Genomic DNA, 72,089 nt, shown 5'->3' with positions numbered 1-72,089 from the left:
GAACCAAATGATGCATTAAAATATTTAATAAAATACTGTATTTTTTGCTCCATAAATGCATGACCATTTTCCCCTCCATTTGGGGGGGGGGGGTGCGTCTTATGGAGCAAAAAATATGGTATCAGTAAGTACCAGCTTTACATTATATATATGCCATCATGTAGATGCTTATATTTCTCCTATTTGGAATTGTTACTCCAGGTAAAAGTTACTGCCCAACTGTGAAATTTGCAACTGGGATATTGGGTTTGGCTGTTAAGTGCCTGAGTAACACTTGTTCAAAAAACAACTTTGCTGTCCCAGTATAGCATATACTTTTGTAAATGTAGAACAAGTTCTTTTATGATTTCTCTTTTAAATCACTAACCAAAAACCTACCTACTCTGGGTTTAAATTTATAAAGATGACAATTCCCCAGGAAAAACTGCCGAACCTAGAAGTTTTATAGATTCTGTGATCTGAAGTTTATTACTTACAGAGGATTTTGTTTTTTACCCAAGGTGAGATAAAATCCCATCAGTCTTGTTTTGTTGTCCATTACAATTTATTTATTTTTGTTTGTTTTCTTGCTTTTTTAATTAGAAAATGAATTAGAGGTATTCATTTGAAGGCAGAGTAGCAGCTCTTTCCAAATGGAGCTTCTGTGTGCTATAATGAGGGAAGCACACACTCCAAAGAGCGTCAGAAAGATGTTCAGCCAATTCCAGTCTCGTCTTCTTGGCCACGTTTACTCCTCACGACTCCTCATGGAGCTTTAGTCTGTTTTTTTTTTGGCTCACAATCAACTGGAACAAGCCGAGATAAAGTAAGGCCTAACATTGACACAAACTTGACCAAGCAAAAAGATATATTTGGAAAGCAATATATGTCTCTTTTTGAACAAAAACCTCCTTTATTTATAAATTTCTTTTCTTTAAAGAATGTGCCTTCAGTGTACCCTGCAGAGCACAATATAAATGCCGACTAGACTGGCGAGCCCTTTGCTCGTGCCCAGGCAGAGTTAACAGCTCCTGTATCAGGATTCTCACCCCAGGGTTCTTGGGCCTCTAGTTGCTGCTTTCTTCATTTCTCCTTCATCTAGAATTGCTTGTGCACATGGCTGCTTTCACCCTGAACCATAAACTCCTTGGTGGCCAATGCCATGTGTCTGTGCGTTAGTGTTTACCCTCCCCTCAGCTCTTGGAGCAATGCTGTCCTCTTCTAGAGACTGCTTACACAGTCATTGTTTCTCATTGCCTTCTCCTACTAGATTTAAATCCTTGAAGAAAGGCAGGTAATGTATCTTATCTGTTTTCATCTTTTGATTCCCTGGCCCTCCTATCACCCCAAGGAGAGAGAGTCAATGTTTGCTGAATGAATGAGTGAACAACTAAACAATTTCTACCAACTTTTTCCCAAACGTTTAGGGGTGCCTTGGGGCCCCTGAAACACGCTAATGCAAGAACCACACAAAGCAACTATCACAGAACCTTGTGAGCTGTTCCCACTCCGGAACGGTCCTCTCAGCTCTGTTTCCTAACTTCCTGTCTGAAGTTCCGTGCTTGCGCAGTCTTCTACGCAACTGAAGTTCCTCCGTTTCGAAAAGTAGTGCACTTGAGAACTTGAGACAGAGCTGCCATTTCTCCAGCGGAGGCTTCAGCCGGCTCACATGAACCCTGGCCCCCAGAGCAGGCCTCTGATCCTTAGTCAGCATCTCCAAGTTGGCCAAGCGCAAGGCCTCTTACCTTCTCTGTAAGCGGAAGTTCCTCCCCCCCCCGACCCCTTACACTCCGCTCTGCTCTGTGGCAGTAACGCATGCTTAGGAATAAAATCATCTGTGTTGTTCTGCCTTAAGAAATGCAAGAGTCATTTTCTAAAGGCTGCAGAAAAGACAGCAGACTGGAACTGTGAGTCTGCAGAGCCATTCTCTCATTTCATGGTGCCGCAGCTTTTCGGAGGGATCCACGCTGGCTGTATAACCGCCCAGCCAAAGAAACCAGGTAGCAGAGAGTTAAAACACTTGCTCATTGGTTTTCCCAGATCCTATTTTAATTTGCTCCCTCTTTTTGGACAGCTCTGTGAAGGCAGTCTGGTTCGCTGCCTCGCCATACTAATGAGACTCATCCATCTGCCTCTGTCATTGCCAGCCTCTCCTTTCTGCTGGAAGTCAGAGATGAACGCTCAGGACAGGTCCTTTCCAGGCTGCAGTACTTAATCATTTCTAAACACGCTAGATGGCCTCAGGCAGTGAAGGCGACAAGCATTTAACCCAGGCTTGGCAGCTCCAGCTTCCCCACACTCTGCCTGTGAGCTCTGATAATGAAAAGTTGCTGCGGTTTTACTCTCCACTTAACCAGATGCTCTTTGCTTCTCGGGGCAAAAGGTTAAATAGATATAAGAACCCATGTTAGTTTTGAAGGCTTTTATTAGCGGTCCTTACAGTAGTGGGAGAAGAGGATGCTGTTGTTCCTGGTCCACCTGTCCCCTGGGATTCATATTTAGGCTGTGTCCTTGCTTTTGAATGGAGGAACGATGCCTTTCCCCATCGTGCTTTTGTTGTTGTTTTGTGGTGCAAGAGTTGACACAGGCAGGTTGGAGCCCTGCCATTTAGTTATTTAATGTTCAGTTTTTATGGAAAGAAGAGGCAGAGAGGACAGTACCAACATTGCTTAACTGTGGCAACACCTATATTAACAACGTAGATGAAACATTTTTTTTTCCAGCGTGGTTAAGGCCTTTGATTTATTTTTCTACTCCATCTCCTGCTCCATATGTCTGTGGATTCCGCCTTTTTCCCAGAGCTCATGTTAGTATAAAGCAATTGTCTGGGATGTGTAAGAATTAAGTATCCCATCATTCAGGCTAGACATGCAATTAGAAGAGTTGCACTAATTTCCACTGCTGAGACCCTGTCACTTTAATTTATCCTTACTTTCCTGCATTTAGGCCTTCTCTGGTTGGAGGCCAAGGATTTTATATAGTTTCAGTCAATGGTGCTTTGATGAGGGAAGTACAGTATGTGTACAGTTTGGGGAAAGAAAGAACTGGGGGTTTACCTAGAACTGACTGAAAGAAACAAAAACTTTGGATAAAGAACCATACCTTGTCTATGATTCCACCACGTTGTCAAAGAGTGAAGAAGAGGGGTTTTAAATCCAGAGAAGGTCACTGAATTATATCAATATCCAAGCATTTCTTCATGATTTTCTTCCTGTTGTTATTGATAAAAACATTATTTTCTGTTTTTACAGATCAACATGTAAAAAGATCATTATTATTCTGATAGCTCAAACTATCATTTGGAAAGCAGAGCTGAAATTTAATTTCCGACTTGTTTCTTCATTCTCTACAGCCATGAGCAAACTTAACAACTAATTTTTAAAGACACCATCCAAATCTCTTTCCATAAGTTCCAGACAAGCATAACTGAAAAACACGTGGGATGTTCTCATGAATAGGTACAAAATACCTCCTCCTAAACATTTCTATAGAAACATGATAAACCCTAGATGGGTCAATCATCAGACTTTTATCAGACTTTCTTGTGCTTTTCACATTTGAAACCAGTCCCTACATCATGAAAAACTCACAGAGCCCAAATTAATTTCACCCTCACTTTAGGATGGCAGAATTCAAACCTTGAGCAGTTCTGAATTCAGATATTCAGCTAGGACTAAATTTGAATGATTTTGAAATAAAGACATGAAAAAGTTAAATTATAAATAACTTTTCTATTGAGCAAAATATTGGAAATTTAGGTAGGAGCTTGCTCTCCCAATTCAATTTTAAACAATTAGAATACATATATGACCTGATTCTTTGGAATGAAGATTGACAAGTTAAAAACCTTGACCTTGGCCTTGGCCGGTTGGCTCAGCGGTAGAGCGTCGGCCTGGCGTGCGGGGGACCCTGGTTCGATTCCCGGCCAGGGCATATAGGAGAGGCGCCCATTTGCTTCTCTACTCCCCCCCCCCCTTCCTCTCTGTCTCTCTCTTCCCCTCCCGCAGCCAAGGCTCCATTGGAGCAAAGATTGCCCGGGCGCTGGGGATGGCTCCTTGGCCTCTGTCCCAGGCGCTAGAGTGGCTCTAGTTGCGGCAGAGCGATGCCCCGGAGGGGCAGAGCATCGCCCCCTGGTGGGCAGAGCGTCGCCCCTGGTGGGCTTGCCGGGTGGATCCCGGTCGGGCGCATGCGGGAGTCTGACTGTCTCTCCCCGTTTCCAGCTTCGGAAAAAAAAACAAAAACCCCTTGACCTTAGGTCCCCCTTTTGCTCACACAAGCATTTTTGAGAGCATCTACAAAGAAATGTTTAATAATGTTTTGCTACTCAATCTCATACTAAATATGATTTTCAATATTTTAAAGTAATTTGATATGTAACATCAAATTTAGAATATATCACATACATGTGCATGTGTCATTGTGTCATCATGAACATAGCAAATACATGTTATCTCTAAGCACATCCTCCTACTTTAAAGAAAACAGAAAACACCTATCCAGAACCATACTTATTGAAATGGTACTGATTCCTAGCTATTGTTTAAATATCTGTAATTATGTGATCATACCTGTAGAATGGCCAGTAACGTGTTAAGATCAGTTAAACTGATAAACAGAAAGTCTCCACTTATATTCCAATAATAATGTTTATGGATAAATATTTCTCAACAGCAAAATTAACCCTGCTTAATAGTAGAGACAATACTTAGGTTATCTAGAAGATAAACACACAGTTTTGGTTGTGAGTAGTCCTCATCAAAGATGAAATAAGCAATCAGAAATCCACATGCTGTTATCTTTGGTAGTACCTTATGTAAATTATTTTAGAAGTAAAATACACTGGAAATGTATAATGTAACTGACACAAAAACAAATTGCTTCTAAGAAGGATGTTATTGAAACTTTTCCTGTAAGACATTTGCAGCTCTTAAAATCAATGGACTAATTAAAAATGGGAAAAGATGGTGGCAAAAAGAAATAAAAAGACGGGATGTGGAAAATATTAACTGTCCCTGGATAATCTTAGAACTGATAAGAAGACTCCAGAGGGAAAAAAAAGGGAAGAAAAAAAATACCTCAACATATTATCTTAGATCTCAACAAAAAGTCTTTATTTCATTTTGGAAAGAATACATAAGGCCGAATCCTTGTCTTCTCTTGCTTTGAATGCTGTTTGCCTTTGTCTCAGACCTGGCTCTTAGAATCATTGGGTAAACAGAAATTGTGTTCTTGGACATGCCAATATCATTCTCAATTTCTCAGCCACAAGATGATGTCACAGGGACCATTGTTTTATAACAAAATTCTTTGGGTACTTCCAATAATTAAACTGACAAGGACTTGGGTTTTATCTAATTCAGTATTAGCAATTTAGGGAGAAGGTACACAGATACATTTGCTCCTTTATATCTCCAGTTAGCAATGCAGATGTATATAGTCCCTCTCTACTCTCTACTTGGGCATTCTCTAACATTAAAATCCACCCTGGCCATATATCAGATGGGCTGCAAGAATGGTAAGAATTCATCTAGACAGTTAGTCAGACAGTCAGTTAACAAATATTTACCAAGTACCATGGGGCCCACAGCTTGGTACTAAGCGGGAGTCTATCTCCCCGCCTTGAGGCGGGTCTGCACATCCATCAAGGCAGGCACATAAGGTTCAATTGGCACTGTCTTTTAATTGTACTTCTTCAATAGCTTGTTAGTGTCTAATGGACTAAACAAACATCTCAGCACCATATAACACAACTCTATGCTGTATGTACATATGTGTGTCTATATGTGTATATGTATAGATAGATACATAAAACTTGGCATCTCTTCCAGGAGATATGCCAAGATATATTCACAGCTTTATATACACATGTAATTCATGGATTTCTGTGCATATGGCAGTCAGGAAGATATATCTAATCAGTAGGATATGTTTTATTCCAGATGTTTTTTTTTGTCATATCTTTTTCACTATCACTAATAAAAAATCACCATGGGTGTTCCACTTGGACAGTTTGATTGGTCTTTAATCTCAAATCTCATTGAAAGAAGGGACACAAAGCACTTTATGCTCTCTGGAATGTGACAAAAATGTTAGCGCATCGGCCACTTGTGAGGCATGGTAGACAGAAAGGCCATCTTAACTCAAAGCAAGGTATAAACCAATTTGAGAGGCTTTATTTTTGATGATTTGTACTTCTGTCTTCTAGATTTATCTTCCAGTATTCGCCTCAATGCTATAGCTTGTCTTGTCATCCATATAAAGGCTATAAAAGTCTCTCCTTGTCCTTTCCAACTTAGAAACACAGATCAAATTCTGTCCTTTCTCTTAATTCTTTTTCCCCGTGTCCTTCCACTCAGTCTTAGAATCATCCCCATCATACATACCAAGTGATTGCATACAAACACCCTTTTTTTTACCAACAGCCACGTAGTCCACAAATTCTCTCTTTTTTCTGCAAGTATCTCCAAAAGTCACAGTTTACTAAGATCTTACTCCCAACTGAGTGTTTTCCCATAGTTGGAATTCTATCTGTTCCTGTATCCATATTCTTAGTGACTTCACCACTTTTATTCTTTTACCCAAGAATAGTTCTAAGTGACTGTAAAAAATCCTATCTATGACAAGCTCCTGGTTTAAAATGTGTCTTTGACTGCTTGATTCTACTCCAAAGCTATCTAACTTGTTTAGTTTCATTTCCAAAGCTCTTCTACCAGTTAGACAGCCCCCCCCCCCCCATGACTCTCCTGGCCATAGCTGTACATATTCTCTGCACCTTCATTCACACTCTACCAAAGACAGAGGCCGATGCTCTTCCTCTTTTCACAAGTCCAGGTAGCAAGAATGCAGGTTGCCATTTGCCGAATAAGTCTCCATTTAACAATGACTATCCTCCAGTGACCTTCACTTTATTTTAAAATACAAAGCAGAAAGAAAAAATTGAGCGCTAATCTCATGAAACTAACATTATGGGAGCAGAAGGGTACATTGTTTCATGCATGCTCCTATGAACAACTTGAAGATAGAAACTGGGCTGTGGTTTCTGGTTTTATACTTTGGTTGGAACATGACAGCTCAGCAAATATTAAATTACCATGCTGATAACTGACTGAGTGACGAAATGAGAGACAGTTGCTGTTTGAAGTCTACTCTAAAAATAATGATCCCTATCAAGAAAACAGGGTTTTCTGATTTGTTGAAAATAAACTTTGCTATTCTGATGTAATTCATATTGACTAAGCAAGGCCAGAGCTAAAAACTGTTGCTAAAGGGAACCAGCTGACACATGTTTAATTGATCTGTGACAACAGGAACCAACCCAGGTTAGTCAGGGGAAACTGAGTTGAAATTCTTTCTCCGGTATTCTGTAATCTTGGTTGGACCAGTTACTTCATCTTTGTCTCCCTAATCCCCAGTTCCTTACATTAAAAGAGGGAATAATACCTGAACACTAAACAATAATGTATTTGAAGCATCCAGCAGAGGGCCTGATCCAGAGAAAGCACCAAATAATTGGAAATAATTGGTGGCTCTTAAAGGGAAACAGTGTTTGCAAATCTAAGATAAATGCTTTTTTTCCTCTGAGAGTTTATAAATAAGGTAAATTGGACAGAATATTTATTTAAAAAAAGGGGAGGGAGAAAGGAAATACTTCATGGAAGTTGTGGCAACATCATTGCCAGTTCCATGCTCTGAAAGGGAAGAATATTGTTTCCTCGTGGAGAAAAGCACAGCAAAGGAACTGGAGAAGCAGCAGCACAAACCTCTTCAGCTGATTGATGGTGTTTTGCTGAAAATTAAGATCTTCTTTTAATTAATTTAGCAATCTCAGTGGGGTGGTTGTATGGCTGAAACCAAGACAAGTCAGTGTCAAAGCTGAGAAAAAAGTAATTAGGCCCCATGCTCCTAGCTCACCTCAAATACAGAGCTGTCAAAGTTTGAGGAATATTTGAGGTCCAAGTTAAGATGAGATTAGTGAGCTTAAAAGAAAGAACATCTATCAAGAACTGAGAATAAAGGGAGAGTAAAAATTCATCAATAATGAAAAAAGTAATTATTGAGGAAAAACATTTCAAACTTCTCTAAGAGTTTACTTAAAAAGTTGACCATAAAGTTTCAGTATTAAATATAGTGAAGGGTTAATACTGTTAAAAAAAAAAAAGTCACCATTTAAAAAGATATATACTGTAATTTGGATGATGAAGAATGGCCAATCATGTTTTAATGCAGTGTTCCTTGTATAAGCTGTATAAACAACGATTAGAAAAAGTTGTTAGTGTGTCTTATTTACTATCTTCCTTTTTTATAAAGAAGCTGAATTTGAAAATTAAACTGATAAAAGAAAACCAAATGTAATAGTCCTGATTCATAACTTGAAACAACAACAACACAAAGAGCATCTATCTGTTAAAATGATTTTATTTAAAATTCATCCATTGGACATAAATATCTATTTAACATCTGAAGTTTCTCATTTAGGTCCTATATTACTGTTTTGTTCAGGCTTGTTTGGTATAGAGAAGGGTCTGTCAAGATTAACCATTTCATATTTAGTTTTCCGTTAAGATTCTGTTATTTTAATATTTATAAACTTAGATTTGTTTTGGCATAGGTTTGGCATAGATTTTGTCCTTTAAAATTTTTTTTTTTATTGATTTGAGAGAAAGAGGAAGAGAGAGAAAGAGAGACATCAACTCGTTCCAGTTAGTTGTTCCACTTAATTGTGTATTCATTGATTGTTTCTCTTATGTGTCCTGAACCAGGGGTGGATGTCAAACCCGCAATCTCTGGCTTGCAGGGTAAATGCTTTATCTACTGAGCCACCTGGCCAGAACATGTACTTTGATTTTATAGTAGCAAATTAAATCTCTGTGGTCCAATGATTTGTTGCTTTGTTTTATTTTTATTATAAACATTTCAAACAAATACAAAATCAGAATCTTCAAATGAACATTTATGTATCTATAACTGCAGAATACAGTTAATCTTGTTTTATCTATACTCCCACTTCTTCCCAACATCCCCCACCCTCAGGTTAATTTGAACAAATATCAGGCATTGTGTTCTTTCATCTGTATATATTGCAGTACTAATGAGACCAAAAGAAAAAAAATTGTTTAAACATACTACAATACCATAACACATCTACAAAACAAAAGTTTCACAGTTTCTTCTTATCCTTTTTTCTAACCTCTTCAGTAACTAGTACTGATCATTGCATATAAGAGATACCCAATCTACCCTGGCTGGTGGGCTCAGCAGTAGAGCGTCGGCCCCACGTGTGGAAATTCCAAGTTTGATTCCTGGTCAGGGCACACAGGAGAAGTGCCCATCTGCTTCTCCACCCTTCCCCCTCTCCTTCCTCTCTATCTCTCTCTTCCCACCCCACAGCCAAGGTTCCATTGGAGCAAAGTTGGCCCAGGCACTGACGATGGCTCCATGATCTCTGCCTCAGGCGCTAGGATGGTGCAGGCCTCAACAGAGCAATGGCCCAGAGGGGCAGAGCATAGCCCCCTGGTGGGCATGCCAGGTGGATCCTGGTTAGGCGCATGCAGGAGTCTGACTGCCTCCCTGCTTCTAACTTCTGAAAAATACAGAGAGAGAGAGAGAGAGAGAGAGAGAGAGAGAAATGCCCAATCTATGTCTATACACTGTTTTGATTTTATTATTTCCACTGCAGTAACTCTAGCACCCTTTCCTCTATAATGTTTCTAGCCTGTCAAACATTCAGGTGGAGAGTTATGAGAAAATGACCATCTCCTCTGTGCCTCTGAACCTATGACTGAGAATTGAGCACTGTTAAACATTCTCCTCTTCCAACTGGTCTGGCCAGATTGCGTGAGTGGACAGCTGGCTGGATGTCCTTAAATGTGCTCCCAGCTTGGGGTTTGGTCTCCCAAATAGACACCGACTTAGAAAAAAATCAATATTTATTCCAAAGCATTAAATGTACTACTTTGTAAGGGAGGAGAAAATGCTTAGCAAATGTCCTAGACTGACTCATAATTTAGTGTAGTGGTTTACTATAGCTCTAGAAAATACACGCAAACTTGGTTTTTAAATTCTGATCCTACAGTTAGCTCCCTGCTTGATCTTTGGATGTGGTGTTCTTAGAAATTGTTTTGGGGATGTGAGGAACCTGATTTGTAGATTTGCCCATTTCCCTGGTGTAAAAGCTCCCACCGAGTTCAATTTCAATTACTATCATGAAGTCACTGACCATGGGACCTGGGAAAAGACAAGCACCATTAGTTCCCCCAACCTCCGATTAGCCAGCCCCAGCTACTCCTAGAACCTGGGTAAATCATACAAATTATCTAATCCCTAGACACATAAATTTTAAAATAGTAAAAATAGTAGTACTTGCTTCATTGTGTTATTGAGAGGATTCAATGAAATACTGCATGCAAAGTTCTTATTACAGAGCCTGGACCTTATAATGCTTATTATGCATTCAAATAATGTTAGCCTTTTCTATTATTAAGCAGTATTAAGGCCAAATGTCACCAAAGATTTTTTTTAAATAATAATTCTTTTAAAAGAACTTTGGACCATCCCTATACATTTTTATTAAGTAGGACTCCTGAACGGTTATCTATAATATTTCTAAACATTAAGGCAAGAAAGTAACATCACACCATCAAATTACCCAGAGAGAGAAAAATAGAAAATATGACTATATTCAGCATATAGGCATTAAAAATGAATTCAAGCACAACAATTCATGGTTAAAGGGCATTCAAATCTCAGGGCAAAGCCACACTTCACTCTGATTTCTATGTCCTCAGCAGTACTGCCTTGAATACACTGCAATTACTTCTTCCCACTCTGCTCTCAGCCAGAGTCAAAATGCAGCAGCTCTGGTGGTTCAACGGACGGGGCCCCGCAGCACATTCCAGTGGCAACCTAAAGCTCTGAATATGAGCATTACAACCAAAAGGCACCATTCTAGCGGTTCCAAGATGGACACGAAGTGCATGGTTTAACAATACAAAACTGACTTCTTAGTAAATCCATGAGGAAGTAAAATTTGCATTTGTTCATTTTCTTTTAAAGCACTTTTCTCTAAAGGAGACGATCTTAAATCCTTGCTGGTTACTGGGAGCACCTGGTGGTTTATTCTCTCCCAGCTCGCAATCTCGGTCTTCCCTTGGCTCTAGCCCCAGGTCTTGCTCGGCTCCCGTCCAGCGTAGAATCCCCCTTCTTGGAAACTCAAGAGAATGATTTCAGAGATGACTCAAGTATGGGGATGAGCTGCATTCTGAGCCCGGATCTCCAACCCAGCAGGCAGGGGGGGGAAGCACACATCAATCCTGCCGGGCCGCCGGCTTTTATTAGCTCTACTGCAGAGGAGAATCTAAAAGCAGGACGATTTTATTTTATTTACTGATGGTACAATGTCAGTAGCTTAATCAATAGATACAGACTAGAAAGAATGATGCCAACACCTACCCCTGAGAATAAAGGTTTAGAAGAAAACGCATTTCTTAAATTAAGAGGAAAACTTATCAAATGATGTTTAATTCTGACACAACACCCTCTATTTAGACACAGGAGGAAAGTCTTAGAAATGCAACTAACTCTCTTATGTGTTTCCCCAGAGATTCTTCAGGCAATAAAATAATACCTTGTGAGATGGGATTCCCTTTGGTCCCCTCAAGGGAAAAATAAAATAATCCTTTCTGAAAATAGTTTTATCTAACCATGGATGGTGTTATTTATAAAGACTGAACATATATGACAACATTTTCAAATTTTTTCATAAAGAAAAAGCTCACCAGATTTAAAAAAAAAAAAAAAAAGATGTTCAAGGACGGCAGTGCAAGAAGCCCAAACCACAAGGGACAGTGGCAAGGTGACCTTTCTCTGAAAGTAGGATCTCAGTTCTGCACACTTTTTCAGTCACCTCCTCCTTCCCTACATCTCCAGGACTGCCCCCCACAGCCCAATGGGACAGGCAGGTCTTCTCTAGGATGTGTCTAATTACGGTGTGAAGAAACAATTTGTGCTATTTGCTTTTGTTATTCCAGTTCCTGTTCTGTTGTCAAGAAAGAAAATGCATTCATCACTTTTATTACCACACAAAGCCAGCCAGGGTGCTCTGAAGCCATACAGCCTCCATTTAGCATTTTAAAAGTCAGATCTGAAAATCTGGCACCCAGATATCAATATCTGAATGTTCCGTTTCCAGACTAGACATAAATCTTCCATAGCCATGCTCAGCAGTGAGCTAAGTCTTAGACTGCCATTTTGGCAAGGAGAGAACATAATCAGGACACCTCCACCCTTCCCTCATTTTGCTTTATGCAGAGACAGATCCTCATTTAAAAGCACCTTGTGGGCCAGAGCGTGTGTGCCCTGATCATTGCTGAAATGTGCCTTTCTGTACAGAGAGACAAAGGAGCTGGGTTTTTACTCCCAAGCCCTTTGCTACTTAAATAAAGTTATTGGCTGCCTAATGAATGTTAGCTGCAGTACTCCCTGTGGTCAGCGGGGCTGTTGTTTAATGAATTGCTTAATGTGCTTGATTACTGTTACAATGTTGAATGAGGAAACGGCAAGAGAGATTTGAAAGATTCACTGGAGGATATGATGAAAATGAATTGGATCAATAGGAACTTTTTGCTCATCTCTGAATGGCACATTATGGGCTGTATTGTTAGAGTTAGAGGCTAATGCAATTTTGTGGCTTGTTGTCTTTTTATAACTCACAAATATAAATCTTCTTCGACAGTGAGTTTTAGGGCTGGCCTTCCCGGAGTTATAAATGATCCCCAGACTCTAGCCCTGGTTACTTACACGGACAGATAAATTAATTAGGAAAACTTTTATGCCAATTACTTTATGCCCTTGGCTTTCATATGTTTCTGAAGAGCAGCAGCTAATTAAAGATATGATTCATAATTACTGGTCGATCGAGTAGTTGAGTAATGGAATCAGGAACTGTTCCAAAGAAAATTATCCATCACATCATTACTAATTGTTACATAATACATAAGGATGTAGAATTCAAATAAAAAATTACTCACTTTGAAAGGTTCATTCAATTTTTTTAAATTTAACAATTATAAACATGAAATGCGTTCCTGCAATGCTGTATCATGTAGTAAGTTGGTCTTTTTTCATTTTTAAGTAAATATTTTCACTGAATAAATTCAAAAGCAAGGCCCAAGTGACTTCAGTGTTTAGTAATCAATGAGTTCTCTCTCTTTCTTATGAAAAGTTCAAACGAAAGGAAGTAATAGTTGAAACACACTGGCCTTTCATCTAACGCCACCCTTAGAACTTGCTGAAACCCAGTGGGCCCAAATGGGAGGGACTATTAAAGATCACCCACTGGCAGGCATTGGATTAGTAAAGTTTCCAGATTCAGAAATATTAAGAATGTTAACTCTTGGAGAATACTGTAACCTCCACCAAAAAGACAGTTGTCAAAGTATGAATATCCCAGATCTGCCCTACCTTAGGGTAATCATGTCTCATTGTTTGAAGGGAATGCAGGACCAGAAAAGGGGGGATTAGCTAACACAGCAGAGCTTGTGAGGAAGGAGGCGAGGACCCCTGCAGTGGTCGGGGGCTTGCACTGGGTGGAATCAGGGCCTCCCATCTGTGAGCGTTCCATCAGCAAATAGCTCCTGATTGATGACGCTAACGTGCCTTCCATACACCCTAAGTAGCTGCCTCAGAAAATCCCCTTCTTGTCTTGAGTCCCCTCAAGATTCCTAACTCTAGTTCCAGTGATAATCTACAGCGATGTGTGTAGTGACCGGACAAAAAGGGGCAACAGAGGACCAGATAAATAGTAAGTCAGGTTGCTGGCCACTTCTCTTATCTGCCAGTGCTCAGTTAGTTGCAGACTTGTTGGAGAACCCCTCATGTTAGTCCCATCTTCTTCCCCCAAGCCTGCTGGCCTGGATCGTCTGATTAAGTACTGTAAGGCCAGTAGCCACGGCCACCATCACAGCCACCCGGCCCATGCAGGTTTGCATTAGATTCAGACAGACGGTAATGAAACAACAGAGACAAGAACTGGTGGGCCATTAGCTTTAATCCTAGCTTACACCTGGCGGGCAAGTAAAAACACACACTGGGCTCTAAAACCCACTCATTTAGTGCTCACAAAGCTACTGACTTATCCAAGTTTCCTAGAATCAAAGGTTTCTAGCTCACTGGCCTTATTCACCTCTGTTCCCCATCTCCTTCTCTCTGCACAAACTCTGCACAGACTGGCTTTTTCTTCAGCACTTCATCATCTTGGCTGCTTCTCCTCTCCTCCACGTGGCCTTTCTCTGCTCTCCTACCACATGGGCTTCTCCTATCTAGAACGTATTCACTCTTCTCCCTGAACGTGATCTCTCTTTTTTTTAAAACCTTTTGGCGTGAAAGTCCTCTCCCAACACACATTAATACAATCACGCCCATCCCAAGCAAGAAGGGCAACTAATACTATCACCTGGGCGATGGGCTTCCACGTGGGCAGCACCATCTTTAACAAAGTGAGCATAATATATTTTATCTGCCCAACAAATACCTAATGCACAATGGTGGATAGTCTGTGTTTTATCTACTCAAGAACACTTTATTGCCAAGGGCCTGGAGAGAAAGACCTGAGGTGAAGTCACCAGCTTTAAGTCCTTCCTACTCTCCCAGAGCAGCAGTGTGAGATGCGCACAGATGGGGCCCTGGGATTCAGGTAGAGACAGTGTGCTATGCTGCAGCAGACAGCAGATATGAAGACCTTGCTGGTGACACAGAATTAATCAGTCAGGACAGACTTTGCTCTCTTGCAGGGGTCTCCAAACTTTTTACACAGGGGGCCAGTTCACTGTCCCTCAGACCATTGGACGGCTGCCAAATACAGTGGTCTTCTCACTGACCACCAATGAAAGAGGTGCCCCTTCCAGAAGTGCAGTGGGGTCTGGATAAATGGCCTCAGGGGGCCACATTGCGGCCCGCAGGCCATAGTTTGGGGACGCCTGCTTAGAGACTGCTTGAAAAAGGATGGTTTTAATTTTCAATTGAATATTGGAAAAAACGTGGACCAAATCATGGAGGTAAGTCATGAACTGCACTAGGAGCCACAGATGGCTTAGCCTGAGAGCAACCTGGGCAAGAAGAGGCAGATAAATAGCGCTGAAGAAGTTGCACAAAAGTCAGAACCAAAGGCCAAGGTCCGGAGAGCCACAAGCATTTATTGCCCAAACTAGGAGTGTAGGGGCCCCCAAGCTATGCAAAAGCTAGTTATGAGATAAAGCTGTCAGCTGATCCCAGTGATAGGCAATGAAGGTGCCGCTGGGCTGGACTGCACAGAGGGAAGTTGGGAGTGAATACGCACTGTGGGAAAGCTAGTGTGTATTCCCTTTCCACAGAGAGGCAAGTGGAAGTAACATGCATTCAATCTTTAATTAGAATCATGTGGTTTTTTTCAGGGTGGGTCACATTTAAACCATAAGTAGCTAAGAGTTCTTCAGTAGCTGGAGACACAGACCTCAGAGCCCTGTAACTGAAATCTCCTCCAATGAGAGGAGGTGGAACTACTTAGAAAGCAATTACTGCAGTGCCGGAACTAACAGTTCACCCTCTTGAAGAGAAGCAGCCCTCTGTTTTGAGACTGGGGATTTGACCAAGCAGCTCCGGTTGTCTTTGTGTCAGTTTCAAAGCATCATGCCTTGGCAAGAGCAGCAAGAATCAAGTGTAAAAAAAAAAAAAAAAAAAAAAGATTTCAGACACACCACCTGCTGAGTTTCCCAATTTAACAAACTTATGTGAGGTCTGGAGAGAGCAAATGAGTGCTTTTTGGATATCACATCAAGCCTTTTCACTTGACAGCAGTTTCCAAAGGCTGTTCTATTCCTAGTGTTACCTCAGATAACCTGAGGGGCACCTGGCTGGCCCATCAGGCGCATTTTATCAAATGCACCCCAGCCCAGCACAGTGTTCAAGAAACGAGGCAATAAAGGTGGTGTCTCTGTGCTTGTGCAGCTCTTCAGCAGGATGCTGATTTGGAACACAGAGTTCCATGGAGGTTGGAAACAGTTTTCTTAACTTTAACATGAGACCCAAAGCACAAAGGTGCCTACTTCCAGACTAAACCATTAGAAATAATGATAAAGGGATTCGATGAAAATCGCTGCCTCTATCCTCAAAAAAACAGAGTTTTATGAGCTGGAAGGAAGTCTCTTGACTCAGCACCCTCTCCTCCTCCTCGCCTTCCTTCCTGGTGAAGGGATAGACTAGAATGAAAGATGGATGTGTAGCAGACACGCAGCTTTAATTAGTATTCCCTCTACTCTATGTAAATGAGAAAAGTTGTTCCCAGATTGTGCTCTCTGAAGGAACAGATCCTCAGCTCACCAGTGATATGCACTCAGGCAGTGCACATGTGCGTGGCTAAAAACTGAGCGAGGAGGGGCAGTCACTGCCAGGATTCATGCCCAGTGCCTGTCCCCCAACACCTTAGTTCTCCCACCAAGCGTGGCTCAAACCCCCATATGCAAGAGATGCTCAAAAGAACAGAGGATGAGAAATGGGTTGACAATTCGCATTATAAGGGGAGGAAAGCCAGGGGCACCCCTGAAAGCATGGACTGGGTTTCTCTCTACCCCTTTCACAGTGAGTGCTACCACTCATCACCTTTCAAATCGCTGAACTTGAAGCACAAGTTTTCTATACACCTTTCTTTTTCTTGTTTTCAAATCTCCGTGCAAGAGGGCAGTCACTATAACAGGAAATATTTTCATGACTGTTTTAAGGACAATTTCTCCAAGAAAAATTATGTTAAGTTTAGGCTTGGCAACATCTTGTGCTATGCATTTTTAAAAGTTGGCATTCTCTTTTGATGGGCACTGAAAACTCAAGCGCTATTTCTAAGGCTCCTGATGGCATCCACTCTCTCAGTAATAATATTACATGACTCTGTGCCAAGAAGGTAAATCACAGGGAAGCCAGCTTACAGTGTTAGAACCAGTGTCATTCGGTTGTTGAAATTTGAAGCTTGTCCCTAAGGGTCTGAGCACACAGCAGAAAGGGAGAAAGGTGGAGGTTTCACCCGTCACTGCACATATCTTGGTGTGTGATCTAAAGATAATTATCTCACCCTTTCTATTGTGATATGCTTAAATGCAAGAGTTACCAGGCTTTATTGGAGCTACTGTTTAGCACCCTCTTCTTTAAATAGTTTTCTGACTCAGAAAGTCTTGTGTAGATTGTTATTTTGAGCCAGATTCTTCCAATGTGGAAACTCCTTAAGATTGCATTAGGCTCTTGGAAAAATGAACTAACTCTTTCACGCCTGTGGTGTTGTATCACAACTACTTTGTATAACACATAAATGCTTTATAAACATTGACTGGGCTGTACTATTAAGCAGAAAAGTCATTCCTCTGATCACTGAAACTATAAGATCTCTTATCTTGGCTGCAAGTCAGTCTAGGACATTATCACAAGCAACAAAGACACAAAAGTCTGAAAGAGTTAAAAATATTGAAGAGAACTTCTGGCAATGGAAGCTGCTGCCTGCTAGATTCTAATTCTCTAAATTAACTGGATTATCTAAATCCTTTCCATTTTAATTGTAGCAGTAAGATACGTATGATATTGAAGGGCAATTTATACAAATTTAATGTCACTTTTCAGCAGGGTAATGGTCAATCATTCAATGGTCCCTGTTAAAATGGTAGTCTTTGTATGGGATCTCAAACTTAGCTTAAAAGAAAAGCTAACCTTCCACAGGAGTTTGGAGAGTCTCCTTTTTTTGAGCACTGAAAGTGTTCCACCAGAGAATGAGCTCGGGCTCTAAATACCATCTCGATGTTGACAACTCTCAAATTCCACTCTCCAGCCTAGATTTCTATCCTGACCTCTACCTCATATATCCAACAGTGTCTTCAACATCTTCTCTTGGGTTTCCATGAACATCCCACATTTAAGATGTTGAAAACTCAGTTTCTACTCTTACCCCTTCCCAATCTGTTCTGCTCACCACTTTTCCCCTCTCGGTAAATGGGAACTCCACTCTTCCGGGGAGGCGCCCACCCTGCAGCTAGCCATCTTGACTCATCTTTCCTGCACACTTTATATGCTATTCTTCAGCAGACTGTGGGCTCAGCTTTCGATATCTATCGAGAATCCCACCATTTCTCCACCTCCACTGGTGTCATCTGATATAACCACCTTATTTCTGTCCTCAATCATGACAAGAACCTCCTAACTAGTCTTCCTCTTCACTCTCTTGTCCCCCAAAAGTCTGTTCTCAACTCAGCAGCCAGTAAGATCCTATGAAACCTTCAGTATATGTTATTTCTTTTTTATCACCTCTTGTGATGGCTTTCTTTTCTCTCAAAGAAAAATTCAAATTTTTCACCATGCCAACAAGGCATAGTAACTTGCTACCAACTTCTTTCTGGTCACATTCTCCACCACCCTTCCCTTCCCCTCTCCCTTTCTCCCTGTCGTCACCCTTCCCTCTCTGCTTTGCAGTGGTTGCTCTCTCTACTAGAAGACCCTTCTTCACTGATATTCATGTAGTCTGCTTCCGTATCTCTTTGAAATCTTTGCTTAAATGTCTCATCCTCAGTGAGCCTGCCCTGACTGACCTGGCTAGGCTGGGGTTCCACGCCTGTCCTGCCCTCCCCTTCAACCTTGCTCTTTTCCTTAATGCTGATCACCTTCCCAAATACTATGAATGCTTATCTGATGTGTTGACTACTTACTGTCTCTTCCTCACCACTAGGATGTGAGTTTCCTTCAGGACAAAAATCCCTAGATTCTGGTCTATATTTTCACTTATGTAAACCCAAAACCAAGAACAATACCTAGCACATGGTAATTGCTCCTCAAATGCTAACCGTGTCTTTTTCTATTGGAATAATTTGATTAGCAATGAAAATATTCAGTCTGCTAACCCCAAAGAGTCAAAAATAGTCAGTCAAGAGTAGCGATCATGTGTGTACCACAGGTGTCTAATTTCTCTGTGGAATACTAATTTCCACAGAAATTAATTAATATGAACATATTAGTAATGTTATTATTACTATAATATTAATTTGTTTCTTCTATCTTTTAGTATAAACCTCTCAACTGATAAGTTTTAATGTAGGAATAAGGAACTGAGAGTTAGTAGCTATAATTACAATTTTAATTTATACTTACAGGTAGAATTTTCTAAAAAATAAAATGTAATTTGGAATTTTTTCACTATCTAAATACACATTAATATGAAAGGAGTGCTGTAGTGTTCAAGAAACAAAAACGTGTTCTCATGGCTCTGTTATTAACAGCCACTATTTTTGAGGAGCTCAATATGAATATGAATGTCAAATTATATTTTATCCTTTTGGTGCATGTTGGGTGGGCTCTTAAGGAGTGGAAAATAGTAATGTCCATTTCCCTTCTGAGTTCCAAGCCAACTAAGTGGATGATAGAGATCAGAATGTCAGTGTTATTGTTTGCAAAAAATACAGGAAGAATATGGTTTAACCTGTGGCTAAAATCAGTTATCCTTCCATTGGCATACCCCTCACCCTGCCACGTCTAGACCTTGGGACCATCCACTAAAGAAAGAACTTGGTTTGCAAAGTTGACAATTTTACCAGGCAAACTAAAATGGAAAACGCTACTGAGCTGCAATAGTGAAAAGAGAGACATCTGGACCTTAAGGCAGGTGTAGACTTGAACAAGGTGTGCTTATCACGGGGGGTGGGGGGCAGAAGCAGAGCACCATTCTCACAAGGGCAGGTGGATTCCAAAAACAGAAGGAACGCCCAGGCCACACGTGCCCAGATTCATCTCCCAATCTCGTAAATCAAATAGAAGACACCTCCATCCATCCTTGGATAGAGGTTTTTGAGAAAAAGAGAAAGATGGGAAGCCCTCTTCTCAGTAACCTGAAATCATTGGAAAATTGTTCTGCAGCAGTGAAAGGTAATGGGGGGAAAATTAAAGACAGACTAATTATGTTTATACAATTCCTTATCTCTTTTAAACCAGATAATACCAAGCCTGCCTCAGAATCTTATGTAGGATCTTCAAGTCCAAATACTGTTTCCCCAGCCCCTCCCTTAGCCATGCGTGTGCACAGTACTCCTTCAGATTTGAAGCAGCAGATGTTTTCATTACCATCTTTACCAGCAAACCAATCCCCCCTGAACCATCTTTTTTATTTTCCTGCCTGCTTCAAGAAACCTCACATTCTGGGAGTTTCAGATGAAATATCACAACATTTGTTGTCATTGTAAAAGATCATTTAATATTCCGTGGGCACATGCCATATGTTTTGAAGGAAGATGATAAGTACTGTTTTGTCACTTTTTCTTGGCAAAATGCAAAATGGAGTGAAAACAAAGACACTTTTCATACATGAAGCTTTAAGAAAATATTGGGAAAAATATCACAAACCAAGTTACAGTGTGCCACTTCTGAATTTTATTGGTTAGAAAAGGAGTTCATGGTCATTATCCTACCACTTGACAACAGATAGCTGTTCTCACAGAGCCTTGGCAAACGTGGCACTGTGGTTTATGGAAATCTGCATGGTCTGTTCAATGAATGAAAGAGGACCTGTTTTTCCAACTCATGATGAATTCGGCACAGAGTTATTTTCCTAAATAAAAGCAACTACCCCCCTAGACTTACACGAGGGAGTGCATTGTGACAACATGACACACGGGCAAGTGCTCTGCAATGGGATTAAAGTTCATGCCGTAGAATTAAATGCTTTAAAATAACACAGTTAATATCCAGGGGGATAATAAAGGGAAACGACAAGTAATATATAATCACAGTATCATACGGGATAAAAAAAATCAATGGGAAAACTAGGTAACCATTCTCCAGGAGTCTGTTCACATTGTGGTAATGGTGCACAGAACTGCAAAATGTATCGAGATACTAAGATTTAAATGTTCTAGTCACTCATTACCAAAAACAACACTAACAAAATGCCTTATTATATGGCTGGGATTAAAGACATAGTAATTTAATTTTTTTTTAATATGACACGCTATAGATTCTAACTGTTTTAAGTGACACCACACTGAAGCAATCTTAAATACATGCAAGTGCTGTCAATCAATTGAGAATCATTCCTAAAGGGATAACACCAAGTTTGCCTAAGTCAGATTGTTACTAATTTCCAAACTACTTATTTGGTTACAAATTATATTCTTAAATAAATAATATTAAGCATTTTGCTCTGAATTAATGGGCCCCTCATTCTGAAGCATCTTCCTAATGCAATAACTTCAGGAAACAACCAAACCCAAAAGAGGTATTTTAAACATTTGTTTTATGCATTGTAACTGATGATGAATACTAGTTTTCCCTACAACATGGCTCATTGTGTAAGTTCACAGAAATAAAATGTTAAATGTTTGTCTTGGCTTTTCTAGCTGTAAAATGGGCTTAAATCTAAGGAAATTTTCATCTCAGCCTGACCAGGTGGTGGCGCAGTGGATAGAGCATCGAACTGTTGGATGGGACACGGAGGACCCAGGTTTGAGACCCTGAGGTCACCAGCTTGAGTGTGGGCTCATCTGGTTTGAGCAAGGTCTCTGGCTTGAGCAAGGAGTCACTTGGTCTGCTGTAGCCCCCAGTCAAGGCACATATGAGAAAGCAATCAATGAATAACTAAGGTGCCGCAACGAAAATTGATGCTTCTCATCTCTCTCCTTTCCTGTCTGTCTGTCCCTTTCTCTCTGCCCCTGATACAAAAAAAAAAAAAAAAAAAAAAAAACATCATCTGTGAACTACTACATCATCCAGAACTACTGAGAGATCATTCTCAAATGAGACAGTAATCAGAGAGAGAGGGATGGAAGCTAGTGTTCTGAAACTGGTACTGGAAACGGGGACACCAGTCAGACATGCAGTTCCTACATACAGAGCCCGGGAGCTGCCCCAGAGATTCACGAGTTCTTCTGTGGGTAAATCCTGTGAGGGGGGCCTTGGCGGGAGCTGTGTGTTATTATGCCAAGTATGTCTGCCAGGAACATTGACCCTTTAGCTCTTTGATATGTACTCCATATCTCTGGGGAGTACAATTTGCCAAAAATGTGATGTCAGGAAGAGAAACAATAAAAAAGCAAAATCTGTTTAAACCATATAAAAATAATCATTTGTTTTTATATTTTTTCAAACATCAAACTAAAATTGGCAACTATAAAAAAAATGCCCAGGCAAGCATTCATTTTTAATTTTATCTTTAACATTTTGAGAACCATAATAAAGAACCTGGAAGAGGCATCCTAGTTAAGTGGATTTTTTGTCTACCATGTGTATCTGACTGGTTGTCCCGGCCAGAGCTGACTTCTTTCAAGTTGCTTTGCCAGACGTAACAGACACAGGCACTATCACTGTGATTAGCATCGTGTGAGGAATAAACAGTCTGTGGCTGAAGCAGGAGGCTCTAAATAGCTTTCTAACCTAGGTTTGACCAAGACATCTAATATATCCCTAAAATTTGCTTAATTACCTATGTAGTCATTTTCTCTCACACTTATCATGTCCTTTGGAGTTCTAGACCTTGTATGTCTAAACAATATTGACTGTAATCTTTGTTCAGGAAAGATTGGAGCATATTGTGTCTGGTGTACTGCATCTCACTGAATTTTTTATAGAAAGTTGGAAACCATGCCTATTGCTTTTTTTCTCTATTACATTTTTAAAATCGAGGGGAAACATGTATTAGATATCTATAAGATATGGCTTTAATGTATTCAGCTGAAAATGTTCTGAAATCACAAGAAAAATAATATTTTCAGTGTTGTATGTTGTAATATATAAAGATATTCATATATAAGCATATATAGAATATATGTGTCAATTCAAGTCACTCTTTTGAGAAATGAATCGAATCTAAAGAACATTTTTATGTGCTCAAATTTGAACAATATTTTACAACCCATGTAGTTAAAGAGCTCCTTATCTACTATTAGCTGATCTATAAAATGTTTAATGTTTATACTAGAAGCACCTAAAAGGCACTCCAAGAAATCCATCTGCCTGTGAGTTCAATGGGGCATCCCTATTTGGTGAGAAGCAAATGTCTGCCAGCCGATTACCCCCATGTCCTTATTCTCATCATTTCCAAAGTGTGAGTGCTAATCAAAGCAGCTGTGATGTTGATCATATATCTCATTTAGAATTTTGATTTAAAGAAAAGTTCCTGACTTACTTTCAGGAGAAAAACGAGACATTGAGTTAAACATATTGGATAAGAAACGCATTAGGTGATATAAACTAAATAAGTTGGCAATTCTCTTGTAAATTTATAGAAATGATTCATATATTAAACTGATCTTTGATGTTTCAATACAGAATTGGAACAAGTTGAAGTTAAAGAGACAAATCTTAAATTATTCGGTATTCTTTTTTGAAGTATGCTTTAGTCTAAATATCTTAGGGGGAATGCACCAAAATTTTATATTCAACTCACAAAGAGATTTGTTTTGGAACTGACACGCATGGACCATTCATCAGGACTATGCAGTATCCTTCCGTGTCATACTTCCAGTGATTTTCAAATATCCATTATCTAAATTCAAAATGATGATTTCATGAAAATTTGCCAGATCTTTTGAGTATATCCCAAGGTCCTTGAAAGAGCACTACCACCACCACCTTCTCCATTATCTAGCAAAGCTCAAACCTGTAGTTAAAATGAAAGTGGTAAATCCTTCAGTCTCTGCTATTGGAAATTCAGTTGGGAGTTTAAAGATACAAGGATTTTTTTTTTAATGACGTATCTTATTGCTTCTTATAAATAGGCTAAACACATTTGTTTCTTACTTTCTGAAGGCTATAATAATCCTAATAATATATAATAATAAAATATGTAATATATAATTACTGTTGCTATCCAGGGTCCAGTTTATCAAGGGTCCAGAAGCAATTCCCACAGTGGCAGAATTGGTGCAAGCCAGGTAAATATGCTTTAAGCTCTTCAGAGTGGAGATGTCACAGAAGTTTAAAATACTAGTGTTATCTCTTTAAATGCCATTATTCTTATTAGCTTGGTAAAGACCCTGGAGAAGGGCTAACTGAGAAAGCAGGGTCTCTGCTGGAGTTTGAGACTAGAAGTCTGGAGAGCTGGCTCAGGCTTCAGATCTGTCTCCAATGAACTGAGTTACCCTGAATAAAGCTTTATAACTTCCTTTGGCCTCAATTTTCTCTCTCTCTCTCTCTTATACACTCTCTCTTTTTAAATAAAAGAGTTGGACTAGTTCAAGTGTCAGCAAACTTTTTCTTTTTTTAAAGCCATACAGTAAATATTTTAGTCTTTGCAGGCCACATATGATTTCTATCACATATTCTTTTTTGCTTTTTTCCCCAAAATAATGTAAAAAATTATTCTTAGCTTACTTACAGGCCACACAGAAAACAGGTGGCAGGGTGGCAGGTTAGTTTTGGCCTGCCGGCCATTGATTACTGATCCCTGGACCAGAGGATAACTAATGTTTCTCTAAGAGCCCAAATTTTATGATGCTATGATTAATTATGATTTGGAATCACTCTTCCATAGAATATGCACAACATTAATGCTAGGGAATCCTGGTAACCGAAAATGAAAGAATGTCAACTCCATCTCAAAAATGTTTTCAACTCAGTTTACTGCAGAACTTTCAATCAAGTAAACATTTGTCAATCCTTACATTTCAGATAACTGTACACCTACCTAGAGAAGGTGTTATTTATTCCACATGAATGATTTCTTAGGCCGAGGGATAAATATTAGTTGTAACGGAAACAACACAACAAGATGAAAGCAACCCATGTGTCAAACACAGCTTGCAAGATCAACTCAGCAGTACATCAGCTGTACCTTACATTACCATCTAATTTTTTTAAAGAAACACTCATCTGAAATTCAAATTGCTTCAGAATACAAGTAAAATGTGCAGGAAAGTTACCTGAAAAGAAAGTATAATAACAGAAAATAACTGCTTAGGCAAATTGGGTCATCATGCAGAAAAAAAAATTGTAGCTAACTAGGTGTTACCCATATGCAACTCTACACCGTCACCTTCGCATGGACTTGGGTTGCTCTTAACAGACTGTTTTGCTTCCTGACATTGTTCGCCTTGTTGCATTGCTGACTGGAACACAAAGCTAAACCATATGTTCAATGTGAGTACGGTTTTAACTAAGATGCTGTGATACAACTCTTCCCTTGCACTTTCATTTAAATTGTTTTTGTTTGGAATATTTTTAAACCACAGAAAATTTGCAAGTACAAAAAAAATTCCCTCTGAGCCATTTGAGAGTAAGTTTGCCAACACAATTCCCCATCCCTTCTGAATATTTTAGTATGTAATCCCTACAAAAAATGACATTCTCCTACGGAACCTCAATAAAACCATCAAAATCAGGAAATTACATTGATACATTATCATCATCAAATCCACAGATTCCACTAAAGTTTCACCACTTGTTCCCATAATGTCTTCAGTAACGAAAGGATGTCCAAAATTATGCATTACATTAGTTGTTATGTCTCTTTAGTTTCCTTCCATCTCAAACAGCTCCTCATTTCTTTCTTGACTTACATAACCTTGGCACTTGTGAACAGTAAAGGACAGTTTCTGGAATATCCTCAAGGTGTGTTTGTCAGATATTTGTTCATGATTAGATTGAGGTTTTTAAAATTTGGAACATAAATGTTGCAGAATTTTTATAATGTTCTTTTTGCATCTTACCAGGTGGTACACGATTTTGAATTGTTTCTTTTTTTGTGTGACAGAGAGAGACAAAGAGAGGGACAGACAGACAGGAAGGGTGAGAGATGAACAGCACCAATTCTTCATTGCAGCTCCTTCATTGTTCATTGATTCCTTTCTCATATGTGATTGACCAGGAGGCTACAGCAGAGTGAGTGACCCCTTGTTCAAGCCAGGGGCTTTGGGTTCAAGCCAGCAACCTTGGGCTTCAAACCAGTGGCCTTTGGGCTCAAGCCAGCGTCTATGATCCCACATTCAAGCCAGCGACCCCGTGCTCACACTGGTGAGCCCGTGCTTAAGCAGGCAACCTCGGGGTTTTGAACCAGGGTCCTCTGAATCCCAGTCTGATGTTCTATCCACTGCATCACTGCCTGGTCAGGCTGAATTGTTTCATTATTGATGAAGTATTTAGGGGAAGAGATTCTGAGATGAAATAAATATTCCATTCTTTATCACTTTAGCACTGTTACCCACTGATGGTAGAATCCATTGATGTTTGATAAATACTGATTATCTAATTTAATCAGTGCTTCTATAATTATTAATGATGAAAGCTCTCTCTTTTCACCATTTATTCCTTTACATATTTATATGTGTATTGATTATTTTGAGGCTCAAGTTATCCCAGATTTGGGCAATGAGAACCCCTTAAACTAGCATCTGTAGTCTTTTGTCATGTCCTCATCATTCTTTGAACATTTCCTAAGTTTTCGGCACAAGATGTTCCAGGGCTATCTTTTACTCACTCAGCAACAATAATAAAACCTGCTTTTTTCCTCTAAGGATCTCTGATTCTTTTTAATAATGAATTTAAGAAACTAAGGTCTAGAAACTGAATGCTCTCCTCACTCTTGGGGTGTGATTGCTCACAGACCCATATACATGGGTTCAATGCACTGTCACAGAGTTTATTCTAATTTGCTCCCTTTCCATACATTTAACTCCATTCTCTATTCTGTTATCTTTATTATATTAGCTAATATAACTAATATGCTATTTTATTATACTTATTACTCTAATCTCTTTATATCTAAACATCTTCTTACCCAGACACTGCCACCTGACTCTAGGCCACTACCATCATCTACCAAAGGATATCCTTTGTCAGTCCACACAGACCCTGACAACTCAGGCCAGGCTGTCACCGCCTTATGGTCCCCAGCCCCTCATGGACACTGACTTTGGTCAGCTCCACATAATAGTTCTAAACTGAATTACTCAGGGGAAAAGACAGCAGGAAAACAAGCAAGTAGAAAAAAAAAAGATCTCTATGTCCTCTTACTTGAATTTTATTGTGGATTTTGTGCTTATTTTAATAGTTTTGACAACATATAGGTATGTCTCATAAACTGCCTTACGTCCTATTGAAAGGGTATAAACCATATAAAATGATGCAAACCAAAGTTTCAGTCAGGAAAATTCCAGAGCTGTTCTGAACAGTATGAAAGTAGAGTCTTCATCAAATCTGCATTTTAAGACCTCTCAGAACATGAAAGTCTATTTTCAGTAACATGCTCTTCTCCACAAAAGCCGCAGCAGATAAAAGCAATGGCCCCAGGAACGTTAGTGGCATTTTTGATTCCACATACCTACTTACTCACGCAGAGAGTGTGTACTACTTATGTGATCTTAAGCATTTTGCTTAATGTTTCTACGAATTGATTTCACCGTTCATGAAAAAGAAAAGATTGCTCCCTTACCAACCTCACAGGAATGTCATTTTGATTTTTATAAAGCATAGACCAGAATTTCTTAGCAGTATTTGGTATATTCTGGGCCAGAGACCTGTAGAGAACACACAGTCACAAGCTCATGGAGTGGATATCCCTGGTGACTTAAGATTGAAGGGAGGAACCGTTTCTCAATTTTCATCACTAGCTGGTGCAGCCATATAACCTGCTCCTACAATCTTAAAGGGAAGGTGTTCAGGCCTTGAGTGGGCATGGAGCCAGCAGCCAATCACCTTTAATAGGACACAGAACTCTATGGTTCAGAAAAACAGCTACTATTAGGTAGACAGGGTCCTTCCTGGACATGCCTACCTGGGTCATGTCTTCCAGATGTATTAAGCAAAGGTATGAATCAGCAGTCCTGCCTCTGACTCCCTGGTCTACTACTGAAGTTGCAATCGGAAGCAAGCAACTCAAACTGTCTGAGCCTATTTGTCATGGTATTTTAGGGGATCAAATAAGATAATACGTGTGTGGAAAGATCTGATTTACAATAGGCTTTTGATAAATATTAGTAGACTCTGAAAGTTTGCATCTAATCCTTTTAAAAATATGTATGAGGATGATTATTGCATCATTATTTATGGTGGCAAAAACACAAAGCCAGAAACAAAGTGAATGCCCATCCCAGGTGCATCCACACCATTGAATATCAGGCAAATCAAAAATATATATCACAAAAAATAGAATAAAGAGGCAGGTATACACATTTAGACATCTTTCATTCTCCAGATGTTAAAGAGATTTGCAAAAGTATATATAAAATGTAAAAATATAAAACTATGCCACTCTTTACATTGATTTTGTTTTGAAAATGTAGATACTTTTAAAATATATTGATTGTGTTAACATGTATGGATTTATCATTGTTATTTAAAATGAACTAATACATAAATATTTAGTAATAGACCACATTTAAAGAGGATTATAAGGAAGCAAAAATTTTTATTGAGATATAATTGACATATAACATTATATTAGTTTAAAGCATAAGAAAATTACAAACTAAATAGAAAAAAAGAAAAGAAAAACTACACAACCCAAAATATAAATTGGCTAATGACTTGAATAGAGACTTCACAAAAAGGAAAATCCAAATGGCCATTTATTATATAAAAAGATTTCTAAATCTAATCTTTGAAGTAGCATAAAGCCAATTGTTTTGCACCAACTATGAGGGTTTATTGTTACCAGAATATTATTCTCCAGTGAAACTAAAACTAATTTGAATCTAAAGAGAAGTAAAGAGAGAGGATTTCCCCAGTTATTTAAACCAGAGGGTCATACTAGTCCTATTACCACTGAATGGTAGAGCTGGAATGTAAGCGCACCATTAAAATAAAGTAGTCATTATCAGATGAGCAGGTGTCCTGATGTGCATGAGAATACATTATTTACACTCATCCATGGAAAATTGCTTAGAATACTTGGCCAGCCCATATTCAAGACTGCCGTAAGAATCCAAGAAAGACCAATATGTAAAAAATGATTCAATAACTACATAAATATGAGCAATCATCATTTGTTTTAGTATTGCTTTAAGCCAAAAAAAATCTGAGGTATTGGGTGAGTATTTGGAGCTGCAATGTATTACAGCTAAGCCAGGTCAGGGAGAAAGAGAAGCACCCAGGTTTCTGCCTAGCCAAGTAGTATGTGAGACCCTGCAGGTAAGAAAGAAGCGATTGCCTAATAAGAGGATATACAATGGTATTCATAATGATTCAGCAGTATATACAGCACATTGTTGGTCAAATAAGTTTATAAATAAGATATATATGCTTGATCGCTCATAATTTGCATTAGATGTGGGGGACAGGCTGTAAGCAGGCAGGATCCTTATAGCCTAAGGCTTAGTTTTATTTTATTTTTTTAAATTCATTTTAGAAAGAAGAGAGAGAGAGAAAAGGGGGGAGGAGCAGGAAGCATCAACTCCCATACGTGCCCTGACCAGGCAAGCCCAGGGTTTCGAACCAGTGACCTCAGCATTTCCAGGTCGACGCTTTATCCACTGTGCCACCACAGGTCAAGGCTTAGTTTTAAAGCTAAGCTTTTCCCCACACCCTTGACTGGTTGCATGATAGGGGGTGGTACACTCTTATGAGGAATCCCATTTATGCCTCAGATAAGTGGCTTTGTATCAGAGACTTTCTTGTTTGTATAGTGGATTAAAGGTTTTGATTTCTATACTATAAAATGGGGCAGAGGAGCCCATGCTGGAGGAGAGCAGAGAAAGGCCACGTGGAGGAGAGGAGAAGCAGCCAAAATGGCTGAGTGCTGAAGGAGAAGCCAGTTTGTGCAGAGTTTGTGCAGAGAGAAGGAAATGGGGAACAGAGGTGAATAAGGCTGGTGAGATAGTAACCTTTGATTCTAGGAAACTTGGATAAGTCAGTGGCTTTGAGAGCCCTGAATGGAAAGGGAAGTGTTTTCCCACTGTGTGTATTTTTTGCCCGCCGGGTGCAAGCTAGAATTACCGTTTCATTACCGTCTGTCTGAATCAAATTTGAACCTGCATGGGCCAAGCGGCTGTGATGGTGGCCATGGCTACTGGCTTTACACACATCCTTTTAGAACAGTGATAGGCAATCTTTTGAGCTTGGTGTGTCAAAATTCGCCAAAAAACCGAGCATAACTCGGGTTGTGTGTCACTTCAAGAAAAAACCCATAATTTCACGATATTTATAGTTTAAATAACAAAAATTATAATTGTAATAGATAACTGTATTTAATAAACCAAAAACTAATTCTTTAACTTACCTGCTTAGTGATTTCTTTGTTCATCTGTCAGTCGGTTTCTTTTGTTGGTCTTGATATTATTTAACTTGTGTGGGGTGCCGTGAACTAAGATAAGTGAAGGGGAGGGGGAATTTTTTAACTAACCTGCCTATTAGTGACTTTTTTGTTGCTGAATTTCATTGGATAAATCTTTAATTGAAGGTTGGTATTTTGTGCACTTCAAGCCCAAGCAAGCGCTACTAACTTCATCTGTCAATCTTCATCTGTCAATGGTTGGTTTTGATATTAGTTAACGCTGAGAATAAGGTCTCACAAAAGTACGTGGAGGGAAAAATTGTGAGTAAAGCCATTGCTATATTTTTCAGGGTGCTAAAAGTGTCTGGTAATCAGTTCCAGGCACTCCAAATTTCCTGTTCGTAGTGGCACTCCTCTTGATTCTTCAAGCACCACCTTTCCAGATTCTCAAGCTTTGACCTCAAGTCAACAAACACCGGAGCCCAGATGCTGTCTTGAAATTCTGCAAGTTGCATCTTATGTAAATTAAGATGGCTGCCACTATTTCTGATGGCAGGAAATGGCACCCACAGCACAGGCCCTCACCTCTCCCAGCCTCCCCCTCACTTTTCTCAGTAATGATGGTCAATTAGAAATTCATGACACCCCAGAACAGTAGATTAGATGATGGTTGCTGTGGTTATGTAGTTGCTGGTAATGGCGATCACAGGGCCTCCAGAGATGTGTCCCCTGTGGCATTCCGCTGCTCCCTGCTCACTGGCTGGAAGTGAGGTCAAAGATCCCCTAACGGCCTAACCAGAAGTCCCAGAACTAGACGCTCTGTGCCAGAGTTCTGTTGTTTTGGCCTATAGACCTCCGGCACAGAGTGTCTACACTACAGCAAATGTTTTATCCTCGACTACTGCACCTGGCCGTGCAGGAACCGAGGACGAAAGGTCCTTCTCAGCATGCAGCCCCATACTTCTTTGGTATGCGGCCGCATGAGGCCACATGTCATCGAAAATGACTACGTGTGTCAGTGCTGACATGTGTGTCATAGGTTAGCCATCAAAGTCCTAGAAACATACTAGCACAATATTAAATTCAGAGCACAAAATTATAGGGAAGAAGAAATTTCCTGATAATTAGGCAGAAAATAAATGATAACCACTTTGAGGCATCTTTGACCATAAGATAGAGTTAAAATGCCTTCAAATACCATTTGTGCCCTTCTATTGTGGATCTCTTTGAGACCCACAACTTGCAAACCTCTAGATACTAGAAACAGTTCCTGGCACTAGTTTGGAGCAGCACTCCTTTTGCAATAAGTTGGAAATCTAGGGAGGGTATGAATACCAGGGTACGGCCTTCGCTCAGAACAGACACAATCATGGCTTGTGGTGTAAGGAGGAGACAGTCACAGCATTGGTGTCTGTGCCAAGTTCCCAGGTCTAACCCCAGAAATACTTACTAGAGAGAGGCATCAAAAATGGCAAAAGAAAAGGCACGTAAGGCTCATTACTAACTACATAACTTGCTCATTACTAACCAGATAACTGGTATGTCCAGTTATCTGTGAATCAAAATACCTCTCTGAGCATTTCAATATCCTGACACCTTCAATAGTGCAATGTAATGCTCCCCTGTTAAAAATCAAGAATTTAACATGATTCTGAAGATTTAATTTTTTTCTTTCCAGAAATTCTTAACACAGCAGAGTGCCTGTAGGTTTAGTAATTGAAATATATTGCACTGTCCTGCAGACAAAATTTTTGTATTCCAAAAGACATATGTAAGGAATCCACTTAAAGATTTTTCCATTTGTTTATGCAATAAGAACTTCTATTGTGTGTGCCTGCTTTTATAAAGGAAAAAATCAGCTAATCCAATCTCCTATAATTACTTCTTATCATGCACTGTATCATTGACTTTCCCTGGAAGCTACACCTAAGGTATGACTAAGTAAGAGATACTAGCTTGAGAGATCTGAATCAGAAATACTAGGACAAATTGAGATGGACTCTGTCTTTGTGTCTCTGCCTCACTTCTATTCAAACAGGAAATAAGATGCCTCCAATTTCACTGATTACCAGTTTCAGTATCAACTTATCAAGACAATGATAGGCCCTTTACAAATGTTCCTCTAATGTTATTTTCCCAACAGAAGTAGAAGCTGACCTGTAGTTCTTGGAGCTATTGTAAAAGAGCACATTGTGTTTGCCTATTAACTCTTTGAGCCTTGCTAGCTAGCTGCTTAATTTAATGTAATTGAGCCTTTACCCAATAACTCTGATAGAATGTTTAATACTGGTTTTCCCTGTGCTCTCTCAGAATTTGGATTTATTTACACGGACTTTTTTTAATGTATCATGTCAGTAAAGCTGATCCCAGTGTTCACATTAAATGTCCCCAAGAAACTCAAGGCAGGCACAGTAGAAAGCAGAATGGATGCCTGGTTATCTCAGCAAGGATTCTGTGCAATGGGCCAGTCATGCTCTTCAGGGAAAAGACTGGACTGTTGCAATGTTGCAAATGTGTAGTCGGTGTCACTGCTGATAATGAAAAAGCCAGAGGTTGACAAAATGTCATTATTACTTTTATTGCTAGACGTGTTGGCTCTGTTTCAGATTTCTCAAATAAGCTGTGTTCTCTCACCTAAAATTCCACCATAGGCTTTGTGGCAATGTCATATACTATACTTCATGGGGAGGAAGGGTGAATGCTAAAGAGAGGTGTGACATAGACAAAAGAAAACTTGGTTCTCAAAAAGATGAGATAAGACACGGTGGGTGTATTTGCAGTCAATTGTTTTGGATTAAAATCCAGTCTCTGTTATTTTATTAATTAACCCCTGTTTCTAGCTTCAGTTTCTTCCTTAAAATGTAAGCAATTCAATATTGCTTTCAGGATTATTAATTTTATTGTGATAAAATATGTGAAAATGTTTTGTGAATAGTTAAGCAAAGTGCAAATATCATGTTGCTATTTTTATGAGTTTGTCAATGCTACTAAAACTTAGAAATTAAGGCCATGAAGTCACAAGATGTCGAGAATACAATATTCCTTGTTGATTGTCTTGTTTTAATCTAATTGTTTCATTTTACAAATAAGACAAAGTCCTATTCTAGTTAACAATTCTTTACTGAGCTTTACTATATGGCTCTGAGCTTTATAGCCAGGCACTGTGCTGAAGATGGAACACTGAGCTGATTAACAGGGATCCCTAGAGGAGTGTTCAGTTAAGATACAGTCCTGACCTGTAGCGGCACAGTGGATAAAGCATCAACCTGGAACACTGAGGTCGCCAGTTCGAAACCCTGGGCTTGTCTGATCAAGGCACATGGGAGAGTTGATGCTTCCTGCTCCTCTCCACCTTCTCTCTCTCTCTCTCTCTCTCTCTCTCTCTGTGTGCCTTCTAAAAGGAATAAACAAATAAATTTTTTAAAAACCACTTCTAGAAAAAGAAAAAGGATTCAGGATAAGGAAGCATTGGCCCAAGGTTTTACAGCAAGGGGCCTAAAAACTGGGAATAAAATCAGCAGACTGCTCATCCACCGAGCTCATGCTCAGGGCCCTTTGCTGTCACCACCTCTGCATTAAGGCTTTTCCACCTGCCTAAAATCACACATACATATTTGATTCAAGCTGTTTTAATACTTTAAAATATCAACCACTGCTTCTCTAGACAAATGCCACTTAGCACTTCAATAGACCTGGCCTAATTCAGACCAATTCAAACACAAGGCAAATGCCCACCTGTTCTTTGCCACTGCCCAGCCTTTTACTTTTGCTCTTGCAGATCCCAAAGGTATCCAAAGCCCTGGATGAACCCACACATACATACACACACCCTTGCATGGAATTTTCCAGCCACAGTAAATTTTTGGAATGCATGTGGTCCTCCTCACTTTTGCACAAATCTCTCAATTCCTTGAGTGCCTTTTTCCATCTTCTCTATACAAAAAAAACACACACAAAAAAAACAGAAAACAAACAAAATCTCTAAAAAATTTGATCTAAAAAAAAAAAGGAAAAATGATCTCAGCACCCACAGTACTCCGTTAACACTGTCATTATTTCAGTGGTCAGCATTGAGGGTCATCATCATATTCTGCCAGGTCTGTCTTGCACATTCTTTTATTGATTCAACAAACATTTATTGAGTTCCTGTTCTGTACCAGTCACTGAATTGATACCAAGAGCCCAAGAACCAAAAAGTAAAGTCCTTGTGTTTGGAGAGCTTATAATTTGATTACTGATATGGGCTAAGGTATATATGTAAACATCTTAGTACATTGGTGCACACTCTGGTAAGCTAGAAAACTGAAACCAAAATGCAGGCTTTAGTTAAATAAATGTTAACATTAACATGGATATTTATACACATTAAGCCCTTGTGAATAATTGACAAATGACAATTATTACTTGATAATTAACAATTACCATCTCTATAGAAGAGAAATTCTAAAATATTTCTTTTTGGCCCAAAATTTCACTTGAGTTCCAGAACTGTATATCTGGTTATCTCCTAAACATCTTCAACTTAAATTTCCTTATTTGCTGACAGAATAAAAAGGACTTTTACACTATTATTGTTAGGCTGGTACAACCACTCCCAAGTAGTTGACTAACATTTTTTCTTGTGCTTCTTCCTAAGTATATTAGAGTATACAAGAGATTTCCTCCAAGGAGCTTTCCTTTGGTGAGGATGCACTTTGAGGTATTCCTCTTTGGGTGTGTCCCCATCTCTGCCTGTTAGCAGCAGTGAGAATGGAAACAGCTCCAGATGTAAGCACGGTGGGCTCAGAGGGACCTTGGTTCAGCATCCTTGGTACGTGATTTCGGGCTAGAAAAAATTTAGAGCCGAGACTCAAAATATAAAAGAAAGTTATGTAAAAAGTAACAGAGGTAAAAGAAGTGAGTGGTAGAAACAATGGGCTTTAGGAAACAAGTTACAGAGGCAAAGAAGAGGAGATAAGGAGAAAGAGAGCCATGTACCTGCTGGGAAGAGGAGTGTGAAGGAGGGAAAAGGCACGATGCGCTCTGGGGAGGGAGCGTGAGCCAGGTCCGCTATCTTAAGTACTTTTTTTCTTAATTTTTATTTTTTACAGAGACAGAAAGAGAGTCAGAGAGGGGGGATAGACAGGGACAGACAGACAGGAACAGAGAGAGATGAGAAGCATCAATCATCAGTTTTTCATTGCGACACCTTAGTTGTTCATTGATTCCTTTCTCATACATGCCCTGACCGTGGGGCCACAGCAGACTGAGTAACCCCTTGCTCAAGCCAGCGACCTTGGGTGCAAGCTGGTGAGCCTCACTCGAACCAGATGAGCCCACATTCAAGCTGGCAACCTCGGGGTCTCAAACCTGGGTCCTCCGCATCCCAGTCTGATGCTCCATCCACTGCGCCACCGCCTGGTCAGGTGTCTTAAGTACTTTTAAGGGTGGAAATTTTAGGGGAGGTCCCAGGTGAAGATCTCAATAGAATATTCATCAGCTCTCCTTTCAGGGTTGTGCCTTTTCAGGGTTGTGCTCTCCACTGATTGGTCAGCACAAAGGCAGGGAATCCTTAATCAATGCAACTAGTCCTGAGGTCAGCCTGGGAGGTCAGCTTGTCTGGTTTTGCTGTTTTTCTGGCCTAGAGCTGAAACACAGTGGAGACCAGGCCTATCTGTCTATGCTCTGCTTACATCTGTCTAACTGCCCACCGCATACCTAACACCTCACTTGTGCTCTTCATGAGCCATAGAATGCTTCTTTTTTTCATAATTATCAGTCACTTGACATTTACCACCTAATCACTTCCCCTCCTGCATGCTTCCCCTTCCCTCTTAGTGTCTTATCTATCCAGATCTCAAGCCCTGAGGGCATATCCCTCTTCTCTCAAAGAAGTATTAAATTTTTTCTCAAATCTTAAAGACACATGTCTGATTATTCACAGCACTTTGTGGACCCTAAGATAACAAGCTGACTTTATCCTACAGTTCTTTTCAGTAAACAAACCGTTCTTCTTAGAAATAATTACAACCAGAGCTGCATTTCTTTTGTTACTTCCTTAGTTTTCTGAGCATTGAAATAGTTAACAAGGAAAGTTAAGAATTTATCAAATGATTTATATTCATAGATAAATCCAATATAATAGCAGGTGTAGTATAGGTATCTTATAAATATCTGTTGAATTAGTGAGTGAATGGATGAAAAAGAATGTGTAAGACATGTGTTCTTCCTTAGTTTAATCACCTGTGTTCAGATGGAATACCATGAAGGCTGAATCTTGAGAAATTAGAGCAATACATTCATTCTTGTCATTTTTCATTTTTGCCTTTTTGCAAACATATCATAAAAAGTATTGCCAAATATCTTAAAGAAATCAGCATCCTTTTTCTGTGTAGAATTCTTGATTTATTAGTCAAAATCAAATTGATAATCAAAAAGTTATCAGAAATAAATTTCTTATATAGAAAATTATATCAAAATGTTTTTTATTCATTAGGCATTACAAAACAATTCCAAATGAGCCAGATGCTGAGTCCTCCCCTTCATACTTTAGGATTAAGGGGAAAGTCCCATTTCTCTCATGCCTAGTATCCAGCCTCATTACAGATAATTTTTAGTGTTGCATTTAAAAGTGACCCTGAGGATTGATGATAAGTATAATGAAAGTACTGGAAGGAAAAGTGGCTGTGGTTAGAGTGCTGAATTCAAGGGTTCAGAGACAAAGTCATTCCTAGAAAATTCAGGGGCCATGAGGAGACATGATGAGTAGCTTGATTAATGAGAAAATGAAAAAATGTAGTCTAGTATTCCAAGATGTCCACACAGCACAGAGGTACTGGGATCATGTCAGAATTGGAGCCTATTAAAGAGAACTAGGCTACAAAGACATCAGTGAAGGAAGAGTCATGACCAGGAGATTTGTAGATGTGATCAACTTGGAGATAATAGAGGCTGTCTGGAGAGAACACATGAAGCCCCAAAGAATTGGATAGTTTCTTCTCAAGGGTGGAAACATGATAACCTGAAACAATACAGGAGAATGAGGAGGGCACAGATGTTACCTCCCAACCCAATACTGAGTATAGAAAGATGAGCAGCTTCTGGCAGAGAGGATGCATGGCTCTCTGGGAACAGCTGGTTTGTGATAGTGGACAGATCGCCAAAGGGCAGTGACAAAGTAGGGCTGTGAGGCAAGGTGGGATTACCTGGCCCCAAATTTTTCAACACACTGAGTTGAGCAAGCCCCAATAGTAGGAAAAACTGAGACCTCTCTGAAAAGAATCAGCTGTGGCTTGGACTAATTAGTATCCCAAAGAGATCCTGGCCCAGATGGACAAACATTTAGGTTAGTTAGTGTGTTAGACCTCACCATAATCTGGAAACAACAGTAGTCCCTGATGGGTGAGAGGCTTGCCTGGAAGAAACCGAGAAAGCACAGAATACAGAGACCAGGTAACTCCAGATTATGCTTGTGAATAGCAGATCAGAGGCTGAAACCCCAGTCTTATGACTCCGAATCCAGTGCCCTTTTTTTCTGTGCCCCACTGTCCCTTTCTCAGTGTCCCTGCTTCCACCTGTCCTCTTTCCCCATCCAGAGAAGCTGTTCCTCTTCCACTCTTCTTCTCCTTCCACAGACAACTCAGAGCTTGAGCACAGGCTCCCGAGAGCTTCGTCTGCTGCTCTGGTCACTTGCTACTTCTGCTTCCTATACCATTTCCAGAAAGAGGAGTCACAAAATTGTGGAAGTCCTCATCCAGTTGTAAGTCGGTCCATTAATCTCAGGGATTTCATTTCTGTAACATGAAGCTGAAAGTATATAATATTAGATGGTTCATACTGCCATTAAAACTGGTATTTTTTTTCTGATTTTTTTTCCCACTGTTTTTTGTTTGTTTGTTTGTTTGTTTCATTTTTAAAAAAATAAATTCTGGAAGAGAAAAGGAAGACTTGCATAAACGTACACAGGTAAAGAGAAGAAACCTTGGAAGAAGAGCTTACCTGGCTGTTGGAAGTCAGGTCTCCTGAGACTCCTTTTCTAAACATTTGCCTCTGACAGGGATCTCTGGGCTCATGCCTGTCCCTGTGTGGGCAGAAGACGGAGTGTGTCTGGGGGTGGGGAGAGAGGTATCTTTTAAGAACTACCTCTCAATGTGAAGGTCACACGCAAGAGTTAATTTGATCAGAATGAAGAATAAAGAGAAGTAACGAAGGGGCAGACACATCCCCTGCTATACCTAAGAGGGAACAGTGGCAGAAAAAACTGTGTATTGCCCAGTTCCCCACCACAATACAAAAAATTCAAATTTCATAACTTCTTAAGAGAATTGATTTCATCTGAAATTGAGACTCACAACTAGCTTTCTTTAGATTCATGTTTTTAAAATACCAGCACCCTTTAAAAAGCATTTGAGAATTTTTTTTTTGCTTTTTAAATAAAAAAAAAGATAAAAATAGAAGTCAGAGAACAAATTATAAGAAGCTGGCACCTATGTACAGAAATAAAATAACCATACACAGATGGTGTGATTTATCTCTTCTCAGAAGCTGAAAGGCATGGCTACTTAACTCTCATGCAAAAAAAATCCATATTAAAATAGTAAGAAAAATAGCTATATGTGGGTTTTACTACCATGAATGTTCAAAAGCAATTTTCAGTTTTTCATAACTTCATTTTTAATACATATATTTCTCCAAATTACCCAAGAGAGTTTTTCAGACTGTGTGCTAGGCACACACACAAAGTTTAAACGCAAAGTTCACATATTTCGAATCAAGGGTTGGTTGGAGGGGCTGTGGGGGAAGAAGAGGCAGGGATTTTGAAATTGCTTTTATAGCAAAAAAAAAAAAGTGTATTTTTAAAGACTTCCCATGACCATGTTCTTTCGTCACCTGCCTGCCCACAGCCTCCGACTAAAATTGAGATCAGACCAATCACAGCAGCTTCAACATGATTCTAAGCAAGGACATCTTTTTAAAAAGCTGAATGAAATTGAGATCGATTCTAAACTGTGAACTTGAAGAATTTAGGTAATCTATTGGTATCCCTGATTATCTCAAAGGGTTAATTCATCATTAAATGGAAGAAAAATTACTGCTCGATTTTTTTTTTTGCTTGCTTTTTTAAAGTTTTCTGCTTCCTCTTCTTTCTCTTGCCACCTATTCTCTTGTTCTACTTTGCAACCCAGGAAGAGAAGAGTTTTTCCTCCAGAAACCACAGGATCATACACAGTAAGAAAGTAGACCAAGAGAGAGTTCCCAATGGCCCAGCAAGACAGAATCTACACACATGAATGCAGGCATGCACATACATGTAAAAGATGCTGGCTACTCATTGTCTTATCTCAGGCTGCCATAACAAGATACCATAGTCTGGATGGCTTAAACCAGGGGTCCCCAAACTTTTTACACAGGGGGCCGGTTCTCTGTCCCTTAGACCGTTGGAGGGCCAGAGTATAAAAAAAACTATGAACAAATCTCTATGCACACTGCACATATCTTATTTTAAAGTAAAAAAAAACAAAACGGGAACAAATACAATATTTAAAATAAAGAACAAGTAAATTTAAATCAACAAACTGACCAGTATTTCAATGGGAACTATGGGCCTGCTTTTGGCTAATGAGATGGTCAATGTGCTCCTCTCACTGACCACCAATGAAAGAGGTGCCCCTTCCGGAAGTGCTGCGGGGGTCGGATAAATGGCCTCAGGGGGCCGCATGCGGCCCACGGGCTGTAGTTTGGGGACCCCTGGCTTAAACAATGGGTGTTTATCTCTCATAGTTCTGCAGACTGGGAAGTGCAAGCTCAGGGTGTTAGCATGGACAAATTCTGGTGAGGCCCATCTCCTGACCTGCAGACACTGCCTTCTTTCTGTACCCTCACATGAAAGAGAGAGAAAGAAAACAAAAATGAGAGAGAGAGAGAGAGAGAGAGAGAGAGAGAGAGGAATCCAGTCTCTTCTTCTTCTTCTTATAAGGATTGTAACCCCTCATGGGGGCTTCACCTCATGATTTCACCTAACCCTAATTACCTCCCAAAGACCCTCACATCGGGGCTTAGGGCTTCAATATAGAATCTTGTGGGGATGCAAACATTCAGTCCATAACACTTGTCATGATTAAAACAGGAAGATGGTCCCAGTATTTTCAGACATTTGAGGCTTCAGTGAATGAATGACCTGAATGGCCCAGTCTCTGTTAACCAGCATTCTATTCATTTCGCTAAGGAATCACGCAGTACATGAGTGAAGAGTCTAGCCTAGAGCTGTGCCAGTCAGTGGCTCTAGTAAGTTTGCCAAAGAATTGCCAGCACACCAGCTGCTGTAGATAACAGCCCTGAGGTGCCACTGTACACGGATGTACCCTAGTCCCAGAAGTCATTAGACTGCCTGGCAGAGTCATGAGTATTGCCTAATACATCATGATTTCAATTATATTTTTTAAAATTCACAATACAGATGTAATAAAAAGAATGCAACAGGTAGACTTTTTAAACTTATGCATGAACACTAGGTTATACAAGTGGGTACTCATATCTTTTCATAACTTCCATTTCAAAAGTGTTTCATCGAGCTTTGAAGGAGGAAATGGCGTATGACTAGGTTTGTGCTTTCTAGAAGCGAGAATAATGAGAATTGGCTTGGTATGTTTAGGGGGTGGGGGTAGGAAGGTAAATACCAGATCATATCAGCAACATTTGTTTTAGATTCTGGGTCTTTTATATGGTATTTCTCTGCTTAACTTTTGAGATTTAGGTGACTGTTAGAAGCATTAAATATTAAAATAAGCTTTTTAAATGCATGTGAGACAGAGACAGCAACTCTTTATGTTTTATGTAGGATGGGTACAGCACACTCAGATTATCTATCATAATATCTGCACAGACAATTTGGTTATAAAACTATGCAATATAGCTAGTTTAGTGAACAATCATTTATGTGAAATCTTACTCTCCTTTCCTTGGGGCAAAAGGGCAAGGCAGTGGGAGAGCAAGCTTCCTCAGCCAGCAGAGCGAGAGGCCCCCTCTGTGCTCTTGAAAGAGGATGATCTCTCCTCTGGCTTTAGCCCAGGCTCTGCTGGAACCCAGCTCTGCAAAAGCTTCTTTCTTTTTCCCCTGCTGGTGGGCTGGGTTAGGGCACAACCGAGGCAGTTTTAGGCACAGGTGATCCTTCATCATAGATGCTGGCAGAAAGCAAGATGAAGAGATGAAGGAAGGACTTCCATCATCTTTTCATCAGCAAATAAAGACAAGAAAAGTATAGTGAGCTAAGACAGGGGAGTGGAACAGAAGATTTATAGTATGTGACACTGACCCATGGGAATAATTAGATTATTTCACCAAATATCTTTAAAATACATATTAGCAATTACATTTCCAGGAACTCTGCAAATCAGTTGCTATTTTCCCCATTTTATAAAAAAAGAAAACTGAGTCCCAAGCAGGTTAATTCAGGCAAAGTCAGATTTGGAATTTGAGGCTCTCTGATTCCAAAGTCCCCATCATTCCCCTCTACCCTGCTGCAAACTCCCCTTAAGGTGAAAGAACAAGCGAGAGGGTAGAGTTCAGCTTTCCAGGTGAGGCTGGTCACTGTCTTTTTGAGCGACCCCTAGACTATGATTCTGATCTGAAATTTAGGTGGAGACCGCTGGACACGTGAAAGGAGAACAACAAGCCAACCAAATACAATGCCTTTGATGAGAACCTTAGAGGGGATCCTTGGGAGGATGAAGGAAACACACCAGAGCTGGGATCCGGGGCAGGGGGCGCAGGGGGTGGGGGCGGGGTCCGGGGGTGGGGGTGCAGGGGGGTGGGGGCGGGGTCCGGGGGTGGGGGGGCGGCGAGTCAATTCAGTTCAGGTGGCATGGGCCCAAGGCCTGCCCATGCTCAAAATGTCTGAGAACTAATGTGACCTGACTGGTATCAGGTTGGGCAAGTGATCAAGTCAATGTGGCGTTTCAAATAGTATACCGAGGATTTAGAAAAAATAATGCCATGGAGGCATTTTCTGTTGTTTAAGCAATGTGATTATATATATAATACTATGGTTTCCGAAAGAAAACTGAGCAAATCTGCCTAATCTGTTTTTTTAAGTAGAAATATATCTGTAGTCACATTTATGAGCCAATTGCTATAGCCTACCAAGCTTTTCTTTTCTTTTCTTTTGGATTTAGTAATTTATAATATATAATGTTACCCAAGATAAATAAAGTTAAAATATATCAGCCATGGTCCCAAATCAGAAATCAAAAATGCAAATGCTTTCAGGGGTAAAGGAGGTAACTGAAAATCTGTTAGGGTGAGGTAGTCTGGGAGTGGTACTAGGGGGTAGTGGGGACTGTGGCAAACTGAGAAGTGGAGTAGAGGCAGGATCTACTAGTTTAGACCTACCGCTGTCCAGTGGAAAAGATGAAAAGCTGAAAACTGGCCCTGGCCAGTTGGCTCAGCGGTAGAGCGTGGGCCTGGCATGCGGGGGACCCGGGTTCGATTCCCGGCCAGGGCACATAGGAGAAGCGCCCATTTGCTTCTCCACCTCCCCCCTCCTTCCTCTCTGTCTCTCTCTTCCCCTCCCGCAGCCAAGGCTCCATTGGAGCAAAGATGGCCCGGGCGCTGGGGATGGCTCCTTGGCCTCTGCCCCAGGCGCTGGAGTGACTCTGGTCGCGGCAGAGCGACGCCCCGGAGGGGCAGAGCATCGCGCCTTGGTGGGCGTGCCAGGTGGATCCCGGTCGGGCGCATGCGGGAGTCTGTCTGACTGTCTCTCCCCGTTTCCAGCTTCAGAAAAATACAAAAAATAAAAATAAAGAAAGAAAAGCTGAAAACTTTTATTTTTATGTGGTTTTCTAATTTTAAGCACTGTGTAAACTGAATGAAAAATGTCTGACCTAACGAAAAAGAAAGTGACAACTTTGTCTTTGAAACAGACTGCATCTGAGAAACAAGGTATAGAAGGGTATTTTGGAGCACAGGGTGTCACGCTGAGGTTAGAGCTATGGAAAGACAACGTAGGAAGTGACATTGGGTTTGTCACAGGTGTCAGAACAGCATTGTTGAGCTTGAATTTTAAAGAAAACGCCATCAAGACTGCTGAAGGTGTGTATTCGTCATGACTAAAATTGTATTAATAGGACTATTTCTTATTGACCAGTTGTGAGCTCAGATTTTGAAGTGAGATTAAATGAGAGAAATGACTCCATGCCAGGAAATGAAAAGATCCATTTGGGTCTCTGCATCTTTGGAGGAATATCTGTGCAAACACTGTGTATATCTGTCATAAAAGGGTTGTGTAATTAACATATGTAAAACACCTCCATTGTCCTGCTGGAAGCTAACGTCCCTCCCTGGAAACCTAGCCTCTATTTATTTACAACAAAATAAAGTGAACCCTTCTGGAAAGAAACACGGCTTCGTGGCCGCCTGAACAGTGTTGCAGCGACGCTTTAAATCTTTTATATCTCCCGTACCTCGGGGGGCTGGTGCTGGATGGTATTGAGCCAGGGCCCATAAATAATTTATGCTAAGTAGCAATTTAGTTGTTTGGCTTGAGGTAAAGAAATCCAAGAAATTCATAAATAAAGTTCCCATTTTTGCTTGTGTTCCAAAGTTAATTTATGTTACTCTGCAATTAACTAACATAAAGGTGAAAAAATATGACAGGCCTAAGGTGCAAACTCGTGCTCATAAATCTGCTCTCTCTTAACTAGTGGTGTGTTAGTGAGAGTCACCTAGTTCCCTCTGTCTCGTCATGTTGGACAGAAACTTTCCCTTGATCTGATCCTCTGCTACCTTGTCAATCTGCAAAAGTATTACAATTGTTTTGAATGGACCCCTGGGTGGGCAGAGGAAGAAAGGGAGATGAGATTTGGGAGAGCTACAAATGGAGCTTTTGGGATATCTGAAAGGTTCTGCTTCTTTAGAAAAGCATCCGAAGCATATATAACAAATGCAAGCAGTTCATTCAAAGAGGAGATTAGAGGACCCAGGACTAGCAGCGCAGCCAGCCACCGCTGCCATGGCTGGGGTGGGCGTGCTGGGTGGTGGGAGGAGCCCAGAGCCTGGCCACTCAGATTCGGGAGGATGTCAAGAGCAAGAAGCCATTTTTGAGAAGTGAGTTATGTGGCCCTCGTTCCGGCACAGAGTCCCAAAAGGCCCCGGGTTCCCACAGTAGAACATGAGCTGACGTTCTGAGCACAGGGCTCTGCTTTCAGCCAACAATGCTGAATACCTCCTTTTCAGGTTCCCACTGACAGCCTCCGGCAGTTGTCCGCTCTCCAGTTGGTCTCCACGTTCTGTCTGAGACAGCTGATATTTGAGATGGTTGCTCTGTGACAATGACCTATTCTACCCTGAAGATCTCCTAAACTGTACTCATGTAGTACCACCGGAGAACGCTGCATACTTAGATCTCGTTTATTGTTCATTTATTCAAATATACTTATCATGTCTACTATGTTCCAGGAAGAAGTGCGGAAGACAATGTGGACTCTAAAATGAATAAACATAATCTCTGTGTTTAATGAGTTTATGGACCAATGGAAAAGAAACAAAGAGGAGTGAATCAACGGTTTCAAGAGAGTGTGATGAGTGCTGTGGTGAGGTCTGCACAAGGAGTCGGAGACGCGGTGAGAAGCAGCGCACAGGCCAATGTGGGAGAAGCCGGGGCAAGGGAGGAGGAGGAGAAGCTTGAGTGAGATTTTTTCAAATTTGATTTTCCATTGCAGTTGACATACAACATTGCATTACTTTCAAGTGTACACATAGTAATTAGACATTTATATAACTTACAAAGTGATCATCCTGATAAGTCTAATACTTACCTGACACCATATATATAATTATTATAATATTATTGACTATACAGATCCCTTATGCTATGCTTTATACCCCTGTGACTATTCTTATAACTGCCAATTTGTACTTACTCCCTTCACCTTTTTCACTCAGCCTTCCAACCCTCTTCCCACCTGGCAACCATCAATTTGTTTTCTGTAATGTGCATGTACAATGGAATACTGCTCAGCCATAAAAAAGAATGAAACCTTAGTGAGTTCTAAAAGATAAAGGTTTAGCCAAGTGGATGAGCTGAGGGAAAGTAGGATGTGTTCAAAGGCCTGGAGAAGGGGAGGGGCCTGACTCACTAAGAGATGAGAGTATAAGGTGATTGTACGTAGACTGTGTCCAGGCAAGTGGCACAAGCTAAAGCTAGAGAGTAGGCATCAGAGTACACAGGCAGCAAGGGCCACTTAGTATTCATGTCCAGGCAGTGGGAGCTACAGTAGGCCTTTAAGCAAAAGAATAGTATAAATTGATATGTGGGGATGAAAGATCATTTTACCAGTAAAATAATGAATAGATTGGATATGAACAAATTACTCTTCCAAGTTCACGACTAACAGTGTTTTACCTGCCAGTTGCCAAGTGTTGTGCTTTCCTCTGAAGAATGGAAGATGTGAAAATGGTGATGTAGTCTTCCCTCTCTCCACTGGTTACTACCAGCCTGAAACCAAGTTGTTGGGTCAATTGCCACAGCTTTCTTCACCCAGATTAGCTTCAAGTTTTGTTTTTCTTCTTCCTTTTAACATAGTTGATATTATCTTTTGACACATTAATCTTTTTGTCATCATATTGTAACTTTGGTATAGTTTTAAAGCTCCTCAAATTTAATAAATGTTCAGTAAATAATTTTTAAATTAATACATACAGGTACCTTTGGTTATATATAAGGGTCTGAACTCATTTCAGAAACATTACAATCACAGAACAGGAAAAGCACCAATAAAAAACTACTCACCAGCTGACCACTACATTTAAGAAATAAGATTCACTCACACATCTAGAGTCTGTTATCAGTTTTTTGAGCCTCAATTATAAATATTTAAGGGAGCCAAGGATTACTAAACATTTGAGAAAGTCTCTAAAATAAAACTGAAGGGCTAAGACACATAAATAAAAAAGAACAATGCAGGAGAATCTGACAACACAACAACACAGGAAGAAGAAAAAAAAACTTTAAACATATAATTAATATGCAAAAATAAAATTACATATTTATGAACTAAGAATTGAAATGTGATCTTGAACATTAAATATGTGGAAGAGTTAGAAATTCAATTGAATTACTGGAAGATAAGGTTGAAAAAGTTCTTAAGAGAGGAATAAACACATAAAGAAAAATAACTGAGCAATTGAAGACGAAAGATAAAGCAAAAATTTAGACAATCTCTCAGGAAGTTCAACATTAGAACCTAAGAGTTCCAGTAAGAAAGAAAAAATAAAATGGAGAAATACAAGTAGTTGCCCCAAGAAAGACAGACAACACAATTGTCTAAATATCTAAATCATAAAAAACCCACATCACAGTAAATCACTACATTATTTCCTAAAAAATATTATATCTAAAGAATGAGAATAGGCCCTGGCCAGTTGGCTCAGTGGTAGAGCGTCGGCCTGGCATGCGGAAGTCCCAGGTTCGATTCCCGGCCAGGGCACACAGGAGAGGCGCCCATCTGCTTCTCCACCCCTCCCCCCCTCCTTCCTCTCTGTCTCTCTCTTCCCCTCCCACAGCCGAGGCTCCATTGGAGCAAAAGATGGCCCGGGCGCTGGGGATGGCTCTGTGGCCTCTGCCCCAGGCACTAGAGTGGCTCTGGTCGCGACAGAGCGACGCCCCGGATGGGCAGAGCATCGCCCCCTGGTGGGCGTGCCGGGTGAATCCCAGTCGGGGTGCATGCGGGAGTCTGTCTGACTGCCTCCCCGTTTCCAGCTTCAGAAAAATCAAAAAAAAAAAAAAAGAATGAGAATAAAGCAAAATCCTAAAATCATTGAAAGATAGAAATGGTCATTGATGAAAATCAGTCATCTGACTCACATCTGACTTTCAGTATCACCATTGGTATCTAGAAGACATTGGACATTGCCTTCAGAATTCGGAATTAAATTATTTTTATTCTAGAACTCTATACCCAATCTAACTACTAAGCCAATATCAGAGCAGACTAAAGGCAATTAGAAGTATACAAGCTCTCAAAAATGTTACTCTTTCTCAGGAAGCAAATAAAGTACTCAGTAAAATTTAAGAGTACTCCAAGAAAGGCTCATATAGGAGCCAGGAAGAAAAGATATAACACTGGTGGACAATGAAGAAAATGTTCATAGAACAAACAGTCCAGCATAGAGCAAAAAGTTAGAGCATTGAGGAATAAGGCCTCCAGTGAAACAAACAAACAAACAAACAAACAAACATATAAGACAGAAGCAAAGAAAGAGAAGAAATTGAAAGTATTTTACAGCATTTTGGAAGAATTATTGCTAAGCATTTGATTAATCAATTAGACCATTGGGGAAAACAGGAATAAATATACAGAAAATAAAACAAAATTAAACAAACTCTTAGAAAATCACATAGTAATATACTATGACAGAGGTGAGAAGTGTGACAGAGAAAAAAAGCAAAACTAGAGCTGAGAAAGGAGAGTCGGGCAGGGTGATGGGAGAAGGCAAAGCTCAAATTGCAGACTTAAACAAGGCAGTCATCAAAAGCCTCACCTAGAAGATATTTGAGCAGTGAATTGAAGAAATGAGGCTTGCAGATACATTAAGGGCAGAATGTTAGATCCACAGGGAACAGCCAGTGCAAAGGCCCTAAGATGATAACCTCCTCAGGTGCATGTGAAAAAGTAAACATTAAGGAAGCCAGTGTGCTGAGGTAGAGGCAGGGAAGCAAGGAGTGGTCTTTGCTAAGATCAGGGAGCTAATGATGGGCCAGATAGTCATGGTATTGTGGGTCATATCAAGGCTTATACTCTGAGTTTCAAGGAGTGGCATGATATAACACTCTAAAAGGATTACTTTGGCTATTTCTTTGAGTGCAGAATAAAGGTGGACATGGGTAAAAGCAGGAAGAACAATTAGAAAGCTATTGCATAATGCGGGTAAGAGATTTTTATGATGTAGTTGTGTTTTTTCTTAGATTCTTGGGGTAATATATGTGAGAAAGTTTAAATCTGTCATCTAAATCCAGAAGTATATTTGATCTTTTAAAACTAGGTGCACATGTTCTTTTGCTAAAAATAGCTTTTAAAATAATAATACTTATTCAAAAATCAGATGAAAAGGAATTTCAGTATGAAGCTTGTTTTATGTTGAGAGACATCTAGCGAGGTATATTGAAAACCCAAGTCAGCTCTTACACCAAAATCTCAAAGAGAGCATGAAATAAATGTAATGTCTCAAAGTATATAGTTATTCACTAGGGGCAGAGACTATTGGAAGAAAAATTTTCTTTTTCTTTTAATATTAATCAGAATCTTCTCTATATGAGTTTATCATCTCCAATCAAGTGTCCCTATTATTTCTCCAGACTAAAGTCCTTTTCAATTCTTTCAGACTTCTTGGGTAGATGCCTTTCGGATTAAAGGATTTTTCGTAATTCAGTTTGACTATAATACACAGAAATCTCTGTATACTTATTATTACTTGATGAAATACTTCCAATCTGATTGGCTTGAAAGACATTTTGACATAAAATTTTCCTACTGTCTTCCTTACTAGACCACAGTTAGCTTCTTTTACTTTGTGCCCATCAAGGGATCTCATGATGTAGAGTTGATTTACTATCTGAGTTCCTAGGCTAGCTGAAAAAAATCCATGGTCCACAAAAAGTTAAAGAGGACCTACCAAGTTCATACCATTCAACAGCTAAGTGGAACCAATGTAAGATTCATCCTCCCCAGGGAAACAGGTTGGATAGCAATCTTGGCAGGTCCCAGTTGATCTATTCTCTCTCAATCAGTGCACACCTGTTTTGAATAAAAAGTTTAAATCTAACTTACCTTCAAGGCCAAATATGTAGTTTTATTTTCACTGTACCCTTCCACATCCACCCCAAACACACAATTTAATGCTATTTATTAATGCCAAAGAAAGTGGGGAAAAAATTATTCTGCACTAGAAAAAAAAAAAGAAAGAAAGTTAAACACTCAGTTAAAAAAATATTTGGTATCAGAGATTTTACCCTTGCTGAGTGAATTTCATCAAAAAGGAAAGCTCAACTGAGGAATTCAAGCACTGGGGAATTGGAATAATCACTGTAGAGCCAGTAGCCACAGCCACCATCACAGCCGCCTGGCCCATGCTGGTTCACATTTGATTTGGACAGACAGTAATGAAACAACGGAGCCAAGAACTGGTGGGCCGTTAGCATTAATCTTAGCTTGCACCCAGCAGGCAAGAAGTACACTAAATGGGAAAACACTTCCCTTTCCATTCAGGGCTCCCAAAGCCAATGACTTATTCAAGTTTCCTAGAATCAAAGGTTTCTAGCTCACCAGCCTTATTCACCTCTGTTCCCCATCTCCTTTTCTCTGCACAAACTCTGCCCAAACTGGCTTCTTCTTCAGCACTCTGCCATCTTGGCTGCTTCTCCTCTCCTCCACGTGGCTTTTCTCTGCTCTCTGTTATAATGCTAATCTCAGGAATGGAGAGAGAGCAAGCTCCTGGTCTGCCCCATTTTACAGTGTAGAAATCAAAACCTTTAATGCAATATACAAACAAGGAAGTTTCTGATACAAAGTCACTTAGGGTGGGAAAGGCATAGTCTTAAAACTAAGCCTTAGGGCCGTGATGGCGAATCTTTTTATAAAAACCGCCCACTTTAGCAGTGCTGGTCAACCTGGTCCCTCCTGCCCACTAGTGGGCGTTCCAGCTTTCATGGTGGGCGGTAGCGGAGCAACCAAATGGTGCAGTGATTGGCCCACCATGAAAGCTGGAACACCCACTAGTGGTCAGGAGGGACCAGGTTGACCAGCACTGCAAAAGTGGGCGGTTTTTATAAAAAGGTTCGCCATCACAGCCTTAGGGTATAACAACCCTGCCTGCTTACAGCCTGTCCCCCACACTCAATGCAAACTATAAGCGAGAAAACCTATATATCATAATTACAAACTTATTTGACCAACAATCATCAAAGGGAAAAAAAGGACTAAAAAAAAAAAGAAACTCATGTGTTGGGCAACCAAGTACGTTAGGTTTGTTCACTTGTACTTTGCCTGATTGGTGCATGAGCACGGGTCAGCACCATGTGTCTATAGTCTAGGTAAGGCTGCAGATGCTTGTCCTCAGGGTGGCAGATTGTAGATTGTGGATTGCTTGCTGCCATTGGGAGGGGCCACTTCTGCTATTGGTTGCCAGGGAAGGGTTTATTCCCCCAGCCTGTTTGCTCATCAACCCTAAGAGAAGCAGTTTTTCCCTGCCTGCTTACTCGTCCACTGTTACAAGACTTTAATAAACAGAATGGCTCACCATTTCCCAACTCCACAGTTCCTTAACTGTCTGCCTGAACCCAGTGTGAACCTGCATAGCCACGGCCACTGGCCTTATAGCTGGCACAGCTGGTAGGATTTGGATCAGATTGGTATAGAGCTGCCAATATCCTTGAAGGATAGAACAGAGGAGAGGCTATTCCCAGTGGCTCTTCTGTTGGGGATCATGGACTGGGTGTTTTTTATAACCCTGCAAGAGGAAACCAAGAACTCTGTGTATGAGGTTGCCCAATGTCAAAAGCTCCAGGATGAGCTGCAGACTGAGTGGCAACAATGGCTTGAACTGGAACAAGTGCTGGAGAAGGGAGCTGACCACTCTCGAAATCTACAGTGTGAGATGCAGGCTGAACACCAACGGCACCTGGAACTGGAGTGCTCTCTGGAGAAGGAGATGCAAGTTCATGAGCTCCAGTTTTCCCTGGAAGCAGAACATTGGCAACAACAGCTGGTGAAAAACAACTGCAAGTTCAAGAGCTGAAATCTCAGCTTTAGGCTTAGAGCTGGCAGCTGCAGGAGCTGAAGCCGGTGCTGAAGATAGAGCTGCATCCGAGCCAGTGAAGTGGCTCTGAGTCAGCGGGACCATATGTCTCCTCTTCTGAGGAGGAGGAGGAGCTTCAGGCTAAAACTGCCCCTCAGAGCCTGGCCAGTGGTTGCCAAGATGGTAAAAATCCAGCAGCCAGGAGTCCCTCAGAAGTAGGCCCAAACCCCTCTGCAGATGGTGGAGTACTCTGGTTCATCCTTACACCCAGGCAGAGCTGATGGAGTTGGGGGCACAATTTAAGCAGAACCCTACTGAGCCCCTCATAGCCTGGTTACTGTGGTTGTTGGACAGTGGATGGCATCATGCTCTCTGAAACAGAGATGAAGAAATTGGCCACCATTACCATGCACTCCTCCTTAAGGCAGCATCTTCAGAACTACCATGACAACCCAGGAAACCTTATCCTATTAGAATGGGTGATGGCCACCATTCGTACAGTCTGGCAGAATGCTGGACACATGCCAGGAGCAGTGAGTAGGTGGCATTGCTATGGTGAGCTAGTAAAGGTCCTTCAGGAATTAGGTATAAAGAATGCTGCTTTTAACCTGAGGTCCTGTGGGCAAGATGAGGAAGTGTTTACGGCAGGGACGAGGGACCTTATTCTTTGCAGTGTTCTGTCAGCCCTTTTTGGGTCACTAGTGGCTATCTTTGGGCCATGTATGGGGCAGCCCATCAATACAGTTATGCAACTGGTAGCAGGTTTATGGGACCTGGAGGCAGCATGGGATCATAAAGCACTGAGGGCTACTGCTCATGCTGCTCCCCCGACTAACAAGGAAAACAAACCTATAAAAGTTACCCAAACACAGATGAGGATAGATTTGATTGTGGCTGGGGCAGATAGGGAAATATTGGATGACAGATCTAATAGAGTTCTTTTGGAGCTAGGAGGCAGCTTAAACCAGAACAGAGATTCCAGCCGCTGAGACGAAAAACTCCAGCAGCTACCAATAAAATGGCTGTCATTCAGGTTGCATGATTGCAGGATTACTTGTTGGAGATAGCTGTGGGAGAGGAGGATCCTCACCAAGACCCATTGTTCCAGTTTGAATAGAGACCAGGCCAAGAGACCTGCCTAACATGGATGAGCAGGAGGGGGGAGGGCTGAGGCCCCATGTGAAATTGACAATCCATTGATCACCTTCTAATGTGCAGCAGGTGTTGGCATTGGAACATAATAGGTGCCTTTTTTTTTTTTGTAGCAGCAGCAATAGATAAGAGAATTATCAGGGTGACACAGGCCTTGAATGTGTTTGACCCTCTCAGGCCCTATAAGCTTGCTGAGGGGTCTGGATGAGGCTTGTGGCAATGGACAGAGAGCTTATGGAAAGGTGCTGAGGTTCATTAATAAAGAGCTGTATGCCTAGTTGTTTGTAATGGACCTTTACCTTGGTGATTTGATCATTGAGTGGTGTAATGGACTCTTGGACTGCAGCCAGAGGGGGTGCTGACTCCCTTGTTGGATGGACATGCCTCTTTTGGACAGTATGAGAGATGCTGATGGGGCAGGCCCAACTCTGGTGGAGGCCTTCCTGCACCAGGAAGCTGCTCCCATCCAGTTGCAGAGATACACCAAGGACACTTTATGGTTTCCATGGATACAGCCCTAGATTATACAGGCCCTCCCTGCTACCATTGTGTAGGGGGCTAGAAATGGGCCTCCAGTTACCACCTTGGGCAGAGTGCTCAGGGAGACATTGTGAAAGGCACCTTTGTAATTATTGTAATTGTATAACTTGTGCTGTTCTTTTTTTTGTTTTTTGTTGTTTTTTTTTTTGTATTTTTCTGAAGCTGGAAATGGGGAGAGACAGTCAGACAGACTCCCGCATGTGCCCGACCGGGATCCACCCGGCACACCCACCAGGGGCGATGCTCTGCCCACCAGGGGGCGATGCTCTGCCCCTCCGGGGGGTCGCTCTGCCGCGACCAGAGCCACTCTAGCGCCTGGGGCAGAGGCCAAGGAGCCATCCCCAGCGCCCGGGCCATCTTTGCTCCAATGGAGCCTTGGCTGCGGGAGGGGAATAGAGAGACAGAGAGGAAGGAGGGGGTGGGGGTGGAGAAGCAAATGGGCGCTTCTCCTATGTGCCCTGGCCAGGAATCGAACCCAGGTCCCCCGCACGCCAGGCCGACGCTCTACCGCTGAGCCAACCGGCCAGGGCCACTTGTGCTGTTTTTATAGTCTGTTTATGTAACATACCTCATTCCTTGCACAAGGACCATCACAGAAGATACCACAGAAGATACTTGTCATGTAGGTTGTGAAGCGAGCAACCCTAAAGGTGTGGAATGTTGGGCAAACAAGTGTGTTAGGCTTGCTCCCTAGTACTTTGCCTGATTGGTGCATGAGCACGGGGCAGCACCATGTGTGTATAGTCTATGTAAGGCTGCAGGTGCCTTACACGGTGTCCCATCAAGGTGGTGGATTGTAGATTGTGGATTGCCTGCCGCCATTGGGAGGGGCCATTTTTGCTATTGTTTGACAGAGAAGGGGTTTTTCACCCCAGCCTGTTTTCTCCTCAGCCCTGAGAGAGAGAAGTGGTTTTTCCCTGCCTGCTTGCTCATCCGCCATTGCGAGACTCTACTATACAGAATGGCCCACCATCCTCCTGCTTCACAGTTCCTTTACCGTCTGCCCGAATCCAATGTGAACCTGCATGGACATTGCCAACAAACAGCTTTACACCATGAAACAAAGTTCACCACCTTCCTCAAAAAGACAATTAACTTCCACTTGTTGGGGCAAAGTAAGAGTTGTAGGCCGAAAGAACTATTTTGGTAAGGTAAACCTGGAGATGCTAATGTCTAAAGATTCCTCCAACCTAGGCTTGAAATTCAGTCACTTTAAGAACAATAACATGAAGAAAGAAAAGGAGTAAGAAGAAAGGAGGAAAGAAGGAAAAGAGGAAAGAAGCAGCAGCAGCTTATATCAATTGGTAATCAATTTCCATGAATTTTGAGAATGAAAGCCAGTTTGGTTCAGGTAGGGACCAGATATGTATTTCCGATATCCTTATCTTACTCATCTTTTGGTAGCCTAAGTATTGCAACAACTCTGATTTTCACCAGCATTTTATTGCTTACTATAAATATATTTCCAGGGGACATAGACCACTGTTTATGGAGATCTGTGTTATTTTCTTCAAGCTGGCTCACTGCCTGAGCTTAAAAATATGCTAATTAGATACTAGCGTTATCTAAATTGAATGTAAAGGTAATGGGGAGGGACAACTAAAGCAACCAAGTATCATGGTTGCTGTTCAATAATTTAACTCATGACTTAGTGTTTATGGAATGTGAGTCACGATCACACCTCTAATCCTACCTCACTAGATGTTTTTACAAGAAATGTTTCCCACTTCATTCAGTTTCTTTTTTTTTCCTTTTTGCATTTTTCTGAAGTGAGATGCAAAGGGGGGGGGGCTGCAGACAGACAGACAAACTCCTGCATGTGCCCTTCCAGAATCCACCCGGCATGCCCACCAGGGGGCGATGCTCTGCCCATCTGGGCCATTGCTCCGCTGCAACCGGAGCCATTTCAGCACCTGAGGTGGAGGTCATGGAGCCATCCTCAGTACCTGGGCCAACTTTCTCCAGTGGAGCCTTGACTCTGGGAGGGGAAAAGAGAGATAAAGAGAAAGGAGGGGGGAAGGGTGGAGAAGCAGATGGGTCCCTCTCCTGTGTGCCCTGGCCAGGAATTGAGCCCACGACTTCCACACGCCGGATCGATGCTCTACCGCTGAGCCAACCAGCCAGGGCCCATTCAGTTTCTTGGAAGCAATTTTCTTAATCTATAAAATGGAGATAAAAATGAAAAAACCACCACCACTGTACACACATACATTATGAACAACTGAGTATAAAAATTTGTTTAAATGTAATTTATAAAATAGTAACCTCTATTATATTGACAAATAGTATAAGGTGCCATTTTGTGTCATTTATTTTATGTACATATGGGTTAAAAATGACCCAAAACTAGAATCTCTTCTCTGTACATTGATTAAGCAACTAGTGACCCTTTCAGATCACCTAACTAAATGCAGTCCTCTTCTTAGACACCATATAGTACCTCAGTAGCCTGAACAAATCAGTGCATCACTTTAAATGTAAATCCCAACAGACAATATCATACACATCTGACCCACTCTTTTACAAGATTCCTCATACCAGTGAGATGACATCCACTCATCACTGTCATCATCATCTAAAAGCGTTTGTTAAGCATAGGGCAAGAGATAGTGCTCCCAGGTCCTGTACAAAGTGAGGTAATATCTAATTTCCTGACCTCCGGAGGCCTCAGACCAAGGCCAAGAATGCTAAAGCAGGCAGATATAAAGGACAGTCAGGTAGCTGAATGAGCTTTAAAGCTTTGCATGAATTAAGCAAATGGATAAATGTATATTGTTTTGCATAAGCAAAGGATAAGTAAGTGAAAGAGAGGCAAGTAAGGGCCCCTGTTGGTGAGCTGTGACCAAGGGGGGATGTCGGATGAGCAGGAGAAGCAAGCAAATAAAACATCACCACATTTTACTTTTTCCCACTCTGTTGCCTTCCATGGAATACTGTACATACAGAAATACACTCTAATCTTCAAGGAGAAAAGTGAAAACTTTGCAGTTTTAACTCATTGAATCAATAAACCCTTATAAATGTATAAAATCGTGCAGAACTTTGTACTTAAAGTAGCCTACAGTAAAGCAGGTTCTTAAAATGAGGTAGAGAAGTCTGAGCTACTGAACTATCCTAAGAAGCCAGTGTGAAAGGGACTTATTTAATGAAGCTTGTTTTAAATTGTTCATCTCTTGTAAGAATGCGTGCACTTCTCAGAGTCCTTCTGTGACCGGGTTTTGTTTTTGTGAACTTAGTGAATAGGATTTAAACTTCTTAGCTTCTTTACTTTTTTTTTTTTCTTTCAAGAACTACAAACGCGATCAGTTTAAGTAGAATCCATTCAATTGGCCTCTGCTTTCTGAATGCAAGAAAGAAGCTACTTTTCCTCCCCTTCGTTTCATTCCAGCTGGGCACAGTGCAGCAAACATCTCATGCTGAAATCAGTGCCTTTTTAAAAACTTCAAGGGGTTTGAAAGCTCCGAACCTGTTCAGAGGTGAAGTGGCTCGAGAGATCAGCTCAGATGCACCCTGTTTGCACTTCCCTCTGCTGCAAAGGATCTCAGTCCTTTATCCACGGGCCTCATTATGAAAGTTCTCTCACTATGATTGCCGGACCAGGGCAGGTCTCCTCTTGGTATTGTAGTGTCACTCTCTGTAAAGAATCCTGGCCACTGGCTGACGTCTACTGTGAGATCAAGGGAAACCAGGTTCTCTACAGTAGAGGATGGGAGTTAATTACTCTGCCCTCCCCAAGAGCCCCTCGCTCTCCTGCCTGCCTTCTCATCAGCACTGGCTTCTTTCTCTCCCTTCCAAGGGTTATCACTATTGCGGAGGAAGGCAGGGTCCTACCTCTGTAGATCTGCCCAGCTGAGTTCAGAGAGTGTGAGAGTAAAAACCTCCCTGCCAATTTTTAACCTCTTATAAAGCAGAAACTGCAGAATCCAGAATCTCTAACACCCTTCTTTAGTTTGGGCTTCTTTTTTTTTGGCAACAGGTGGGGTCAGCTCTAAAAACCAGCAGCTTTACAGAAGAAAAAAAGGGGGGATGTCTGTGTATTGTGTTTAAACACACCTTGCAATGAACTACAATGCAAGTAAAGTGTAGGCTAGCTGGTTAACTTCCTAATGAGATATACTTCCTGTCACAGGGCTTCCTGCTCTTCTGCAAATCCACCCTGGTCCTGGCTGTTTTTGACTTTTTGCTCATGCAGACTCCGGGGTAGTGAGAGATCATTGGAGCTCAGTGGATGAGGCTGTAATCTGAATTCCTAGAGAAAAGTGCCTGCTTTTTAAATGTTTGCTTAGTGCACTTTCTCTTTGGGTGTCCAAATCACTATCAGTTGTTCAGTTTACTACATAAGGGGCTCATTAATTCTTGCAGGTAATTAAAGTAACATCTACTTTAATTACTTTCTGATAAAGCAACTACTTTTTTCCTCAGTACTTAAATCCCCCAATAGTCTCTGGCTCAAAGTAGAATTTGCCTCAGTAGGATCTTCCAACAGGGATTTCTGACGCACTCCCCCCTGACTCTATTGGTACAAGTTAGCATTGCTTCAAATAATGTTAGAAATTTTCATTCCCAAGTCCAGTTGGTTTTCCAGTATTATATCTACGTATAGCATCAAACTTAATCCAACTCTATGAGAACCCGAGCTACAGTAATTTCTCTGACATTCTAAAAAAGGAGCCACTTAAAAGAAAAATTTATGAGATGCCTCTTATAAGCAGCAATGTTTAAGGACTATCAAAGGTACCCTTTTCCCCCTAAACTCTTTGCTCAATAAGAAAATTTATCTCACTTTAACATATTTTGTTTTAACTACCTATGACAAAAAGTAAATTCTGTCATTGCGGGAGAAAAGAAGACATTGTGGATGTTCAAGAATTAGCCCTAAAATATTCTTGAGTAATTACCAACACCAGGCTTCCAGAAGTGTCTTTATTTGAATGAATATTATCTCTCCACTATTAAGTGATCCATCTTTCACTGTATTGCATATTTAATATCAAATATTAAATGTGTTCATTGAATGTGGATTTCTGCATTTGAGGGGAGGAAAATGTAGCTGTTATGCTATGCAAGTCAGTAGTTAATGAATATTGTAAAAGAACTTAGAAGACCAGGTTCTATTAATGGTAAGGTGGCAATTTCAGAGGAGTAGGGGTAGTTATATATTATACTTCTGTCAAGCTTGTTTCACTTTAACTACTGAAGTAAATTGAACATAAAATTTACAAAACTGAATATGAGAAAGATATGTTCTGGATTTGTCTTGTGATTTTAAAGGGAAAAACTGGTCACTAACATGTAGCCAGAAGATATTTGATACTGATAAGCCACAGCCTAACACCATGGGCCCCACCACTCCCTTTGGTGGCAAATGATGTAGGACAGAACTCATTCAAGTTCCCATATCCAAACAACTGCCAAATTGAATTGCAAACTGCATCCTTGTAACCAACATGCCTCTCAAATGACACTCTATAACAAATGGCCTTGGGTTTAGTAAAAATTTAAGAAGATGCTTTCTTTATTTATTATCACCAACACTCAAACCTCTTCATCTCCAGCTAAGAGGCATTGAGTTAGTGTGTTAAGAAAAATATGCAACACTTCTCTGTGCATCTTTCTGTCTTGGCATTCAGGCAACCCTGACTTGTTACCTGGCATCACACAGGCTTGGGTCCAGAGCGCCCATGAGTCAGGAGAAAAGGAGACCATCTCCTTACACATCTGGTACTTGGACTAAAGGGCCCCTTTGTTTGAATTAGGTAATCAGGACAAGTGTTAAAAATGGCAATCTTGTAGGTTCCTTCAAATGGACTTTCCTAAAGTATTTCTAGAAGAGAGAAATTGGTATGAGGATAGAAGACTTAGAAAAAATTATATGTGTTACCCACTTGTTGCTTCAGCTAGTATTTATTGAGCTCTGACTTAGTTCCAGGCACTGTGGTAGGCACAGGGTAGGTAATTCTAAACAAATAAATATGCTCCATAATCTCAAAATGTGGCCAGTGCTATGAACAAAAGGAATAAGCTGCCATGAAGAGATTGGAGGGCAGACCTGATTTAGACTGAAGAGTTGGAGTAGGCCATGGTGAAGGGAATATTTACCCTAATGACCAACAGGATGATTTGGGATTCTAGAATTATTAGTGTCTTCATTAACAGCCACTTTATAATTTGCTTTAAGACTATGGTCTCCATAGTGTTTAAATAACCCAAACTTGCTTTCATCTCCAGCTTTAGGAACTTCTCGCCTTGCCTCAATCTCCAGCCTCAGAAACACTGAATTTCTTGTCCCTTATGCTGCTTGGTCAAGTCTCTATTGCTTAATGGCTGCTAGGTCCGCTTCTTTACCACAATGACTCCTCTTCCTTTTCCACGGCTCATATGGAATATGATTGCTGCTAGGAACTCTCTGACTGTTCCCTCCTACCCATTAAAGACTCCACATGGTTCAGTTCCAGGGGGCATATTCCTATTTGTATCATTGTATGTCAAATGGTTGAATATGACCTGACCAGTTGGCTCAATGGTAGTCTCAGTATTGGTCTGGTGTTTGGAAGTCCCAGGTTCTATTCCTGGTCAGGCACATAGGAGAAGGGACCATCTACTTCTCCACCCCTCTTCCTCCTCCTTCTCTCTCTCTCCCTTCCTTTCCTGCAGCCATGGCTCAATTGGTTTGAGCACATTATCCCTTGGCACTAAGGATGGCTCTGTGGAGCCTAGCCTCAGGAACTAAAAACAGCTTAGTTGCGAACATGGCCCAGATGGGCAAAACATCACCCAGACAGGGGTTGCTGGGTGGATCCCAGTCAAGGTGCATGCAAGAGTCTGTCTTTCTATTTTATCTCTTCTTGCTTGGAAAATAAAAAAAGGTTGAATAGCAGCAATTCCATGTGATTTGATCAATTAGCTATGTGAATGGAAACTGTGCAGTGACTTCCACTCAGATTATAATGTGCATGCAATTTCTAAAGTTGTACAATATGGTTGCTCTGCTTGCTCCATCACCCTTTTTCTGTGTTCCCATGCCACACTGTACCCACTTCTAAAATGTATCTTATATCCTGGCTGGGTAGCTTAGTTGGTTAGAGCTTTGTCCTGATACAACAAGATTGCAGGTTTTATCTCTGGTCAGGGCACATGCAAGACTCAACAAAGGAATGCTTTAAGAAGTGGAACAATAAATTGTTTCTATCTCTCTCTTTCTCCCCCCTTTCTCTCTCTCTTGAATTAATTACATTTTTAAATAAAAATAAGATGTATCTTACCATTTTATGTAAAATGATATGTTCATGCTTCTTTCTTCCCTTCTCAATAGTTTGAGCTTATATTCTAAACAATTAGCACAGAGTATTTTGTTATAACATGAAGAGTAACTTTCATTTCTTGAGGCTCTACCAGCACCAGATCTTTTAAATACAACATCTTTAATTCTCTCTAAAAAAAATGCTGACAGATAAATAATATTATCCAATTATTACAATTGAGAAACTGAGGTTTAAAAGTGAAGTAATTTATTAAATCTACAGAATACTAAAAGATTCAAGAACTCAGTTTTTTTTATTTATTCATTTTTAGAGAGAGAGAGAGAGAGAGAGAGAATGAGAGAGGAGAGAGAGACAGAGAGAGAGAAGGGGGGAGGAGCCAGAAGCATCAACTCCCATATGTGCCTTGACCAGGCAAGCCCAAGGTTTCGAACTGGCGACCTCAGCATTTCCAGGTCGATGCTTTATCCACTGTGCCACCACAGGTCAGGCTAAGAACTCAGTTTTGAATGAAACTCTATTTGATTCTAGAATACAAATTTAACCATGTGATGCTAGGTTTTACTCTTTTCATTCATACATGCTTTTTTATTTATTCAACAAGTATGTATATATAGTACTAAGCCTTATATTAGTGTTATTGGTACAGCTGTAAATAACAAAACCTTGACTTCAAGAAACTTCTAGTGTAGCAAGGAAAGCAAACACTAAACAGTCAATTACAAGTGAGATAAACTGGAATAAATGTTTATTGCCTTCAGCTGAATGTTATGGGGAGAAATACTGATGTATTATAATACCTTTTCTTAAAAAGAAATGATATTTTTAACTTTGTTTAAGTTTTTTTAAAATATTAAAAATAATATCTATAGTGATTCCCTTCCTCCTTCATTCCTCTGCCTCCATTGTTTCAGAATGATTGGGTTATATAGCCTAGACATGATACTTACCTGATTGTGGCTGCGGTTCTCTCTGTCAGCAATCCCCAGTAACAAGTCTCTTTAGCTTTCAGCTGTTCAGGGTTCGGTTACTGCCACTTGCCACCAAAACAGATATGACTAAAACTAGTTTCTGGAAATGGGCCATTATAGGTAATAGATCCTAAGGTAGGAAACAGGCTCAGTCACAGAGAGAATCCCTTTGTCTTACGTGGGGAGATGGTTGACCTCACTGTGTTTTATTAAGACAGCTGGTTGAAACTAACCTGTTGGAACCTGGAACTCAGGCTGAAGCTTTAGGAATTTCAGGGGAGAAGAATGCCAAGAGCACTATTACTTTTAGAGATTAGAAATGGTGAATAAGATTAAAGAAATCTTGTAATCACCCTAAAACAAAGCAAAACTGAGACTGTCCCTTGTTCAGAAGTACTGATTTGACTATTTCAATTCTATAGTTGCTCTTACTAATTTTTCTAGGAGCATAATATGTTACTTTTTCTTGTTTGTTTTGCTTCTGTTTTCAATTAACAGCCTGTGAATCCTGCTGGACATAGAGAGAAACACAGAGAACCTAAGGAGTCATTGGTTCATTAAAGCATGAAACCATCAGAACAAACAGGACCCTTAGGAGCAGAGAACCTAGAATCAGAAGACATCTTAGAACTAGATTCCAGAACATTGCAGGAAGCCCTTCTAAGAGATTTCTGTCTCATCACAGACTTCAGTTAAATAATTCCAAGGACAGAGAGCTCATTAGCACATCTTATTAACTCCTGTTATGGAAGTGTTTTATATACAGGTAAAATATGTCTCCCATGACCTCAACAGATGGGATCACTTTTTGTCCTCAGAACAGTTTAATCCTTGTTCCATATAGGCGTTTACCCATTTATGTACCCTCTACATTTTTTTTTCTTTAGAACTTAAGTAAATTCCATGTAGGCTTTTCTAAAATGGCTAAAATCATCAGAGAGAACTTCACTGAGAATATGGATCCTGAGGGAGGGCTCAGGATAAGCAGAGAGGAGTGGGTCTCAAACACTGCTTCACAAGAGCAAGGATTCAAATATTCATTAGTTGATATGGATGATATCCTGTGGCACACTTAGTACTCGGCTCTATTCAACAATAGCAGAGTTAATGCAGTTACCTGGCAGCAAAGCATTTCCAAAAACGCCAGCCTTTCTTCTCATTGACTATTGATGACTGCAGCCCAGGGGAAAGCAGTACATTCATAAGCATCAATCAGGGCAGCAGAGGCGCCTTTCAGTCTCTTTGAAACAAGATAATGTATGTGCAAGCTCTTTGTCAACTGTAAAGCAGTACACAAATGTAAAGAATTTTTATCATTGTTTTAAAAGGAAGTTGGAAGAGAATAGCTGTTGTTTGTTTTAAAGTTTTCTATGTGGCCTACTATCAAAAGATATCTAACAACAGAATGCTGCCTCCCTTTTTATCTTCTCTGAGTAGATAGTCAAAGAAATTATTTTTAAGTAGTGAGGCTCAGGCTTGTTGTTTTGCTGTGTAGGCTACACTTCTGTTTTCAAGTCGTTAAAAGCAAGTTCCTTTGGTATTTCCTCAGTGCACATTTTATTCTAAAATGACAAATTACAAAGGCACTTGCCTAGGACTATGAAATGCAATCTACCTGAGTTAACAGGATCCCCTAGTCTTGTAAACAGAAAGAGGTATCATTTGTAGAGTAACTGTTCTGTGCTGAAAGTTGTTGGGCATTGTAGGTAAATTATCTCAATTAACCCTCACACCCATCCTCATCCTGTTTTACAGAGGAAGATTTAAAAACTTTCCAGAGGTGCCTGCCCAGGCGGTGGCACAGTGGATAGAGCATCAGCCAGGGATGCTGAAAACCTACGTTCAAACCCCTGAGGTTGCAGGCTGGAGCACAGGGTGACCGGCTTGACTGCACGGTCACTGGCTTGAGCTGAGCACGAGATCATATACATGACCCCGTGGACTCTGGCTTGAGTCCAAGGTCATTGGCTTGAACAAGGGGTCACTCACTTTGCTGGAGCCCTCCAGTCAAGTCACATAGGAACAAATAACAACTAAGGTGCTGCAACAAAGAATTGATGCTCTCATTTCTCTTCCTTCCTGTCTGTCTATCCCTGTCTGTCCCTCACTTCACTAAAAAACAAACAAACAACAAAAAACTTTCCAGAGGTTAAAAACTTAATAATTGGCAGAAGTCAGAATGCAAACCAAGTTGTGCCGTGTCAAATATTTTGCTTCTATATCTCCAAAGAAGCTATATTAGAAATGTATGGATGATAACCAGACTATCTTTTCCACAAAGGTTTCCTTATATAACTCCCACAAAAGAATGAATTTTTTAAGTATTCTGTCTCTCTTGCTGGTAAAACACACGATATTATCTATCCTTTTACCCGCTTAATTATATCACATTTTTTGCTATAGAAACTTAGAACTTACAAGTAAATACTTCTTTTTTTTTTTTTTCATTTTTCTGAAGCTGGAAACAGGGAGAGACAGTCAGACAGACTCCCGCATGCGCCCGACCGGGATCCACCCGGCACGCCCACCAGGGGCGACGCTCTGCCCACCAGGGGCGATGCTCTGCCCATCCTGGGCGTCGCCATGTTGCGACCAGAGCCAGTCTAGCGCCTGAGGCAGAGGCCACAGAGCCATCCCCAGCGCCCAGGCCATCTTTGCTCCAATGGAGCCTTGGCTGCGGGAGGGGAAGAGAGAGACAGAGAGGAAAGCGTGGCGGAGGGGTGGAGAAGCAAATGGGTGCTTCTCCTATGTGCCCTGGCCGGGAATCGAACCCAGGTCCTCCGCACGCTAGGCCGACGCTCTACCGCTGAGCCAACCGGCCAGGGCCAAGTAAATACTTCTTAATAGTTTGTCATTGATAATCTTGATAGTTGCTTTTTATTCTTTTGATTAAAATTTAAAATTATAAAGTTTTCATACTTATTAAAAAATTAAAGATTGCCTACCTAGAAAACTTGAGCAAACAGTTTTTTTTTAACCTTTCAAAATATAGCCATACCATATGTTATCTTTAAAACTGTGAGGTTAGATCACCACTTGCAGAAAGAGAGAATAGGCATACTTCTCTATATCCCTCCCACTAAATATAGTTAAAACCTCTAGAAATTATATATAAAACAAACAAAGGAAGACTCTGAAAGCTAGAGAGAAAAAGAAAGACCCGCTTGCAGCCTCAGAACCAAGGAACACCACCACAGTGGCTCACTGGGTTTTTGCTTTGCCTTATATACTCTAAGCTAGAGAACTCAGCAGTCTGGAAACATCAACATGTGTAGACAGAGAAAGCCACAAGAAACACCTGATATCTCATCTGAAAGATCAGGAAAGGGGTAGCCCAACAAGACAGAAAATGTACTGTGGCTCCACTCCCACCCTCACTAGCAGAGACTGATTAGGGAATCGAACCTTGACCTTCATCACAGTGTAATAAAATTCTGCACGTGGTATTAAAGAAGACCGTGTGATGTACCTGGAAATTCTGTCCAGAAAATCTAGTCAGTGGAATAATGCACAAAAATGATGTGAATTGCATACAGATCAAAGAAGGAACTACAACTCTCCCTATATGTGGATTGCACAATTGTCTATGTAGAAAATCCCCAGAAATCTGCAGAAAATAACTCAGAATTAATAAATGAATTCAACAAGGTGGCAAGATACAAGACAAGCATGGACAAATCAAATTACATTTCTATATACTATACACTATACCATGAACATTAAAATTAAAAATATATTTCTATTTTTAATCACTAAAAAAATGAGATACTTAGGTGTAAATCTAACAAAACATGTACAGTACTTGTACATTGAAAACTGTGAAATGCTGATGAAAGACATCAAAAAAGATCTAAGTAAATAGAGACATACCTTGTTCATGAATGAGAAGGCTTAACAGAGTAAAGATGTCAATTCTCTCCATGTTGTATACAAATTTAATGCATTCCCTATCAAAATTCCAGTAAGATTTGTTTATAAATAGATGGGACTATTCTAAAAATTTATATGGAAAAGCAGAGGAACTAGAATAGCTAAAATAATTTTAAAAGAATAAAATAGGAAGGATCAATTTACCCAGTTTCAAGACTCATGATATTGTTATAGTAGCTAAGACAGTGTGGTATTAGAAAGGAATGACTAAATAGATTGATAGAGAAGCCAGAAACAGACCCCCAAGCTATGCCCAACTGATTTTAGACAAAGGCTGAAAAGCAATTCCGTGGAGAAAAGATAACCTTTTCAACAAACACTGGTGAAGCAGTTGAGCAGCCGCAGGAAAAGCAAAAAGCAAAACAATATCTTAAACTAAGTCTCTCATCTTATACGAAAATTTATTCAAAATGGATGATGGACTTAAATGTAAAGCATCAATCTGTAAAACTTCCATCAAAAATAGGTGATAACTTCTCAGAATATAGGATGAGACAAAGAGATATTAGATTTTATGACAAGAATATAATTTATAAAAGGAAAAAAATGATAAATTAAACTTCATCAAAGTTCAGAACTTTTGCTCTGCTAAGATCCTGTTTAGAAGATGAAAAGACAATGTATGGACCAAGAGAACATATTTGTAAATCACATAACCAACAGAAAGACTAGTAGCCAGAATATGTAAAGAACTCTCAAAACCGAATAGCAATAAGACAATCCAATTAGAAAATGAGCAGGAGTCACCAAGAGACATTTCACTGAAGAGGTAACAAAGACGGCATATAAGCACATGTAAACATGTTAAGCCATTAGCCATTAAGGAACTGCAAATTAAAGACACATAAGCTATCTCTACCTACCTAAATAAGTGGCCGAAATAAAAATACTGTCAATAGCAAACATTGGTGAGGATGCAGAGGAACTGGATCTCATATATTACTGGTGGGAATGTGAAATGCTACAAACATTCTATAAAATAACTTGGTAGCAGAAAAATGGGTGTGGTTAGTATAACTGCAGGAAGGATACCTATGGTAATGGAAGTAAGTGTGCTGTATCTTCACTGAATCAAAGTGTATCCTGGTTGTATTATATTATAGTTTTGCAAGATGTTACTATTTGAAGAAAATGGATAAAAAATACACACACGCACAGGGAATCTGTGTTATTTCTTGTAACCATGTGCATCTACAATTATATCAATATAAAAAGTTTCATTAAAATTGGTATAAGATCATGTTACATTTAGAACTTTACATTGCTATAATGATGGAAATATAACTGAAATATTTAAACTCTCAGGTCAGCTTTAAAAGACACACTTCTTTGTTAAGACGGAAAATAATGAAGAGATAACTATGAGTCAGATAATGAGAATTTTATCATCAGTAGCAGATAAAATATTATTAAAAATATGTAGTTTCACTCAATCAACATTTACTGAGTAGCAGCCATATGCTTGTGAGCAGATAAAGATGAACAGAGCACAGCCCCAGGCTAGCAGGAGGAAACTGCCTAGTGGTGAACCAAGACCACATCAAACCTTGGAGACTGCACGTGTCCCTTGGAGAGTACAGGGATCATTAGCAACATGGCAGCTAGCATTTATGGAGCACTCGGTTTGTAGTCGGCATTATGCTACCATCTTTACATTCACTCTCTAATTAAATCCTCAAAACAACCCTGACAGTGAACTCTATAATCCACATTTTCTAGATGGGAAAACAGAAGCCACAGAGGCTGTGCAGCTCATCCAGGAAATGAGTGAAGCAGTAACTCAAATCTAGCTCTGACTTCAGAGTAGCCCATGCACATAACATAATAGAAGTGTACACCACGCACCACATAGTGCAGACAAGCACAAGTCTGCCACCGTGACTTGAGGGTTGGGAGGATAAGAAAAGGGCCAGGAGAGATTTAAAGAGGAGGCACGATTTGAATTGGGTCCTAAAGAGTGAGCAGGAGTTTAGAATGATCAACCTAAATAGTAATGTGCTCACAAAAGAGATAGGAAACCGCTCAAAGTCAGGACCTGTTATGAGTTCAGTTGTGTCCAACAAAAATTTATGTATTGAAGTCCTCACGCCTACTACCTTAGAATGTGACCTTATTTGGAAATTAGGACACTTCAAATGTAATAAGTTAAGATGAGGTCGTTAGCGTGGGCCCTTATTCAATATGACTGTGTCCTTATACGAAGCGGAAATTTGGACAGAGAGACTGACACGTACACAGGAAGATAATGTGAACATGAAGGCAGAAACCAAGGTGAAGTGTGTGCAAGTTAAGGAACACCAAAGAAACAGACATTTGGAGAGACACAGAGAACAGAGCCTTCACAAGCAACCAGCTCTGCTGACACCGTCATCTCAGACATCAGCCTCCAGAGCTGTGAGACAATTTCAGTTTTTTAAAACTACCCAGTTTATGGTTATTTGTTATAAAAGTCCTAGCAAACTAATACAGGGCCCAAGCATCTGGTTCCCCCTATATTTCAGAAAGGGGGGTGGTCCAGAAATGTGGTGTGCTAGATGAATTAGCACCAAGCTGGAGAGAACCGCTTGTTAAATTTTCAGGTATTTTACAAGCCAACCGATCAACAAAGCCATTATTCAAAATAAAATTTTATGAACTTATAATTAAAGAAGCTATATAAAGACAATCAATACTCAAACCTTGTCACCAACTAATAATTTTACATTTCACTGGGACTATTTAATTTCTACAACATATAACCATATGGAAAGGACACTATTTATAACTGATAAGTACCACCTTTGCTCCCAGGATTCTGAACATAACTCCTCTGTCTTCTGGTTAAAAGAAGCTCTTAATTCCTTTTCCTTACTAACCCCTGAGGATAGGGTGAAACTTAAGTTTCATGAAGGCACTTTGCAAACATATGGCAGTATTACTATTATTATAGTAAGCTTCAAATCCTTGAAGGCACAACTCGTGCATGTTCCCAAGAAACTAGATATATGGTTGTGATAACTTGCATTGGAAATTAGAATAACAATATAAAGCACCACTTTAAATATTTGTGTGTGTGTTCTGTGTATAGTTGATTCGTTTTTTAAAGCAGTGACTTAAAAAATGATCTTACCACATCCTGTATGGATATAATTATTAAATAATACTATAGATATAAGCTAAGTAAAAAATAATTGTGAAGTTGTAGCAACAATGAAATGTAAACTCTTAGATGCGGAGAATAAGCTTCATGGTAATTATACTTGCCATTAAATGATAACATCCAATTGGTATCTAATCTTCCGGCTACAAATAAGCGTGTAATACTGCAAATACACTAATTACATGGCTGTTTGTCCCTGTAAAAGTAATAAGATGAACTACAAGCAGTGTTGCAAATTCCAATGAAGAATTTTATTCAGACTGTAATGAAAAATGCCAGGTAAAACTTATGGCTTAATACCCTTCTTGTTTCTGTCTTCATTACCAATGATTTTACTACTTAGTTCCAGATGTCAAAGTTTGTATTCCAATATTATTATCATTGTTAAGCACTATGTTGCTTAATGAGAACTGACCTAATAGTCTGCTGAAGCCTGCACAGACCTTAGTTTGGAAATTGAAGCAAAATACGTATTTGTTTGATAGAGTACTAGTAAAGAAAAGTGACTGATTTCTCCATTTTAAAACTTTGGATGTTAATTTTATTATCTCATCTCTCTACTTAAACATTTATCTAAAGCCATTATTCTTACCTGTTATTTTGACTTCAACAAAAAGTGCATTTTCTAATTGAACTTCTGTGTTTGAATGTTCAGATAGTACCTGGTGCAAAACTTAGTAAATGTTTTTGAATAAATGAATAAATTAATGAATAAACATTTGAATAATAGTTTATAAATCTGAGTTCATTTCCTGTGAGTAAATGAAATTAAGTGTGTTTGTCTAATTTTTTTTTTCATTTTGGTGACATAGAATAGATGTGCTTGATTACAAAAGAACACTAAAGTGGATAAAACATTGTAAATTTATGTATCTTAATAGAGAATCTCTGCTTTTTATGACTTTAAGCCTGTGAATACTTATGCGATCCCCATCAAATAAACTGAGAGGTGACAAAGAAACAGTAATATTAGGAATTAAGAGGGCCCTGGCTGATTGACTCAGCGGTAGAGCATCAGCCCGATGTGTGGAAGTCCCAGGTTCATTTTCCAGTCCAAACACACAGAAGTCACCATCTGCTTCTCCACCGCCCCCCATCCTTTCTCTCTCTTCACCTCCCACAGCCATGGCTCGAATGGTTTGAGCAAATAAGCCCCAGATGCTGAGGATGTTTTCATGGCCTCAGGCACTGAAATAGCTTGGTTGCTGAGCAATGGAACAGCAGCCCCAAATGGCCAGAGCATTGCCCCCTAGTGGGCATGCTGGGTGGATCCCAGTCAGGGCACATGCAAGAGTCTGTCTCTCTACCTCCCTGCCTCTCACTTAATAATAATAAAAATAAAGACAAGAGATGGGCAGAGAGGGGCTTCTATTTTGTTGATTTATGGCCTTAGAAACATATTTTCCATGGGCTTCCTCTATGCTTTAAAAATGAAAAATTCTGAAGCAGTTATAATTGTTTTGTATCCCATTTTATTTATTAACCTTAAAATTGACTTATTTTTAAAACAGCAATAGCAACTAATAATCACTGATAAGGTATTTTTCACTGTCACCTTTTGGTGTATACATGTGTGAAATGGCTTTCCCACAGCTGGGCAGCTGGTGAAGTAGAGAGTTGAACCCAGAGCTAACACCGGGCTTGTGCTGAACCTCAGTGCCTTTCAAAGAATGATGCTGCAGACTTCACATAGTTTCAACTTCTGCCTTTGCAAGTATCTCTTCAAGCTAGAATTGCTTTCTCTTGTGCCTTGTAACCCAAACCCTACCACTTAGGACCCCTCCTCAAGTTCTCTCATTCCCACAAGATTTTTATCATGTCTGACTTCTGTCCCACAGAGTATGAAAAATTTATGCACACTATGTAATTCCCACTGAACTAGTTCTGTTCAGTTCTCTAGAAGCAAGAACTCTTTGTCTGATAACTCTCTCTTACGACCCCCACTTCTCTATCACACCCTCCACACATTCCAGCACCTGATGCATACAGAAATAGGGTGCAGCTATTTGATGAAAGAATGATATCTCTGAAGTTCTTAAAAGAGCTCAGAAGAAGTCAATATATTTTTAGTGTAAAATGCTGTTGCATTGTATATGTTAACAGAAGCCGATTAAATCTTGAAGATTTTTACAGGACGTACACACTGAGAGCTAAAAAGTCACCGGTCACAGAAAGTTCTAGGTACTAAAGGGTATGAATGAAGATGTGGTTCATGTGATGTGATGCGGACATTGTTAGTTCTCGATATCCTGCATTTCCCAGAAGTTTAAGTGACTCGAATGTGCTGTCAGTGAACTTGAGAGAGCCTCCTCATCCTGTGTTCCTGAGACATGGCAGGGCGTGACTGTTCTGTTTCCAGAGACACTGTGTATTCAGAATGGAATTCTAATCAGGACAAGTCCACAGAATAACCAGTCTTCGAAAAAGGTTTTGTTCTCTATAGTTTTTTTTTTATTTGTTTTGTTCTCTATCACACCAGAGAGAGATTTAAGGGACCTGAGGCAGGTTGTGGTAAAGTATCTCCTTTTCCAGTTGGTGACAAAAACAAATAAACAAACAAAAAAACCTAATTAAAAAAAGTATTTATTATGCAGTGGTACCACCTTAAAAGGTTAAAAAGCAAAGATTAGGTAAAATAAGGGGCCTAGATTTGCTCTTTAAAGAAATACTAGCAACATCTTTAAAAATAGCTCTCATACACACACATACACACACACACACACACACACACACACACATACATACACATACACACACACACACACACACAATAGGCACCATGAATTTGATATTTATTTGGTTTGTTGGCTGTTCTGCAGTTAAATCTGAATTGTGCCCACAACAGAAATGTTCAATTCTCGTCTATCCCCACCTCCTGGGAATTACATTTGCTGTTAGGTTGAGCATTTTCTGGTTCCAGAATTTACTGATCCAAATTTTGGTTTGTGTTGTATTTGTCTCTTCCTTCTCTCACATTTATCATCATTTCTGCTTGTGTATCTATCCATTTGTCTTTCTTTCCTTTAATTTCTGTTCCATGGTCCCCAGACAGAAAATGAAATATTAGGTTTGTCAAGCGTATATCATTGTTTAAATGCCTGGAGATGATGGGTTAAACAGACCAATCAATGAAACAAACCTCCAGTGCATTGCAGAGGCTGCAAAGGATGTTCCCTTTGGCTCTTTAAGACCTAAGAAGTCAATAACCTATTAATATCATATTCTGCCAGTCACCTCAACACAATTCACATGTGACTTTTTAGGACAAAACTTTACAGCCTGTAGTAAATTAAAGAGAGGAATGTTTGTGACAAAATTGAAACTAAAATAAGACTGTAAATAAATTTAAAAAGTGAAGTGAAAATAATAAGCACATAATTATAACTCTAAGGTACACCACAATTATTCTGGTGATACATGATTATTAGAAAGCATTTAAAAATCCAAATTTTAAAGCAGTGAATCTAGTTATATCATTATTTTTGAGTGTATTGTCACAGCAAAGTCCAAAGTTATATGTCAAAAACATTAAAATGTAGGATCCCTTTGGGGAATTTACACTGAAAAGAGACAATCAAACAGACAAAACTCCTTTTTAGGTTTATTTCTTTTCATTTTGTATAATGAAAAATCAATAATGATATATAGAATAGTCTATATATCAAAGAAAATATGTACACAAAACATTGCTCATTATGTATAGAGCAGAGTGTTTAATGGATGTATCTGATAATCCTTTGTATTTATAAGATCATGTGTACATATATATTTATATATGATAAGAGGGATAACAACATCTGACTCTGGAAAATAATTTTTTTTAACAGAGACAGAGAGTCAGAAAGAGGGACAGACAGACAGGAAGGGAGAGATATGAGAAGCATCAATTCTTTGTTGTGGCACTTTAGTTGTTCATTGATTGCTTTCTCATATGTGCCTTGACTGGGGAGGGGAGCTACAGCAGACAGAGTGACCCCTTGCTCAAGCCAGTGATCTTTGGGCTCAAGCCAGCGACCATGGGGTCATGTCTATGATCTCACGCTCAAGCTAGCAGCTCAGTGCTCAAGCTGGTGAGCCCACGCTCAAGCCAGTGACCTTGGGGTTTCAAACCTGGGTCTTCTGCATCCCAATCCAATGCTCTATCTACTGCACCACTGCCTGCTCAG

This window comes from Saccopteryx leptura, chromosome 1, assembly GCF_036850995.1.
Source record: "Saccopteryx leptura isolate mSacLep1 chromosome 1, mSacLep1_pri_phased_curated, whole genome shotgun sequence".
NCBI classification, from domain to species: domain Eukaryota; kingdom Metazoa; phylum Chordata; class Mammalia; order Chiroptera; family Emballonuridae; genus Saccopteryx; species Saccopteryx leptura.
The sequence above is the reverse complement of the archived record's forward strand: the minus strand, read 5'-3'. Positions refer to the sequence as shown.